Source organism: Heterodontus francisci, chromosome 7, assembly GCF_036365525.1.
Source record: "Heterodontus francisci isolate sHetFra1 chromosome 7, sHetFra1.hap1, whole genome shotgun sequence".
Taxonomy (NCBI): domain Eukaryota; kingdom Metazoa; phylum Chordata; class Chondrichthyes; order Heterodontiformes; family Heterodontidae; genus Heterodontus; species Heterodontus francisci.
The window spans coordinates 71171890-71233461 of NC_090377.1; the positions used below are offsets into that span (position 1 = coordinate 71171890).

At 42.4% G+C, this 61572-nt stretch overlaps 2 protein-coding genes across 3 annotated transcripts; one reads left to right on the forward strand and one right to left on the reverse strand.

The window, feature by feature from the left end:
* The first annotated feature begins 14512 nt into the window (after nt 1-14512).
* Nucleotides 14513-28271, forward strand: mettl5 (methyltransferase 5, N6-adenosine). Its single transcript, XM_068035384.1, has 7 exons — nt 14513-14680; nt 18663-18777; nt 20468-20652; nt 22989-23071; nt 25692-25743; nt 27239-27288; nt 28165-28271. Exons 1-7 carry the CDS (start codon nt 14572-14574, stop codon nt 28204-28206), a joined length of 636 nt encoding a protein of 211 aa, XP_067891485.1. The 5' UTR covers nt 14513-14571; the 3' UTR covers nt 28207-28271.
* On the reverse strand, nt 27535-57481 carry ssb (small RNA binding exonuclease protection factor La). 2 transcript variants are annotated; one of them, XM_068035383.1, is made up of 12 exons: nt 57382-57481; nt 55651-55725; nt 50003-50106; nt 49761-49932; nt 48558-48665; nt 47029-47129; nt 45046-45111; nt 44327-44378; nt 35211-35351; nt 34947-35130; nt 34722-34853; nt 27535-28426 (listed from the first exon to the last, which is right to left on the reverse strand). In XM_068035383.1, the coding sequence occupies exons 2-12, from the start codon at nt 55714-55716 to the stop codon at nt 28278-28280; spliced, it is 1275 nt and encodes a 424-aa protein (XP_067891484.1). In that variant the 5' UTR covers nt 55717-55725; nt 57382-57481; the 3' UTR covers nt 27535-28277. The 2 variants fall into 2 exon arrangements, with proteins under 2 accessions (XP_067891484.1, XP_067891483.1); XM_068035382.1 differs by lacking the exon at nt 57382-57481 and adding an exon at nt 57024-57255.
* Between the last annotated feature and the right edge of the window lie 4091 nt (nt 57482-61572).

Consider the following 61572-nt stretch of genomic DNA (forward strand, 5'->3'; position numbering starts at 1 on the left):
GCAAGTAGGGGACCTTGAGGGTACCTCTACATGGAGGCATAAAATTAATAATGCAGAGTGAGGAAGGTAAAAGGCCCTACAGAATGGAGTGGAAAGCTCTCAGGGGGAATCACTGGGTCCATGGAAGTGGCCTTTCCTTCCTACAGCCCCATCAATGGGGCATGGAGCCTCCATCTCCAATGGCCACCCCCCCACAGCCTGCTGCAGGGAGGCCGCCGCCATTGACCTGATGGTCTCCCCATATGGCAGAGGGCCACTCCTCACCAGCAAAATGCCAGCAAGCTCGAAATGTTGCCCCTAATTGGGGTCTTAACTATTTAAATTGATGGCCAATTCCTGACACAGCTCTTCCCTTTTTCCCAGCATCTCCCTCCCCTGCCTCCAACCCTGTCTCTACAGGACCAGGAAAATTTAGCTGATTGTATGGACTTGGTCTCATAATAAACAATAGTAGTTGCATCCATATTCGGGGTAAGGAATCAAACGTTACCTGGGCCCAAGACCTTATAATTTTTTAATTTTATTGACATTCAGACATAACAGTTTTACCAGATAACATAGCCATACCACCTTATTCTGGGAAACACAACTCAGGAACTAAGGGTGATCAGATGCTTGTCCTAGGGGAGTTGGGGAGGTTCTCTTCATGCTTTTCCTTGAACATTGTTTGTGGTTCTCCTGAAAATCACTGCAGCCCTGCATAATTTATATCTTTTCATCCTGAGTTTGTTGCTGGGCAGAATAGGCTAGTTTTTTCATTCCCACTGTTCAGCAGCCGCTGTGTCATCTGTCCATTTGCTTTTTTATAATTTATCTGTAACTAAGATCTGTCCTTGAACAGTTCAGCAATCTCCAATTAGTCTATCATATATCCTTTCTTAAGGCAGCTTGAGATGTAAACAAGTTCATGATGTTTTTCGATCTTGGTCAAGCTAACAATTATGGCCCGAAGGACTTTGCTCAATTGGCTTTGTTACTAATGATCCACTCCTCCTTGTTAGGTTATCAGTCCCAAATTAGCCTCCTTGTAAATTTGTTTCAATTGGATTGAATGTACATGAGATATTCTTCCTTTGCTGTTTGCACTTTAACCCATTATGATCTTTTACGAAACATCCAACCTGCAAAATCAGGTATTCAAGTCCATTCCTTTATCCATCTAACATTTCCTGCTCCATAGGCCTCACTTAATCTTCCTTTAGAGCACGGGCCAAAAAATTCTCAGCAAGAAGCTCAAAATCCTTCACAAGGGCGTATGCTTATTAGAACACTCTGACCCGGACCCTTAATTATACAAGTAAATTTAGAACAATATGAATAAATTCCCAAAGAAAGAAATGCTCAAACTACTTAAGGGAGCACAGAAAGTGCTGGAAATACTCAGCATGTCTGGCAGCATCTGTGTAGAGAGAAACAGAGTTAACGTTTCATGTCTGTGACCCTTCATCAGAATTGGCAAAAGTTAGAAATGTTAACAGTCTTTGAGCAAGTGAAAGGGGGGAGGGGGAGAAGAACAAGAGGGAAGGTCTGTGATAGGTCAGAGGGGGGAGAGGTTAAATGACAGATGTCATGGAACAGAATGCAAATTGAGTGCTAAATAGTTATCGTGAAAGACAAAACATGAGTCCAGAGAGAGTGCTAATGGCAAAATAATGAACAGCTCTGTCCGAAAGCAAAAACATGAAAAATACGTTTAAGACTAGAACATGGTTAAAAAAAACAAATATAAATAATAAATAACTAAAAACTACTAGGGCTCATGGTATGAAATTATTGAACTTAATATTGAGTCCAGAAGGCTATAAAGTGCCTAATCGGAAGATGAGGTGCTGTTCCTCGAGCTTGGGTTGAGCTTCACTGGAACACTGCAGCAGGCCAAAGGCAAAAATATGAACATGAGAACAAGGTGGTGAATTAAAATGGCAAGCAACCAGAAGCTTGGGATCATGCTTGTGGACTGAGCAGAGGTGTTCTGCAAAGTAGTCACCCAATCTACATTTGGTCTCCCCAATGTAGAGAAGACCGCATTGTGAGCAGCGAATACAGTACAGTAAATTGAAAGAAGTACAAGTAAATCGCTGCTTTATCCAGAAGGAGTGTTTGGGGCCTTGGATGGTGAGGAAAGAGGAGATAAAAAGAGATAAAAGGGCAGGTATTTACACCTCTTGCGATTGCATGGGAAGGTGCTGTGGGAAGGGGACGAGATGTTGGGGGTGATGGAGGAGTGGACCGGGAATGTTGCGGAGGGAACGTTCCCTTCGGAATGCTGACAGAGGAGGGAAGGGAAATATGTGTTTGGTGGTGGCATCACGCTGGAGGTGGCAGAAATAAAAGAGGATGATCCTTTGGATGTGGAAGCTCTTGGGGTGGAAAGTGAGGACAGGGGAACCCTGTCACAGTTCTGGGAAGGAGGGGAAGGGGTGAGGGTAGAAGTGTGAGAAATGTTTTTGGACACAGTCGAGGGCCCTGTCAACCACAATGGGGGGAATCCTCAGTTGAGGAAAAAGGAAGACACATCAGAGGCGCTGTTGAGGAAGATTGCAACATCAGAACAGATGCATTGGAGACCGAGAAACTAGGAATAAATAAAAGCAAAATACTGCGGATGCTGGAAATCTGAAATAAAAACAAGAAATGCTGGAAATACTCAGCAGGTCTGGCAGCATCTGTGGAAAGAGAAGCAGAGTTAACGTTTCAGGTCAGTGACCCTTCTTTGGAACTGACAAATATTAGAAATGTCAAAGGTTATAAGCAAGTGAGGCGGGGATGGGACAAGAGATAACAAAGGAGAAGGTGTAGATTGGACAAGGCCACATAGCTGACCAAAAGGTCATAGAGCAAAGGCAAACAATATGTTAATGGTGTGTTGAAAGACAAAGCATTAGTACAGATAGGGTGTTAACGGACTGAAGATTGAACAGCGGCAAGTACAAACATGAAAAAAAAACAGTGGGTAAGCAAACTGAACAAACTAAGATGAAATGAAATAAACATTAAAAGAAATAAAATAAATTGTAAAAAATGTAAAAAAGAAAAAATAACTAAAAATAAAAGTAAAATGGGGGGCCCGTCATGCTCTGAAATTATTGAACTCAATGTTCATTCCAGCAGGCTGTAGTGTGCCCAATCAGTAAATGAGATGCTGTTCCTCGAGCTTGCGTTGATGTTCACTGGAACACTGCAGCAAACCCAGGATAGAGATGTGAGCATGAGAGCAGGGGGGAGTGTTGAAATGGCAAGCAACCGGAAGCTCAGGGTCCTGCTTGCGGACTGAGCGGAGGTGTTCCGCAAAGCGGTCACCCAGTCTGCGTTTGGTCTCCCCAATGTAGAGGAGACCACATTGTGAGCAGCGAATACAGTATACTACATTGAAAGAAGTACAAGTAAATCGCTGCTTCACCTGAAAGGAGTGTTTGGGGCCTGGGATAGTGAGGAGAGAGGAGGTAAATGGGCAGGTATTACACCTCCTGCGATTGCAGGGGAAGGTGCCATGGGAAGGGGACGAGGTGGTGGGGGTAATGGAGGAGTGGACCAGGGTGTCGCGGAGGGAATGATCCCTTCGGAATGCTGACAGGGGAAGGGAGGGGAAGATGCGTTTGGTAGAGAAACTAGGAGAATGGAATGGAATCCTAATAGGAGGCAGGATGTGAGGAACTGTAGTCGAGGTAGCTGTGGGAGTCGGTGGGCTTACAATAGCGGACAGTCTATCCCCAGTAATGGAGACAGAGAAGTCAAGGAAGGGAAGTGTCAGAGATGGAGCATGTGGTGAGAGAAGGGTGGAAATTGGAAGCAAAGTTGATGAGGTTTTCCAGTTCGGGGCGAGAGCAGGAAATGGCACAGATACAATCATCAATGTACCAGAAAAAGAGTTAAGGGAGGAGGCCTGAATAGGACTGGAAGAAGGAATATTCAACACAACCCACAAACAGACAGGCATAACTAGGACTCATAAGGGTACCCATAGCAACATCTTTAATTTGGAATAAGCGAGTAGAGTTGAAGGAGTAGTTGTTCAATGTGAGAACAAGTTCAGCCACATGGAGGAGGGTGGTGGTGGATGGGGACTGGTTGGGCCTCTGTTCAAGGAATAAGCGGGGAGCCCTCAGAACATCTTCATGTGGGATGGAGCTGTAGAGAGATTGGACGCCCATAGTAAAGAGGAGGCGGTTAGGGCCAGAAAACTGGAAACTGTCGAAATGACGTAGTGTGTCAGAAGAGTCACAGCTGTAGATGAGAAGAGACTGGAAAAGGGAAGAAAAAATAGAATCAAGATAGAAGGCAACAAGTTCACTGGGGCAGAAACAAGCTGAAATGATGGGTCAACTGGAACAGTCCTGTGTATAGATTTTGGGAAGAAGATAGAAGCGGGCTGTTCTAGGTATCGGGACTATGAAATGGGAAGCTGCAGAGGGAAGATCTCCAGAGGACATGAGGTCAGTGACAGTACTGGAGACAATGGCTTGATGTTTGGTGGTGGGGTCATAGTCCAGGGGGAGGTAGGAAGAAGTGTCTGAGAGTTGGCGCTCAGCCTCTGCAAAGTAGATGTGAGTGCACCAGACAACAACTGCACCACCCTTGTCAGCAGGTTTGATCACAATGTCAGGGTTAGACCTGAGAGAACAGAGTGCAGCAAGTTCAGAGAGAGAGGTTAGAGTGAGTGAAGGGGGCAGAAAAATTAAGACAGCTAATATCACACCGACTGTTTTGAATAAAAAGATCAAGAGCAGGTAAGAGGCCGCACTTCGTTCTTTCAGATCTCGTTGCACAACACTGCTCTCTAGTTGACTCCTGAATGTGCTGGTCAAATAAACTGTCCCGAATACATTCTTTGAATTCATCATCTAGGTTACCATTGCCAATCTGATTTTTCGTGTCTATATTTAGATTAAAATCCCCCATGATTATTGCCGTACCTTTCTGACAAGCTCCCATTATTTCTTCCTTTATACCCCATCCTACCATGTGGTTACTGTTAGGGAACCTGTACACCACTCCCACAAGTGACTTCTTGCCTTTATAATTTCTCATCTCTATCTAAACTGCTTCTTCATCCTGGTTTCCTGAACTTAGGTCATCCTTCTCTGTTGTGCTAATGCCATCATTAATTAACAGAACCACCCCGCCACCTTTTCCTAGCTTCCTGTCCTTCTTAAATGTCATGTATCCTTCAATATTCAGGTCCCAATCTGTCATCCTGTAGCCACATCTCTGTAATGGCTGTCAGATCGTACTTATTTATTTCTATTTGTGCTATCAGTGCATCTGTTTTGTTTCGAATGCTGCATGCATTCAGATACAGAGCCTTTAGTTTTGTTGTTTTATTATTTTTGTAATCTCTAGCCTTATCTACTGATTTACTCTTAGATTTGTACTCACAGTCTTTCTGTCACGGTCTGTTTATCTTTTCCCATATTAATACCTTTATCTCTTGCCTTGTCTCTACTCTTTGATTTATCACATCTTCCCAAATTTGATCCCTTGCCCCCACTATTTAGTTTAAAACCCTCTCTATTTGCCTTGTTATGCGGCTCGCTAGAACACTGGTCCAGCACCGTTCAGGTATAGACCGTCTTCAACGGTACAGCCCCCACTTTCTCCAGTACTGCTGCCAGTGCCCCACGAACCAGAACCCACTTCTACCACACCAGTCTTTAAGCCACGCATTAATTTCTCTAATCTTATTTTCCCTATGCTAATTTGCACATGGCTTAGGTAAATAAACCAGAGATTATTACCTTTGAGGTTCTGCATTTTAATTTAGTGCCTAGCTCCTCATACTGACTATGCAGAACCTCTTTCCATGTCCTGCTTATGTCGTTGGTATCTACATGGACCACGACGACTGGATTCTTCCCCTTCCAGTGTAACTTTCTCTACAGCCCTGAGCAGATGTCTTGAAGCCTGGCACTGGGCAGGCAACACAGCCTTCTGGACTCTCTCTTTGCTGCAGAGAACAGTGTCAATCCCCTTCACTATACTGTCCCCTACTACCACTACTTTCCTATTTGCTTGAACGGCTTCCGGTACCATAGTGCCATGGTCAGTCTGCTCATCCACCTTACAGCTCTCAGCTCTGGTCCATACAAGCTGCAAGAACCTCGAACATGTTGCTCAATTGCAAGGGCTGAGGCTGCTCCACTCCTACCTTCTTGATCCCCTTACTTTCCTGACTTGCAGTCACACCCTCCTGTCCCTGATCACTAACCAAGTCAGACAACCCTCAGGGTTGTGACTGCCTTCTGGAACAAAGTGACCAGGTAACTTTCCCCCTCCCTGATGCATTGCAAAGTCTGCAGCTCAGCCTCCAGTTCATCTACTCTGAGCCGAAGTTCCTCAAGCCACAGACGTTTACAACAGACATGGTTGCCATGGCATCCAGGAGCTCCCATATACTGCAGCCGTGACACATCACCTGTCCTGCCATCTATATTGTGTTAATTAAATTTAATTTATTTTTCTTAATTAATAGTTCCACTCTTCACTGAACTCACTCACCAACTCCCTTCTTAACACTCTGTGTAAACAAGTAGCACTCAAAGACCCTTGAATTTTTACTCTCTGAAAAACAATGAATCAGCTTTGCTAGAGCTCAGAAAGTTTAAGACAGCTACCTAATTAACTAGCTACGGCTACTCTCAGAGAGCTTGTATATCCCTATTTAAAACTGTAAGAAACTTAAACTGCCTCTTAACTTAAACAGTAATTTTAGCTAATTGCTAAATGTAAACAAAAACTAGACTTGAGAGATTAACCCTTAAAAATCCCGTCACTTACCAAACTCCATTCTTGAGACTCTGTGCACTCAAGCAGCACCAACCAACTACATTGATACCTTTTGCCAAGTCAAAAATCAAATAGGTGCCAAGGCAGAAATGGAATCATGGTATGAATCGACAGTTTTTTTGAAAAAGTATCGAAAAAGCACAAGTAGTATACCATAAGAAAAATAAGTGAGAAGAGGCAAACATTTATTCTTAGGGCCCTGTTTTCATTATAGATGTTTCTGGATAGGCCATGCAAAACCCTGGTGGCAACACCCTGATTATTTCAACAGAAAGAGTATATATTTTCCAATATCAATCAGTACATTAACTGCACCGTTAATTAAAAATGTCCACTAGAAAGGATGTAGAACTATCCACTGAAAATACGATATTCTTCTTGCCAATTTAGCTCAGTAATTACTATCACTTCAGTGCAGCTCTGAGGAAATGCTTAATTGTCAAAGATGACATCTTTCAGATGCTAAACTAGGACCCCGTCTGCCTATTTAAGATGGTCTCTTCACCTGCTTGTCCACATCCATAACTCTGGTGCCTGTCTGGGTGGTTATTGAGTATTGACATATAGTATCCACTGGATGGCCAAGGCCTTCATAACCGGTGGGCGCAGCAAGAAATTCACATCATCACTTTAGAAAATACATGTATAGATACTTGGAAATCAGTTCAGTTTAGGTGGGTAATTCAAACATGTTTGAAACATGCTCCCAACAAGAGAATGCTTAGTGGCATCTGGAAAACAAGAATCACATCACTGGTCCATCTAAAATAGGCCTGCCAATTCAGATGGAAGTAAAATATCCCATAGTAATTTTATTGAAAAACAGCAGCAGCAGTGTTCTCCAACTGTCCTGGCCAATATTCTTCAATCAACTACGAACATAGCAAATAAATTCATCTCATTAACATTTGTAATTATGGTGTGTTCAAATTGCCAGCCAATTTGCTTACAAAACAGTGACCAAACTTCAAAAGTTCAATGAAGAGTGCAGGAGGGCATGCCAGGAGCAGCACCAAGCATACCTAAACATAACACGCCAACCTGATGAAGCTATAACACAGGACTACATACATGCCAAACAACGGAAGCAACATGTGATAGACAGAGCTAAGTGATTCCACAACCAACGGATCAGATCTAAGCTCTGCAGTCCTGCCACATCCAGTCATGAATGGTGGTGGACAATTAAACAATTAACAGGAGGAGGAGGCTCCATCCTCAATGATGGGGGAGCCCAGCAAATCAGTACAAAAGACAAGGCTGAAGCATTTGCAACCATCTTCAGTCAGAAGTGCCAAATGGATGATCCATCTCGGCCTCCTCCTGAGGTCCCCAGCATTACAGATGCCAATCTTCAGCCAAAACGATTCACTCCATGTGATATCAAGAAAAGGCTGAAGGGACTGAATACTGCAAAGGCTATGGGCCTGACAACATTCCGGCAACAGTAGTGTAGGCTTGTGCTCCAGAACAGGCCGCGCTTCTAGCCAAGCTGTTCCAGTACAGCTACAACACTGGCATCTACACGACAGTGTGAAAACTTGCCCAGATATGTCCTGTACACAAAAATCAGGATAAATCCAACAAATCTAACCCAACCAATTAACGTCCTATCAGTCTACTTCCAATCGTCAGCAAAGTGACGGAAGGTGTCATCGACAGTGCTATCAAGCAGCACTTCAGCAATAACCTGCTCACTGACGCTCAGTTTGGGTTCCGCCACGGCCACTCAGATCCTGACCTCATTATAGCCTTGGTCCAAATATGGACAAAAGAGCTGAACTTGAGGTGAAGTGAGAGTGACTGCCCTTGACATCAAGGCAGCATTTAACTGAGTATGGAATCAAGGAGCCCTAGCAAAACTGGAATCAATGAGAATCAGGGGAAAGCTCTCCGCTGGTTGGAGTCATACCTAGCACAAAAGGAAGATGGTTGTGGTTGTTGGCAATCAATCTTCTCAGTCCCAGGACATCACTGCAGGGGTTCCTCAGGGTAGTGTTCTAGGCCCAACCATCTTCAGCTGCTTCATCAATGACCTTCCCTCCATCATAAGGTCAGAAGTGGAGATGCTCGCTGATGATTGCATAATATTCAGCACCATTTGTGACTCCTCAGAAACTGAAGCAGTCCGTGTCCATATGCAGCAAGACCTGGACAACATTCAGACTTGGGCTGATAAGTGGCAAGTAACATTCGCGCCACACAAGTGCCAGGTAATGATCATCTCGAACAAGAGAGAATCTAACCATCTCCCAATGACATTTAATTGCATTACCATCGCTGAATCCCCCACTATCAACATCCTGGAAGTTATCATTGACCAGAAACAGAACTGGTCCAGCCATATAAGTACTGTGACAACGTATGTCAGCCAAGAGCGACGTCTCAATTCATTCCATTTGCGCTGCCTCCGGAGAATACTTGGCATCAGGTGGCAGGACCGTATCTTCAACACAGAAGTCCTCGAGGCGGCCAACATCCCCAGCTTATACACACGACTGAGTCAGCAGCGCTTGAGATGGCTTGGCCATGTGAGCCGCATGGAAGATGGCAGGATTCCCAAAGACACATTGTACAGCGAGCTCGCCACTGGTATCAGACCCATCGGCCGTCCATGTCTCCGCTTTAAAGACGTCTGCAAATGAGACATGAAATCCTGTGACATTGATCACAAGTCGTGGGAGTCAGTTGCCAGCGTTCGACAGAGCTGGCGGGCAGCCATAAAGACGGGGCTAAAGTGTGGCGAGTCGAAGAGACTTAGTAGTTGGCAGGAAAAAAGACAGAGGCGCAAGGGGAGAGCCAACTGTGTAACAGCCCCGACAAACAAATTTCTCTGCAGCACCTGTGGAAGAGCCTGTCACTCTAGAATTGGCCTTTATAGCTACTCCAGGCACTGCTTCACAAACCACTGACCACCTCCAGGCGCTTACCCATTGTCTCTCGAGATAAGGAGGCCAAAGAAGACTACAAGAGCAGGTCAGAGGCAAGGAGTTCTATGGTGAGTAATTCATCTCCTGCCTCCCCAAGCCTGTCCACAAGGCACAAGTCAGAAATACCCGCCACTTGCTGGAATGTATAACATTCAACAAAACTCAAGAAGCTCGACACCAATCAGGACAAAGCAGCCTGCTTGATCGGTACCCCATCCACCATCTTCAGCATTCACTCCCTCCACCACCAACGCACAGTGGCAGCAGTGTGTACCATCTACAAGATGCACTGCAGCACCTCACCAAGGGTCCTTCAACAGCACCTTCCAAACCCACAACTTCTACCACCTAGAAGGACAAGGGCAGCAGATGCATAGGAACACCACCACCTGCAAGTTCCCCTCCAAGCCACACACCATCCTGACTTAGAACTATATCACTGTTCCTTCACTGTCGCTGGGTCAAAATCCAAACCTCCTTCCTACACCACTGCAGTTCAAGAAGGCGCTCACCCTCACCTTCTCAAGGGCAATTAGGGTAGGAAATAAATGCTGTCCTAACCAGCGACACCTACATCCCATGAAAGAATAAAAAAAGTAATTAATTATTTGGGAGATGCTCAGGAACGCCACGGATGTGAAAAGTGCTTTATAAGTGCAAGTTCTTTCCCTAAGAATTTGAATGAAGTAAATATTTTGGCCAGGTTGCTTCTTCTAACATTTCAATTGGCATTTGTTATATAACCCCATATACATAATGTAACAGACATGCTGCAAATGTGAATTAATTTTGCTGAGTGGCTTGATTTGTGGACAATCCTGTACTTATTTGCTATTTATTATTGCTTAATAATGAAGCGGGGTTAATAAGCAATGTCATAGTAAAAGATCCACTGGGAAATAGTGATCAGAGTACCACTGAATTTCATGTTAAGTTTGAAAGTGACACATTTCAATCACAAACAAGAATCTTAAACTTAAACAAAGCCAATTGCGAAGGTATGAGGGGAGAACTGGCTAAGGTTAATTGGGTAAGTAGACTAGAGGATGTGGCGGTAAATGAACAGTGGGAAACCTTTAAAGAAACAATTCAAAGGGTTCACAAAAGTACATTCCGTTCAAAAACAAAAACTCGTCCAGAAAGACCCATCTGTGCCTCACTCAGGAAGTTAAAGAAGAGGCTTACAATGTTGGAAAAAATAGAAGCAAGTCTGAGAATTGGGAGTGTTTTAGAAACCAGCAAAGGGCCACCAAAAATTTGATAAAAAGAGGAAAAAATAGAATATGAGAGTAAACTAGCCAGCTATATAAAAACAGATTGCAAGAGCTTTTATAAGTACATAAAAAGGAAGAGAGTAGCTAAAGTAGACGTTGGTCCCGAGAGGCAGAGACAGGAGAAATCATCATGGGGAATGAGGAAATGACAGGGACATTGAACAAATATTTTGTGTCTGTATTCACAGTAGAAGACACAAGTTCCATACCAGAAATAGGCAGTAACCTTGGGGCTAAAAAAAAGTGAGGAAATTAAGGATAGTGATATTAGTCAAGAAAAAATATTGGAGAAACTTCAGGGACTAAAATCTGACAAGTCCCCTGGACCAGATGGCCTACATCCTTGGGTTCTAAAAGAGATAGCTGCAGAGATAGTGGATGCGCTGGCGATGATTTTCCAGAATTCCTTTGATTCAGGAATGGTCCCGTCAGATTGGAAGTTGGCAAATGCTACACCATTTTTCAAGAAAGGAGGGAGAGACAAAACAGGGAATTACAGGCCAGTTAGCCTAACATCAGTCATTGGGAAGATGCTGGAAACTATTATTAAGGAAGTCTTAACATTGCACTTGGAAAAGCATAGTATGATTTGAACGAGTCAGCATGGTTTTACTAAAAGGAGATCCTGTTTGACAAATTTATCAGAGTTTTTTGAGGATGTAACTAGTAGGGTAGATAAAGGGGAACCAGTAGGTGTAGTATACCTGGATTTTCAAAAGGCATTCAATAAGGCGCCATACAAAAGATTAATAGGCAAGCTAAGGGCTCATGGTGTTGGGGGTAATATATTAACATGGATAGAGGATTGGTTAACAGACAGGAAGCATAAAGTGAGCATAAATGGGGCATTTTCAAGTAGGCAGTGAATAGTGGGGTGCCACAAGGGTCAGTGCTGAGGCCTCAGCTATTGACACTCTATGTTAATGACTTGGATGACGAGACAGAGAGTAATGTATCTAAGATTGTTGATGATACAAAGCTCGGTGGAAAAGAAAGCTGCAGGAAGGATGTAGAGAGGCTGCAAAGAGATATAGACAGATTAAGTGAGTGGGTAAAGAATGAGAGACAATCTAATTGAGACATACAAGATTCTGAAAGGGGTTGATAGGGTAGAAGCTGAGATATTGTTCCCACTGGTCTGGGAATCTAGAACACGGGGGCAAAGTCTCAGGATAAGGGGACAATCATTCAGGACTGAGATGAGGAGAGATTACTTCACTCAAAGAGTTGTGAATCTTTGGAATCCTCTATCCCAGAGGGCTGTGGATGTTCCATCATTGAATACATTTAAGGCTGGGATAGTTAGATTTTTGGTCTTGCAGGGAATCAAAGGATATGGGGAGCAGGCAGGATAGTGGAATTGACCCCCAAGATCAGACATGATCGTATTGAATGGCGGAGCAGGCTCGATGGCCATATGGTCTACTTCTGCTCCTATTTCTTGTGTTCTTATTCGAAGGAGTGCCAACTGCAGAAAATTAGATTTTGTGTGTCTTCTGCTTTGCACCAGTGCTGAATTTGCATTTTTAATCTGGATTAAAGACAGAATATGACTTCAGATTAAAGTAGGGCTCCCTGAAGGAGAGAACTTAATATGGCATTGACTGCAGTTCTAGTATCGTATCGAGAAATGCTGGAATCACTCAGCAGGTCTGGCAGCATCTGTGGAAAGAGAAGCAGAGTTAACGTTTCGGGTCAGTGACCCTTCTTCGGAGTTCTGATGTTTAACTGTTTCGAGATCAAAGATTCTCTCATCCCGAGTCTCTCATTTTAACTTTGGGCAAGAGCTATGCATTATTGGGGCAAGTTTTCAAGAGTTGCAGTTGTCAGAAACGTAGCCCACTTGATAATAATTTACACCAAGTCAAACTCTGAAGAAGTAAGTTTATTTAACGTTCTTGCAAGATCGGGTGTCCTACAAGCAGGCACACCGATCAACATATTCAGTTCATGTTTATACAATACAAATCCATTTTTCCACGCCTTTAGTTTACATTATTGGTTATAACATATTATGACACTAACCTATCCTATAGTTGCTACAGTCTCCTCCTCTGTTTACTTCTCCCCCTACTCTAACTTTCTAGCCCCTGACTCTTGTTTTTGTTTTACCTTATTTGGCTCTCCATTGTGTGTACCTAGGCTCAACTATCACCAGTAACCTGTCTCTAGATGCAGAAATCAACAAGCGCATGGGTAAGGCTTCCACTGCTATGTCCAGACTGGCCAAGAGAGTGTGGGAAAATGGCGCACTGACACGGAACACAAAAGTCCGAGTGTATCAGGCCTGTGTCCTCAGTACCTTGCTCTACGGCAGCGAGGCCTGGACAACGTATGCCAGCCAAGAGCGACGTCTCAATTCATTCCATCTTCGCTGCCTTCGGAGAATACTTGGCATCAGGTGGCAGGACTATATCTCCAACACAGAAGTCCTTGAAGCGGCCAACATCCCCAGCTTATACACACTACTGAGTCAGCGGCGCTTGAGATGGCTTGGCCATGTGAGCCGCATGGAAGATGGCAGGATCCCCAAAGACACATTGTACAGTGAGCTCGCCACTGGTATCAGACCCACCGGCCGTCCATGTCTCCGTTATAAAGACGTCTGCAAACGCGACATGAAATCGTGTGACATTGATCACAAGTCGTGGGAGTCAGTTGCCAGCATTCGCCAGAGCTGGCGGGCAGCCATAAAGACAGGGCTAAATTGTGGCGAGTCGAAGAGACTTGGTAGTTGGCAGGAAAAAAGACAGAGGCGCAAGGGGAGAGCCAACTGTGCAACAGCCCCAACAAACAAATTTCTCTGCAGCACCTGTGGAAGAGCCTGTCACTCCAGAATTGGCCTTTATAGCCACTCCAGGCGCTGCTTCACAAACCACTGACCACCTCCAGGCGCGTATCCATTGTCTCTCGAGATAAGGAGGCCCAAAAGAATTGTGTGTTTTAACCTGCAGCTGTCAGCCTTTATCTTAGTGGGGCAGTTTCTTATTCACTACATCCTTTGTTCTAACTCTTGCTGTTTTTCTTTTCTCTGCCTAAGCACAATTTTTAACTGCTGTACTATCTCAAGGTCTTTACTTACATACCCTTATCAGTTCTCTTTTTCAGTGATTTCATTATGTTGTGTCGAAATGACTTCTCGGTAATTTTCCACAAGTTGTAGAAACAACATTTCAGTATTTCTTATTCTCACAGTCTAGCAACAGCTAAGCAAGGTGAAAGGGTACTTACTATCTCTGGCTGAAACCCATACCGCAGCTCCAGACCTTAATGTTCAGCTGCCTCTAAGGATGCATTTATGCGACCAACTATACTCGTCAATGGGGTGAAGCAGCTCCAGGTGGGACCTGATCCTGGTCGCTTTTTTCACCCGTACGAGTGCTGAATTACTAATTCCCTTTCTTGCTCCTCTCATGTTTCCCTTCTCCGAATACTGTTTGTTTCTTATTTGAACTTTGCACTTTTCCTTTCTCACCAGAAACTTCTAAATTAGCGCATGCTCTAATTTGTGCTATCGGAACCAAAGGATCGGACTGTGTTTGTAGCCGGGGATTTGAGTCGGGTGCACACGATTAGGGACAGCAATGAAACCTTTAAAGCTGAAAGAGCTGGAGAGTTTGCTGCAGCGAGTGGATGCATTTAAGCAGCCGAAGTTACTTCTAGAGCAATATCCCACTAGCCCCCATATAGCAGGTAAACGGTGCTCATCAAGATTGTATTTCCTTTCAAGTGTGTGAAGATTATGTATTGATAATGTTAGTTAGGATTTGGCTCGCTCAGCACCATGCAGTAAGGTTACCTCTGAGAGTTAAGAGAAAATGTTTAGTTTTAATCAGCTAACTATTGAAGTAAACGTACAGGAGCCAAGCCATGTTTTGTAGCGCACACTCGTTTTGACGTTTTAACCTTTATTCTTGAATCTATTTTAAATCCATATGTTCTTTCCTGGGTAGTGAGTGACCCTGTTGACCACTCAACTTCCCCTCTTAACCCCTATGTTAGCTGCATTACCAATCACTTCTTTTCCTTCGATATGACCTTTTCCTTTTCAAGGCCACGACCACCCCACTTCGTCAAAAAAAACCCATCCAATTCGTCCATCCGTCCTCCACAACAGCTTGTTGTGTCTTTACTGGTGAAGATCGAGCTTTCAGTTGCCTCAGCCCTGATCTCAAACTCGCTTTCTGAACTCTTTCTTTCCTTCTTTTCTCTTCCCTTTAAAAAAAAATATGTTCAAAACCCGTTTTAAGTCACCCTTCAGTATCATCGATATCTCAACATTCATATCCCATGAATTTCCATTTGTAATACACTAATTTTTAACATTAACTATGCAAATTATCACAACCTAAATATTATAGATTCCACCTGCAAAATAGCGTTACTGAATGTAGCACTGCTATCTGTCCATTATTAATTTGTAATTTTTCTTCAACCACTGCCAACACTGTTCTATGCTTTGAATTAGATTGTGATCAGATTTCCCAGAATTGGGTTTGTGCCTCAAAAAGCTCAGGACTTCATGAAATATAGTTATTTCTACCTGTTCCTGATGTTATCTGTCAGGGTTAGAGTTTCACAATTCCAAGGCCTGAATAGAAAGAATTCTGAATTGCCTCCAGCTCTCAAAATAGGAAGCGTAATTACACTTCCCATATATCAAATATTACTAAGGGTAGCTTATAGCCAAAACAAGAGATCTAATCTTGCCTCCCTATAAAAGTCATGGCTAGGAATGCAGATGAAGCCTCTTAATTAACCCTTTGAACAGTTTACCCATTATTTAAAAAAAAGACTGACAGAGCCAGAAGCAACCCCAGCCCATTATATTGACCTATTTCCTCCAAATGCATTGTCCCTCTCAAAATTAGGCACAATAGGAAGATCTGAGAACCTATGTAGCCTGAGGTGAGAAAAGGATCATTGGACTGAGTCAACTCCTCCACAAGAGCCAGGTAATATCTTTTCTCCAGTTAGATGGCAGCTGATCCATCACAATTTCGAGATTTGGTAGTACCTACCACTATTCCTTCACGTTCAGCCTTTCCAAATGGTGGCCGAGGAGACCATAGGAGCAATGACCAGCCTCTCCCTGTCACTTTGTGGAGTTAGAGGACACCTTCAAAGTGTAAGCTAGCACAGCTCTTGCCATGAACTGCAAAAAATTGTGTTCCCTTTCCTAATCATGGAAAGTGTAGCTCTCTATGAAACAACTGTGGCTGAATATCTATGGGAGATAACCCAATCTAAATGAATGTTCACAGTAGAGATGTTCTTAGTTCACTTAGCACAATTACCACCTTTTCAAAAAAAAACACGGCCCACAATCTGTAACCTCATGGCGGCATATCCTCCACTCTACCATTACCATCAAGCCGGGGCATCAACCCTGGTTCAATGAAGAGTGCAGGAGGGCATGTCAGGAGCAGCACCAGGCATACCTCAAAATGAGGTGTCAACCTGGTGAAGCTACAACCCAGGACTACTTGCATGCCAAACACCAGAAACAGCATGTGATAGACAGAGCAAAGCGATCCCACAACCAATGGATCAAATCTCAACTCTGCAGTCCTGCCATATCCAGTCATGAATTAAACAACTAACTGGAGGAGGTGGCTTTACAAATATCTCTATCCTCAATGAAGAGGGAGCACAGCACATCAGTACAAAAGACAAGGCTGAAGCATTTGCAACGATCTTCAGCCAGAAGTGCGGAGTGGATGATCCATCTCGGCCTCCTCCTGAAGTCCCCAGCATCACAGATGCCAGACTTCAGCCAATTCGATTCACTCCACGTGACATCAAGAAATGAATGAAGGCACTGGATACTGCAAAGGTTATGGACCCTGACAACATTCTGGCAATAGTACTGAAGACCTGTGGTCCAGAACTAATTGCACCCCTAGCCAAGCTGTTTCAGTACAGCTACAACATTGGCAGCTACCCGGCAATGTGGAAAATTGTCCAGGTATGTCCTGTACACAAAAAGCAGGACAAATCCAACCGAGCCAATTTAACCCCCCCATTGGTCTACTCTCAATCATAAGCAAAGTGATGGAAGGTGTCATCGACAGTGCTATTAGGCGGCACTTGCTTAGCAGTAACCTGCTCAGTGACACTCCGTTTGAGTTCTGCCAGGTTCTGACCTCATTACAGCCTTGGTCCAAACAAGGACAAAAGAGCTGAACTCAAGAGGTGAGGTGAGAGTGACTGCCGTTGACATCAAGGCAGCATTTGACTGAGTATGGCATCAAGGAGCCCTTGCAAAGCATGAGTCAATGAGAATCAGGGGGAAAACTCTCCGCTGGTTGGAGTCATACTGAGCACAAAAGAAGGTGGTTGTTGAAGGTCAATCATCTCAGCTCCAGGACATCACTGCAGGAATTCCTCAGGGTAGTGTCCTAGGCCCAACCATCTTCAGCTGCTTCATCAATGACCTTCCTTCCATCATAAGGTCAGAAGTGGGGATGTTCGCTGGTGATTGCACAATGTTCAGCATCATTCGTGACTCCTCAGATACTGAAGCAGTACGTGTAGAAATGCAGCAAGACCTGGACAATATCTAGGCTTGGGCTAACAAGTGGCAAGTAACATTCACGCCACACAAGTGCCAGGCAATGACCACCTCAAACGTGAAAATCTAACCATCTACCCTTGACATTCAATGCCATTACGATTGCTGAATCCCCCACTAACATCCTGGGGCTTAACATTAACCAGAAACTGAACTGGAGTAGCCATATAAATACCGTGGCTACAAGAGCAGGTCAGAGGCTAGGAATCTTGACTTCCCCAAAGCCTGTCCATCATTTATAACGCACAAGTCAGGAGTGTGATGGAATACTCTCCACTTGCCTGGATGGGTGCAGCTCCAACACTCAAGAAGCTCGACACCATCCAGGACAAAGCAACCCGCTTGATCAGCACCCCATCCACAAACATTCACTCCCTCCACCACAGGCATACAGTGGCAGCAATGTGTACCGTCTACAAGATGCACTGGAGCAATGCACCAAAGCTCCTTAGACAGCACCTTCCAAACCTGTTACCTCTACCACCTAGAGGGACAAGAACAGCAGATGCATGGGAACACCACCATCTGCAAGTTCCCCTCCAAGCCACACACCATCCTGACTTGAAACTATATCGCCGTTCCTTCACTGTCACTGGGTCAAAATCCTGGAACTCCCTTCCTAACAGCACTGTGGGTATACCTACCCCACATGGACTGCAGTGGTTCAAGAAGGCAGCTCACCACCACCTTCTCAAGGGCAATTAGGGATGGGCAATAAATGCTGTCCTAGGCAGTGACACCCACATCCCATGAATGAATTAAAAAGCTTATAACAAGCCATGTGACCACCAGCGGGCAGGATGTCCCTGGTTCTCAGTATGACTGAACCTGTGCAACCAAGGACAAGCTAATCAATCAATCCCAGCACAACTATGCTAAGAAACCCTTTATATGTGTCTCCCACAAGCACAGTAGAATCAAAATATACAATGGGTTCATAAAATGTGAATGCAAATTTGAAACTACAATAAAGTGTTTAGATGGTGAATTACAAAGGCATTCACTTCATGATCTGCTGTCCTCATCAAATTAAAATATTTTCTTACTGTATTGTGGAATGATATCCTAATAGTAAAGTAAATGTTAATCTTCTCATTTTAGCACACATGCTGTATACAATACACACAACATTCGATGACATTGAGAATAAGTTGGTTGGAGACCTGGGGTGTGGATGTGGAGTTCTGAGTATTGGAGCAGCTATGCTAGATGCAGGGTATGTGGAATGCAAAATGCAACAATCAAAATTTACATTTTATTTTAGTAAAATAAAAACTTGTCCTGTATGCAACTTCATAAATTTTTACAAATCAGCTGTAATGTTGCTATCATGACCATTTTCATTATGCAACAATTTTAGTTCATTGATTTATGTCTGAATGTAAAGTAATTCCAATTTTCAAATATGGAAACATAAGTATATATTTTCTGAAGGGTTAGCTTCTGTCTCTTAGTTAAATGACCTTTCCTTGGCAGTGATAATACAGGCCCTGATCCATTCTTTCTGGAGTTTAACTGCAATTACTCTGGCCTGGATTTAAAATAACTTACACTTATTTATATAACATCTTAATACATCCTCACACGATCCCAGAGCTTCCTTTCAGGGTCAGTTGTTGATGTAGGTAAATGCAGCAGTCAGTTTGTACACAACAATGTCCCATAAACAAGCGAGATGAAATGAACTGTAATACCCCAGAAAGCTACTTGGCTCCAGTTCTATCGTTCACCAATCTTTACACACTTTTAGAAGCATTTATTTAGAGTTACACATTACAAGACTGCACCTCCTAATCCAACAGCCACAGTTTCAGTCTGTCTATTTATAGGGGCACAAGTGAATCCTCAATTAATGCCTACCACCTGCACACAATTAAATACTTAATATACAATTAACATAAATGACCAGTTTTTGGAATGGTGTTCGCCAGGACATCAGGAGAACTCCCTGCTTTTATGGTGCTATGGGATCTTGATCAGAAAAACAGGATCTCTCAATATTTCACCTGAAAGATGCCACTTCTGACAATACAGCACTCCATTCGTACTGAACCAAAGTGTCAGCATAGATTAGGTGCTCAAGTCATTCTACGCAAGCGATGAAAATGCTATCAAATTGGTAAAGCTCTTCAAAAGCATTGATACAGACTTGATGAACTAAATAACCTCCTTCTGTACTGTAATCTGTTTCTATGTTAGGCGGTGATAATCCAGACTTAATCGTATCCATTACATATTTCAGTATAGCTGGGGATGGTTATTTAATATTTCAGCTGACATATATTGCAAACAAAGTTCTTGCAGTAATGAGGCAACTCCAAAGACAAGAGTAGTTTTTTTTTTGGTTTACTTTATTTCTAACTAGTCCATCTCCAGTGGTCTGTACTTGTTTCACTTTCTATTTTCTCTGCTTCGGTTTACCTTCGCCATTACTATCAATTATTAAATTATTGTGGACCTCTGTTGGAGATAGGACTGGCAGATAAAACACTAGCTTTAGTTTGACTGGGAGGAACTGGAAAGTGGAAAGAGGACAAGTCGAAGTAGTAGTTTCCAGCCAAAAGTTTTAGCTTTTGGTGTGTGATGTAGCATCAGCCAAGCAAGCTATAGCAGTTTCATTCTGTGGGCTTAGTATACCAGATGCACCTGTTTAGGGTTAATACATGTTTTAAAAAAAATTTAAGGTTGTTATCTGCTTCAAAGCACATTTGCATAGATCACCTGGAGAAGCCATTCTCATGTTAAACTTTGGTAGTGTAATTTAAAACTGCAGACAAACCCAAGTATTGTGAAGAATTCAACCCCGGAAGATAAGCTTACACCACTATACAAAGTATCCTACCACAGCAACCAAGGATCAACGCAAGAAACATTCCTCTCATTGGGTTGTTTTTCATCTTTTTCAGATTATGCGTGGGATTTGATATTGATGAAGGTGCACTTGACATATTTACCAGAAATGCAGAGGAATTTGAATTGGCCAATGTTGATATGGTTCAGTGTGATATCTGTTCTGTAATGACTGGCAAATTATCAAAGAAATTTGACACCATAATAATGAATCCACCATTTGGAACAAAGCATAATAAAGGTAGATTGAATGTTTGACTTTGTTTAGTGTACTTTTGAAATTTATTTAAGTGGAAAGGTTGAAAGTATTTTCTCCATAATTTGATTTACAGTTGAAAGTATATTCCAGCAGAAATTTAAGTAACTGTAGCAATACATCTGTTAATCTATATACAGCTGAATCTAGATATTTGAATTTCTAATGCTGTCACCTCTCCAGCTGTACTTGAGTATACATTTACAAAATATTTTACTCAACACCTCTTGCATACTGCATCAGATCCTTAATTTACATGAATTGTGAAACCAGATGTCAAAGCCTCCCTCATGTTTCACACAGTCACATGTAGTTAATAGATAATACATGATAAACTGGAAAAGTGGCAGAAAACAGGTCTGAAAATAATTCCCAAACATAAGTAATAAATTGCAATATGCCTAGTATATAGCAACAGATTATCTAAGAGACCAGGTAACATAGTAAATTTGCACTGTCCTTTCACCTCCAGGACCTGGATTCAGATTCACCTAAGAATAACAAAACTAAAAGACAGTTTATACAGTTTTACCATTGCATTTTAAGACATGGGCTGGAATGTTATGCTCCCCAACTGAGCAGGGGGGGGGGGGGGGGGGCCATTCCCGAACCCCCTCCTGTTTGTTTCCAATTTACGTGTGGCGGTGAGAAATGGCCCACCCTTCAGGCCAATTAACTGGCACTGAAGGGCCTCTGCCCACCACAGGTATTGATTGTATCCTTGGCTGACGAGCAGCTGACATCTCAAAGCCCACCTGGTAAAACCATGTCGTCATCTTGCGGCTGGGGGAGGGGCCCTTCTGATTGTGGGGCACCAGGTGCCCCATAAAGGTCCAATGCACAAGACTCCCCTACTCCCATAACCAACCCCCCCTTTCCTTGCTGGGGCCCAAGCGATTGACCCGATGAGGCCCTAAAACTTACCTTTTTTCCAGGGCTGATCATCATCTTCCACTGGCTGAGAGTAATCCCAGCAATGGCCAGCACTTCTCAAGGAGGTGGAAGTTCTCTTCTTTTCCCCCACCCAGAGTAATTAGGGACCTGAGGAGCATAAAAATCCAGTCTGGCTCCCCCACCCAATGACAAATTACAGCCATGGCGTCCAAACTTTCTTTGTAAGCACCTTAGTTGCAAATGTTTGTGGTCCATGTCATGTCATATATACACTATAGAAGTCTCACTGATCACTACAAATTAAAAACTAATTTGTTTAAAAGAATATGCATTCTCATGACCACAATATCTCAAAACACTTGACAGTGAAATACTTTAAGTGTAGTCACTGTTGTAATGTAGGAAATACAGTAGCCAATTTGCACACAGCAAAGTCTCATGAGTAGCAATGAGATACATGACCAGATTATTAGTAATGTTGGTTAGTTATATATTGGCCAGGACCAGAACTGCCCAGCTCTTCCTTAAACAGCACCATTGTACCTATTACATCCACTTGAGTGGGCAGATAGGACCTCGGTTTAATATCACCCTAACAATTCAGTATGCTCTTGGTATTGCTGTGAAGTCAATTGAATATACTTTAGTTAAAATAAGTCCCTTCTACAGTTAGCAATGAAAAAATGCATGATAAAATTGTAACATTAATACTGTGGCAAATACTATCTTTCAGATGTTAAGTTACCTTTCAGGTAACCATAACATCCCATGGCTCTATTCAAAAGGAACTCTCCCACTGTCCTGATCACCATTTATCCTTAATCAAAACCCTCAAGAACAGATTAGGTGGTCACGTCATATTGCTGTTTGTGGGACCTTGCTCTGCACAATTGGCACATTTGCCTACGTAATTAAATGCAGTAAAAATAATTAATTGGTTTTGAAGTGTTTCTGGATGTTCCGAAGGTGCGCAAGATCCTATATGAACAGAAGTTATTTCTCGTATGAAGAGTTATCTTTTCGGAACGTAGAGAGAGTAGAGCTTGGCTGTATCAAACCTAATCCTCACCCAACAAATACACTCAGGTCTCTGCTAAACAATCAGAATTGGGAACCTAAGGGCACAGAAGCCAATTGCAGTACTGCTAATGCCATCTGGCTGACAACTAACTTAGACCTAGAACCTTCTGAGATTGCAGCTATTAATTCCCTTTACTAGTTGTACCCTTGAAGGAGATGGATTTTTGTGAAAGATAAGTAATTTTATTAAACTGTAAATTAAGTCCTACACCAACATAATTTAGACAAGTGAAATAAAACTTCATTTGATCTCTTTAGAGCTACAACCAAATAAAATGTAGCTAAGATCCTCATTGCATTAAATTCTTTATTTCAGAACTAATTTAATTGTATGCTTTCCTCAAAAGGTATGGACATGACATTCCTCAAAACTGCTTTAGATATGGCCAGAACAGCTGTGTATTCCCTCCACAAAACATCAACCAGAAATGTAAGTGAATTTACTTTGTAGATGGGTTTTAGATAAATCATTTGTAGAGGAGCAAACATCTTTCAAATATCTTTGCATTACTGATACAGTATGTTTGAGTTTATACTACCTGCTTTTGATGTAAAAATGACTACTTTTCCACCTCTTACACAAAACCAGATAGGACCAATGATCTTAATGTAAGCTTTACTTCCCTCCTTCATGTTAATCAGAGAACTCCTAAGGTTCATGGGGAAACCTTTGCAAGCTAGTTCAATGAGCATTCAGCACAACTGGTCTCTGTTGGCATTTATGCTCCACACGAGCCTCTTCCTATCAGATTTCATCTAACCATATCAGCATACCTTTCTCCTTATGTTCTCAACTAGCGTCCCCTTAAATGCATCTATACTATTTACCTTAACTCCTTGTGGTAACACATTTCACATTCTTATCACTCTTTGGGTAAAGATGTTTCCTGAATTCCCTATTGGATCTATTGGCAACTATCTTATAGTTATCTTATCGTTTTGGACTCCCCACAAGTGGAAAAGTTTTCTCCATGTCTACCTCATCAAATCCTTTCATTATCTAAAAATCTATCAGGTCATCCCTCAACATTCTCTTTCCTAAAGAGCCCCAGCTTGTTCAGCCTTTGTTTTGTTATCATCCTCTAGTCTCCATTGCCTCTATATTGTTTTTCTAATATGTACTGTGCTCAGAGCTCTAAGTGCGATCTAACCAGTTCTCTTTCCCGAATACAGTTGCTTTCCCCTCTATTATCTCACCCAACAGGTTTTGAGAGAGCTCATGCGACTTTTTCCTGAAGCAGAACCCATGGACACATCTTCGTGAAAACCATCAGGCATGCACTAACTTACACAGCAAATATCAGAGTAGGCCACTCAAGCCTGCTCCGCCATTCAATAAATTCACCTACCCCCCAATAACCTTCTACCTAAAGGCCTGCTCGGGTCTGCAAAGACAAAAACCAACCCGAGCCAAAGTCCTTCCATTTTATTCCTGCGCCCAACCCAACCATCAGTTAACTTAACTTTTTTTTTTTACTTTGTTGCTGATCTGCACAAGCTTGAAATAACTAACAAAACCACCTTTCTAGTCCAAAAATTAACATTGGAACCACTTACCTGTGATAGAGAGCGTCCGACCTGGCCCAACCTGAACTAGACACGTCGTCGGGTTCAGGTCGGGTAGCAGGCTTTTACTTCCACCCCCTTGCTCATCAAGAATCTGTCTACCTCACGACCCTCAAAGAATAAATTTCTCCATCTGTGTCTTAAGTGGAAGACCCCTTATTTTTAAACAGTGACCATAAGTTCTAGATTCTCCAAGGGAAAACATCCTATATCCACACCCACCCTGTCAAGACCCCTCAGGATCTTATGTTTCAATCAAGTCACCTCTTACTCTTCTAAATTCCAGCGTATACAAGCCTAGCCTGTCCAATCTTTTCTTGTAAGACAGCCTGCTCATTCCAGGTATTAGTCTAGCAAACCTTCTCTGTACTGCCTCCAACGCATTTATATCCTTCCTTAAATGAGACCAGTACTGTACACAGTACTCCAGATGTGGTCTCACCAATGCTGAAGCATAACCTCCCTACTTTTGTATTCAGTTCCCCTTGTGATAAACCATAACATTCTATTCATTTTCCTAATTACATGCTGTACCTCCATACTAACCTTTTGAAATTCTTGTACTAGGACACCGAGCTCCCTCTGCATCTCAGAGCTCTGCAATATTTCACCATTTAGATATGCTTTTTTTATTCTTCCTGCCAGTGGACAATTTCACACTTTCCTACATTATACTCCATTTACCAGGTGTTTGCCCACTCACAACCTATCTACAGCCCTTTGTAGCCTCCTTATGCCCTCTTCACAAGTTACTTTCCTACCTATCTTAGTCATCAGCAAATTTAGCAACCATACCTTCGGTCCCATCATCTAAATCATTTATATAAATTGTAAAAAATTGAGACCCCAGTGGCACACTACTAGTCATATCTTGCCAACCAATGATCCATTTATGCCTACTGTTTCCTGTTAGCTAGCCATTCTTCTATCCATGCCAATGTTAGCCTCTACACAAAGAGCTTTTATTTTCTGCAATAATTATTCCCCAACTGACATCACAAAACTTCACACAAATTAATGATTGATCAGACTTGTTAGGATTGACATATTAAATGGTGTTTTAGCCTTGAAATACATTAGGGAAGCCTCATGTTACACATCTATGTTTACAAAAGGTTAATTACTGCAGCTTTACAGCAGATTCTTCTCAAATATGCAAGAAAGAGAACTTCCACATTGTCACTATCTGGTACTTTTTCTAGAAAGTCCACATGATCATCCAAAAAACAACAGACTGGGTCTCATTTGTGATGCCCAACTTGACTTGCTGGCCATCTCAAACACAATGGCCACTTAAACTGCCAGAGCTGCGACCCAGTATAAAATTAACACCTTCAAGAGGAAATAAAATTTTGAACATCAGCTTAAGGAAAATACACTAGGGTAATCCAAATAGTAATTGCCATTAATTCAAAAAAATAAAAAGGCTAAGTTTTTTTTGTATAAGAAAAAATGCTTGGTTTCACATGTGCTTTCCTTTGTAGCATATTCAGAAGAAGGCTGAAGAATGGAAGGTAAAGATGGAAGTAATTGCTGGTGAGATATACTAGTTTACTATGGTAAAATTTCAGTTGGTATTGCTTGCAAGGTTAATAGCTCCTATGTTGATTTAAATCCAGTGTGTTCCTTGAACTTTTTTTTGGCAAGAGTGGTTTGTACTTTTGTTTTTACAAAATACGAACACGGGCCAAGCAATATCCTGTTCAGATTTGATTGTCAATCTCTACTTATTGGTGCACAAAACTAGAGATCAGCATTTTCTATGAAAAGGGGAGGGGGTGATAGAGGAGTGAGCCAGGGTCACTGAGGGAGTGATTTGTTCAGAATGCTTAAAGGGAAGAGGAAGATGCATTTGGTGCTGGTATCACCCTGGACATACTGGAAATGGCAGAGAGGATCGTAGAGGCTGGTGGGTTAGAGGTTGAAGACAATGGGAATCCTATCATAGTTCTGGGAAGGAGAAGGGAGAGTGTAGAAAATAAAAACACTTAGTCCTGTGATCTATCAACCAAGGTAGAGGGAAATCATGTTAGAGATAGCAGAAACATTGGTATGTAAAGTGGCATCAGAACAGATGTAATGGAGAATCAATGGAACAGAGTCTTTACAAGAAGTGGGTGAGAGCTAGTGGGCTTAGTGGATCCTGATCCATAGCCTATCCCAGAAACAAAGACATAGAAGTTGAAGGGGAGAGTTTGAGTGGATTACATGAAAGCATGGAAATTGGAAGCAATGCTCATGAAATTTTCCAGGTGAAGGAGAGAGCAGGAAATGGCACTGGTAGTCAACATACTGTGGGAAAAAGTGGTGAGGGAGAATAGAGGAATAGAAAAAAAATGTTCCACATATCCCCTGAAAAGAAAACTTAGCCAGGACCCATATGGATTGCCACAGCAACATCTTTTATTTGGAGGAAGTGAATGGAGGCAAGGGAGACATTCAATGTGAGAACAAGTCCAGGCAGGCAGAGGAAGGTAGCAGTGGATGGGGTCAGGTTGGGCCCTAGTTCAAAGAAGCAGCAGAACACACTCAGGCTAGCCAGGTAGGGGTTGGGTGGAGGTGTAGCAGAATTGAGCATTTATAATGAGACCTTTCAGGAAAACTGATAGTGACAGTCAACAGCAGAAAGACTGAGCCAAAATAGAAATTATTTTTGTGGGGCAGAAACAGCCTGAAACAACCAGGGCAGTTATGTTTGTGGATCTTGGCATGGTGGTAGAAGCAGCCTGTATGGGGTTGCAGGCAGTGGAGGAATCTCCAGAGATCTATGACTGTCTTGGAAATGATGGCTTGATTTTTTAAGAGGGAGGGCAGGTGGAGGGTGTTGGCATTCTGCCTCTGCTAGGTAAAGGTCAATTTGCTGAACAATGCCATCTGTCAGTAGGTTTAATGTTAGGGTTGGAGTTGGAACTGAGAAAATAGAGTTTTCCATATTTCAGTTTCACCTCTTAAGAATGCAGTGCAAACAATTTATGTACAATAGATACCAAGAATGTAGATTTCTAAATTTACTTTTTTTTTTATAAAACAGAGCTGAGATATGACTTACCTGCATCATACAAATTCCACCAGAGAAAATCAGTAAGCCAGTTTACATTCCTATGTATATGTTGAATAAATGGTCAGCAGTTACTGATTGCAATTAAGACTGTAGCTGGAAGGGGATTTTTTCCCCCTGTAAAGAAGTTTGAGCCTTCAGCTGAGAGAGTCAGTGAAGGAAACATGCAACAGCTGGGTTCCTTAGCGTCTGTGCTTTAAGATAACAAAAGTTGGCATAATTTTTTCATACTTTTATTTTAGAATAAAGCCCACTAGAAACAAAGTTGGTGAGTTTAAATTTAAAGAGTAATTTTTTAATCTGGTCTCAACACTTGGCTCCAAGCCAGGTGGTGAGTTGTCAAATTCAAGACCTCCTGCCCATAAAATCTCAACATAATCAAAAAAGTTACAGCATAAGAACATGCCACTGGACTTAGGATGCTTATACTAGCTCTTCAACTGAGGTGATTTAATCCAACCTCTGCATCACAAACTGAGAAGCCAATGTTGTAATTGCTGCACATTACATGTGGGAAGGTGGATTTCAAACAGAACATTGCACAGCATTTACAAAAATATTTACTGTTCATGGCTGATCCAGTTATGCAAGGTCAGTATCAAACCTTTTACATATTTCAAAGAGCAATGTTCAGAGAATTTTCAGGTTATTTACAGTGATACAGTATTTTAAGACTAAAATTAATGTCAAACCTCCAAGGTACAGTATAGTATATTTAATTGCAGTCGTGTACTTAATCTCAGCAAGGAAATTAATACACTGCAAATACACCAAAGTAACAAATCAAATGTTTTTAACAGAAGTAAAATGCTTTTAAAAAAACATCTACATTTAAACTTGCATGCAGTTAAGGCATCTCCAAATGTACAACAGCTCATACTTTCTTTTTTAAATTCTAGATCGACATTGAAGTGGACTTCATACGGTTCTCATTTAAATAAATTCCATCCCTCTGGAAGGCATTCAACAGAAACCATGTTGATTAGAATGAATGTAGTTAAAACTCCTCTGATCAGGCTGTGTGGTCATTTTTGTCTGTTTGCAGGCCACAAATTGAATCTCTCTGATCGCCAGATTGATCTTCTGTTTTCAATTGTTTCGCTGCTGGCTCATCTACAGATCCAGTTTCTTCAAGGGTTTTCTTTTTTGGATTTGTAGCAGCTACATCAGATCAAACAGAAAGTTTAAAACTAAACTGTGAAGATTTTCAGTATCTAGCAAATATTCAAAATGAGGAACTCATTTAATTACGGGAAAAAAATCCCAGGCTGATACTGCCAGAGGCCCAACCAATTTCCTTTCAATACCCTCCCATCTCTGCAGATTGTCAGGGTTGTTCCAATGGAAACAGGGGTCACTCACTCAAACACAGCATATTCACTGTTGAGGAATAGGACCATCTAATGGTTTGGATGGAATCTGTCAGTTTGGGGCTTCCTAGGAGAAACTGCATTGGGCCACATTATCAACTTTTTAAAAACCCTTAAATATAACAATGTTTAGACATAAGAGCATCCAGCACATTTAAAGGTTCTCACCAAGTGAACATTTGGATTGAAAGGAAAATATTTGTACTTCAGTTGTAAACATACGAACTAGGATCAGGAGTGGGCCACTCAGCCCCTCAAGCCTGCTCAACCATTCAGTAAGACCATGGCTGATCTGACTGTAACCTCAACTCCACATTCCTGCCAACCCCCAATAACCCTGATCAAGAATCTGCCTCTGCCTTTTGGAGGAAGAGAGTTCCAAAGACTCTCAACCAAGATTTCTCCTCGTCCATCTTAAAAAGGCCAACCACTTATTTTTAAGACAGTGACTTCTAGTTCTAGATTTTCCCAATAGAGGAAACATCCTTTCCACATCCACCCTGTCAAGACCCCTCAGAATCTTATGTTCCAAATGTGACATATGCCTGCCCAATGTCTAACACTTCATGTAATTATTCATGTAGCAGGGGTAGGAAAGAATTCAAGGTATAGTGCAGAGTGGGTATGTTGAAATTATTAATGAGCCACACAAGGCTTTCAGTTAAATATTCAATTCTCATTCGTCTGGTGTCATAACTCCTTGCAGGGTACTTATATCCAGTAAGCAGCTGATCTTTCCAGACCTTGAAAAAGGCACTACTTGGAGAGCGATGGCAATCGGAGATCTTTGTTAACTCCACAGCAAATGTGCATTACAGATTTGCTTAGGACCCTTACAAGTTACAAGGGTAGTTGCTACTTCTGAGGAATAGCAAAACTTCCCACTAACCTCAGTAAATTATTGATTGACGATGCTTTAAGATTGCTCAAATACATACTTAAATTGTCAATACAACATGCACCAATTCGAGTCAACAGAAATCCTTTACTTGCACCAAGTGATGTCAAAGTTAAAAATAATGAATTTGTAGTGCAATCACTAGCAGTAGTAAACCAGAAGCCTGGACTATACCCTTGGAAACACATTCAAATACTGTGGAATTTAAGTTTAATAAATTTGAAATAAAAAGCTAGTCTCAGTAATGGTGACTACAAAACTACTGAATGGTTGTAAAAAAAAAAAATGATCTAGGTCACTACTGTTTGCCATGTCCCTTAGGGAATGAAATCTGTTATACTTACCTGGTCTGGCCTGTGAGAGATTCCAGACCCACAGTAATGTGGTTAACTCTTAACTGCCCTGAGGCTAAGCAGTTGTATAAAAACCACTACAGAAAAAAAGTCAAATAAAACCAGAAAGACCACCCATGTGCTAGACACGACAAAGGCACATCCTGCATATTGGGCTCTGCAAAGTCCTCATTAACATCTGGGGGCTTCTGCCAAAATTGGGAAAGCTCTCCTACAGACTACTCAAGCAACAGCCTGACTAGTCACACTCACTAAATCATACCTTACAGGCAATGTCCCAGACTTCTTTATCACCATCCCTGGTTATTTCCTGTCCCACCAGCAGGACTGTCCCACCAGAGGTAGCGACACAGTGGTATACAGTCAGGAGGGTGAGACCATGGAAGTCCTTAACATTGACTATGGAGCCATAAAGTCTCATGGCATCAGCTCAAACAAGGGCAAGGAAACTTCCTGATTACCACATACTGCCCTCCCTCACTTGATGAATCAGCACTCCTCCATTTTGAACACTTGGAAGAAGCACTGATGGTAGCAAAGACACAAAATGAAGTCCGCAGCCACAGTACAAAGTCCATCACCAACAGTGGCGTGGTAGCACCAAGTGAGCCCTGTAGGACACATCTGCCAGACTGGGCATGTAACAGGTGGCGAGAACAAATAAAACAAATCTACTTGACCTCGTCCTCACCAATCTGCCCGTCACAGATGCACTGTCCATGACAATATTGATAGGAGTGACCACCAGTCCTTGTGGAGACAAAGTCCCAGCTTCACAGAGAGGATACTCTACATCATGTTGTATGGTCATCAACTCCACAGTAAATGGGATAAATTCAGAATAGATTTAGCAGCAGAAAACTAGACATCCATGAGGCATTATGGGCCACCAGCAGAATTGTGTCCAACCACAATCTGTAATCTCATGACCAAGCATATATCTCTTATCATTACGATCAAGCCAGGGGACCAACCTTGGTTCAATGAGGATTGTAGGAACAGCATGCCAGGAGCAGCACCAGGCATACCTAAAAACAAGGTGCCAACCTAGTGAAGCTACAAAGGACTACATGCATACTAAACAAACAGCATACAACAGACAGAACAAAGCAATCCCACAATCAACAGATCAGATCCAAGCTTTGCAGTCCTGCCACATCCAGTCATGAATAGTGGTAGACAATTAAACTAACCAGAGGAGGTGCCCCCACAAACATCACCATTCCCAAAGGTGGGCAAGCCCAGCACAGTGTGAAAGACAGGTTGAAGCATTTGCAACCATCTTCAGTCAGAAGTGGCAAGTGGATGATCCATCCTGGCCTGCTCCAGAGATCCCCAGCCAAGTCTTCAGCCAATTCGATTCACTCCATATTATATTAACAGCTGAAGGCTATGGATGTCACCAATATCCCACCTTTAGTACTGAAGACTTATGCTCCACAATTAGCCATACCCCCAGCAAAGCTTTTCCAGTACAGCTACAACACTGACATCTACGCAACAATATGGAAAATTGCACAAATAGATCTGGTCCACAAAAAGGACCAATATAATCTGGCCATTCACCACTCCATCAGTCTATTCCCAATTATCAGCACTGATGGACAATGTCATCGACAGTGCCATCAAGAAACACTTACTCAGCAATAACCTGCTACCTGATGCTCACCTTCGATTCCACATGGGTCACTTAGCTCAAGACCTCAATATAGCCTTGGTCCAAACATGGTAGAGAGCGCTGGAATTCTAGAGGTAAGAAAGGAGTGACTGCCCTTGACATCAAGGCAGCATTTGACCAAGAGTGGCATCAAGGAGCCCTAGCCAAACTGAAGTCAAGGGAATCATGGAAAAACACTGGTTGGAGTTCATACCCACTACAAAAGAACATAGGTTGTGGTTGTTGGAGGCCAATCATCTTAGTCCCAGGACATCATTATAGGGGTTCTTCAGGGTAGTGTCCAATGCCCAACCATCTTCAGCAGCTTCAATGACCTTCCCTCCATCACAAGGACAGAAGTCGGGACGTTCACTGATGATTACAATGTTCAGCACCATTCATGACTCCTCAGATACTGAAGCAGTCCATGCCCACATGCAGCAAGACCTGGACAACATTTAGGCTTGGGCTGCATTTGTGCCAGACAAAGCAATGATTATCGAAAGAACCTAACTATTGATCCTTGACATTCAACAACATTACCACTGAACACAAGAAATAGGAGGAGTAGATCATATGGCCCATCGAGCCTGCTCCACCATTCAAAATGATCATAGCTGATCTTATTCCTGTACTCCAATCCCCTTGCAATAAAAGCCAACATGCCATTTACCTTCCAAATTACTTGCTGTAGCTGCATGCTAACTTTTTGCGTTCCTTGTACAAGCACACCCAAGTCTCTGAACACTTACAAGTTTCACACCTTTTTAAAAAAAAACAAACATTCTGCTTTTCTATTCTTATGACCAAAGTGCATAACTTGACACCTCCCTACATTATACTCCCATTGCCATCTTGTTGCCCACTCACTTACCCTGTCTATCTCTCTTTGCAGCCTCCCCTCAGCTTACCATTCCATCAGCAAACTTGGATACATTACAGAGTGTCTTCATCCAAGTCATTAATATACATTGTAAATAGCTGGGGTCCCAGCACTAATCCTTGCAGCACTCCACTATTCACTGCCTGCCAACTTGAAAATGCCCCCTCGCTACTTCCTGGATGTTAACCAATCCTCCATCCATGCTATTACCCCCCCCCCAACTCCATGATCCCTTACCTTGCCTATTAACCTTTTATATGGCACCTTACCAAATGCCTTTTGGAAATCCAGGTATACTACATCTACTAGTTCCCCTTTATCTACCCTAATAGTTACATCCTCAAAAAAATAAATTTGTCAAACAGGATTTCCCTTTTGTAAAACCATGTTGACTCTAATCATGCTGTGCTTTTCTGTGCGTCAAGACTTCCTTAATAGATTCCAACATTTTCCCCAATGGCTGTTAGGTTAACTGGCCTGTGGTTGCGCTTTCTCTCCCTTCTCTTGAAAAGCAGTACAATATTTGCCAACTTCCGATCTGATGGAAATGTTCCCAAATACAAGGAATTTTGGAAAATCATAGCTCGTGAATCCACCATCTCTGCAGCTATCTTTGAGCCCTAGGGTGTAAGCCATCAAGGTCCTGGAGATTTGTCAGATTTTAGTCCTTTAAGTTTCTCCAATACTTGTTTTGATATGAATTTCCTTAATTTCCTCACTCTTTTTAGCCCCTAGGTTACTGTCTATTTCTGGTATGGAACTTGTGTCTTCTACTGTGGAGACACACAAAATGTTTGTTCAATGCCTCTGCCATTTCCTAATTTCCCTTGATTTCTCTTGTCTCTGCTTTTAAGGGACCCTTTAGCTACTGTCTTCCTTTTGATATACCTATAAATCCTCTTACAATTTGTTTTTGTTACTGGTTAATTTACTCTCATTCTAGGGTTTCCTTTGTCAATTTTTTGGTGGCCCTTTGCAGGTTTCTAAAACACTCCCAAACTTCAGATGTGCTAATTTTTCTTTTGCAACATAAGCCTTTTCTTTGTATATAGTACTATCCTTAACTTCCTGAGTGAGTTACGGATGGGTCTTTCCTGCTGCGTTTGTTTTTCAAAGGAATGTATTTTTTTTTTTTTTAAACATTTTGAATTGCTTCTGAAAAAGTTTCCCACTGTTCATTTACCACTATACTTTTCCAAAATATTGTGCACCCTGGAATATTTATTTCCCAACCTTGATCACCATGTAACCATGTCTCTCTAATGGCAATTCGATCTAAATCATGTACCACATTTTGTGCCACTCATTCACCTATCCTATTGCAGAATCCCCAACATTCTGGGGGTTACCATTGACCAGAACCTTAACCGGAACAGCCATATAAATACTGTGACTACAAGAGCAGGTCAGAGGCTAGGAATTCTGAGCATGCAACTCCCCTCCTGACCCCAAAGTCTGTCCATCATCGACAAGACAAGTCAAGAGTGTGATGGAATACTCTCCACTTGCCTAGATAAATGCAGCTCCAACACTCAAGAAGCTTGACAGCATCCAGGATAAAGCAGCCTGCTTGATTTGCACCCCACCCATCTTAAAACATTCACTCTCTCCTCCACCAGTACAGTGGCAGTGGCGTGTACCACCTACAAGATGCACTGCAGCAACTTGCCAAGACCCCTTCAACACCTTCCAAACCTGCAACCTCCACCCCCTAGAAGGACAGCAAACTCAAAACCACCACCTGCAAGCTTCCCTCCAAACCACACACTATCCTTACTTGGAAATATATCACTGTTCCCTCACTGTCGCTGGGTCAAAAACTTGGAACTCTCCCCAACAGCATTATGGATGTACCTACAGCACATGGACTACAACAGTTCAAGACAGCTCACCACTAACTTCAAGGGTAATAATTGCTGGTCTTATCAATGACTCATCCCATGAATGACGGAAAAAAAAACATCAAGTAACCATTCCAAACAGTTTGGGCAAAAAAAAATTCCCACATCCCAATGTAACATTTCTAATTTCTGGTTTAATAGACATTGGCAATTTCCAATATAAATGCAAAATGCTGGAAATACTCAGGTCAGGCAGCGTCTGTGGAAAGAGAAGCAGAGTTAATGTTTCAGGTCTGTGATCTTTCATCAGTGTTCTTATGAAACATCAGACATGAAACTAACTGCTTCCCTCTCCACAGATGCTGCCTGACCGGAGTATTTCCAGCACTTTGTTTTGTTTCAGATTTCCAGCATGTGCAGTATTTTGCTTTTGTTTTGGCAATTTCCAACTCACTAATTTCTTCAGTTTCTTCTGTTCCTTCATCACCATCTTCATCTTCACTCTCAAATGTTGTTTTCTTGCCTTGGAACTGCACCTTTTGTTTTCCCCAACTTCTCTTACCACTTCTTCCTCTATCCCTTCGACCTGTAATTAAACAAGACATTAGTATTTTTGAAAATGCTCAGAAAATACAAGTCAATTGTCAAGCAAGTGTCATTACTACTAATAAAGCTTTACCTCTGACCCTTTGCTTGTTCAGAGACTCCTGCTGGTCTTCTATTTTCTTCAAAACTGCTTTTTCCTCTTCACCATCCACCATTTCCCAAGTCACCTCTTTGTCTCTCAATTGCAATTTTCCACCATGGGCTGCTTTTGCCTTTTCAAGTGCTTCCTTTGCATTTGTTTTAAAAAGGATATTTCCCTATAAAATCACACAATGAATCTTTAATAAGAAAGTTTAAAAAAAAACAAAAATCAATTAATGCTTACAGTAATATTCACCTCTTTAGCTCCCCTTATAAAATCTATCCATTGTATTTCACCATGATTGGAGAAAATTTCGTGAATATCTTCCCTACATGTCTGATCAGCAAGGTCACCAGCGAACTTCAGTAAGCACCCAGTTTTTTCCTCAAGGGATCTCTTTTAAAAAAAAAAGAAAAAAGTTTAATATTTCCCATGCCTTCTACTTCACTTCCAGAATGTTATCCAAGACAAACACCCTATCCCTCAGATCAGAAGATAAAACGCAGTAACTCGAAATGCAGAGAACTCTTGCAAGTTTCAGTCACTCCTTGAGAGGAGGACTCAGTGTACAGGATGACCAATGTTGCATCATTGTCAATGTACCCTCTGATTTGTTTGTAGTACTGTACAGTCCCTTTACGATTGCCATGCATGCACACATCTTGAGAATATTGCTTGTGCAGTACCTTCCTGATAGCTGTGGTGTGTGGTTGTACAGCATAGAAGAAATATTGATCCTTGTTCCAAGAAAAAGTAGTGAGTTATCTTCAGTTGGGAAGACTGAGACCTAGGAACTGTTTAGGCATTCTTAGATCACAGCTGATCTGTACCTCAAATCCACACCTTTTGATACCTTTGCCCAACAGTCTATCAATTTCCGTCTTCAAAATTTTTAATTGACCTACCATCCAAAGCCTTTGAGGAAGCGAATTCCAGATTTCCTATGTGAAGGATGCTTCCTGATTTCACTTCTAACTGGCCTACCTCTATTGAGACTAGAATAATGTAACACTTAAATAATGTATCACTTGAATAGCTGTTGATAAATATGGCTTGTAAAGGGTAGATTACATTTAACTACTTTTTAAATTAACTCAAGACAATTATCAAGCCAATATACAAAGAAAGCAGTGAATGATATATTTGGACTGTCCAAAAATGAGACTTGTCGCGTCATAACGCCTGTGGTACTTAAAAGTGGTAAGATGGAGGGATAAAGGATAGAAAACTGACAGCAAGAGTAAATTAATGTTTCTTGGATTGGCAAGTTGTAGCTACTGACATGCTTCACGGATTGTTATTAGGACCTCTTGTTCTCCATAGACATGAAACAATTTCAGCACCAGCATACTGGAACTATCAAAATTTCCTAATGCCTATTTAAAGGCAGGTTAACAGAAATACAGAGACAAATACAGGTTACAGGACTACACACTGGATAATTCAATGGTAAATGTTAAGTGGTGCATGGAAAAATTACAGAAATACTAACTAGATTAAAATTAAATGGAGATAACAGGATTAAGGTGCAGACACACAGCTCTCCTGGTCTTGGATTTGTTATGCTGCTTGTCTGACATCTAGTGTTGAACAGAAACATCCAATATTGAGACGACCAAAGCCCAGGGGTGAGTGGCCAAAAATTAAAAGCTCTGAAAGTTAGTGGCCATAGACAAAAAAAATTCAATTATTTTTTGACAAGGAATCATATAATTATAGCGCTGCGAATGATCTGTAATGAATACAATTGCTTCCAGGCCACTTCAAATGTCTAGAAACATTAGTTTTCCCTTCAATTACCATCAAGTGAGCGGACCAATCCTCCTCCTCCTTCTTTGGCCTCTTCGTCTCGAGAGACAATGGGTAAGTGCCTAGAGGTGGTCAGTGGTTTGTGGAGCAGCGGCTAGAGTGGCTATAAAGGCCAATTCTAGAGTGACAGACTCTTCCACAGGCGCTGTAGATAAAATTGGTTGCCGGGGCTGTTACACAGTTGGCTCCCTCCTCTTTTTTCCTGCCAACTGCTAAGTCTCTTCGACTTGCCACTTTAGCCCCGCCTTTATGGCTGTCCACCTACTCTGGCGATCACTGACAACTGACTCCCACTTGTGGTCAATGTCACAGGACTTCATGTCGCGTTTGCAGACGTCTTTAAAGCAGAGACACGGACGGCCGGTGGTCGGATACCAGTGACGAGCTCAGTGTACAAGTCACCAGTGACTTCAGCATTCCAACATTTCAGCATTTAATAGTTAATACATGTAATTATGAAGGATGAAGTATTTTGACACCTGAACATGACCTTGAAATCTTATTCATAAATCTGTGCTTGTTCATTGTCACCATAGCCTTAGTGGGGCAGCTGGCTTCTTTTCTGCCTTTCAAACCTCCCCGAGTCCACATCCCAATGTCATTCACCCATCTGATTTTTCCTCTTCCTCTTGCTTTCTCCCCCCTCAATTTCTCCTTCAATTATTGCCAAGGCTCATTCGTCTTTCTGTCCATCCAGCTGAATCGGAGCATCCTCCATCGTACCCACATTTCAAAGAACAAAGAGCAGTACAGCACAGCAACAGGCCATTCGGCCCTCCAAGCCTGCACCGATCTTGATGCCTGCCTAAACTAAAACCTTCTGCACTTCCAGGGACTGTATCCCTCTATTCCCATCCTATTCATGTATTTGTCAAGATGCCTCTTAAACGTCACTATCGTACCTGCTTCCACCACCTCCCCCGACAGCAAGTTCCAGGCACTCACCACCCTCTGTAAAGAAGGTGCTAAATTGGGGGAAGGCTAATTATAATATTAGGCAGGAACTGAAGAATTTAGATTGGGGGTGGCTGTTTGAGGGTAAATCAACATCCGACATATGGCAGTCTTTCAAATGTCAGTTGATTAGAATCCAGGACCAGCATGTTCCTGTGAGGAAGGATAGGTTTGGCAAGTTTCTGGAACCTTGGATAACGCGGGATATTGTGAGCGTAGTCAAAAAGAAAAAGGAAGCATTCGTAACGGCTGGAAGGCTAGGAACAGACGAATCCCTTGAGGAAGATAAAGACAGTGGGAAGGAACTTAAGCAAGGGTCAGGAGGGCTAAAAGGGGTCATGAAAAGTCATTGGCAAACAGGATTAAGGAAAATCCCAAGGCTTTTTATACGTATATAAAAAGCAAGAGGGTAACTAGGGAAAGGGTTGGCCCACTCAAGGACAGAGAAGGGAATCTATGTGTGGAGCCAGAGAAAATGGGTGAGGTACTAAATGAGTACTTTGCATCAGTATTCACCAAAGAGAAGGTCTTGGTGGATGGTGAGCCTAGGGAAGGGAGTGCAGATAGTCTCAGTCATCTCATTATCAAAAAGGAGGTGGTGTTGGGTGTCTTGCAAAGCATTAAAGTAGATAAGTCCCCAGGGCCTGATGGGATCTACCCCAGAATACTGAGGGAGGCAAGGGAAGAAATTGTTGGGGCCTGGACAGAAATCTTTGCATTCTCGTTGGCTACAGGTGAGGTCCCAGAGCACTGGAGAATAGCCAATGTTGTTCCTTTGTTTAAGAAGGGTAGCAAGGATAATCCAGGAAATTATAGGCCGGTGAGCCTTACGTCAGTGGTAGGGAAACTATTAGAGAGGATTCTTCGGGACAGGATTTACTCCCATTTGGAAACAAAAACTTATTAGCGAGAGGCAGCATGGCTTTGTGAAGGGGAGGTCGTGTCTCACGAATTTGATTTGAGTTTTTTGAGGAAGTGATGAAGATGATTGATGAAGAAAGGGCAGTGGATGTTATCTATATGGACTTCAGTAAAGCCTTTGACAAGGTCCCTCATGGCAGACTGGTACAAAAGGTGAAGTCACACAGGATCAGAGGTGAGCTGGCAAGATGGATACAGAACTGGCTCTGTCATAGAAGGCAGAGGGTAGCAGTGGAAGGGTGCTTTACTGAATGGAGGGATGTGACTAGTGGTGTTCCACAGGGATTAGTGCTGGGACCTTTGCTCTTTGTAGTATATATAAATGATTGAGGAAAATGTAGCAGGTCTGATTAGTAAGTTTGCGGACGACACAAAAGGTTGGAGGAGTTGCGGATGAGGATTGTCAGAGGATACAGATCGGTAGGAGACTTGGGCAGAGAAATGGCAGATGGAGTTTAATCCAGACAAATGTGAGATAATGCATTTTGGAAGATCTAATGCAGGTGGGAAGTATACAGTAAATGAGAGAACCCTTAGGAGTATTGACAGGCAGAGAGATCTGGGCGTACAGGTCCACAGGTCACTGAAAGCAGCAACGCAGGTGGATAAGGTAGTCAAGAAGGCATACGGCATGCTTGCCTTCATCGGTCGGGGCATAGAGTATAAAAATTGGCATGTCATGCTGCAGCTGTACAGAACTTTAGTTAGGCCACACTTAGAAAACTGCGTGCAATTCTGGTCACCACACTACCAGAAGGACGTGGAGGCTTTGGAGAGGGTACAGAAGAGGTTTACCAGGATGTTGCCTGGTCTGGAGGGCATTAGCTATGAGGAGAGGTTGGATAAACTCGGATTGTTTTCACTGAAACGACGTAGGTGGAGGGGCGACATGATAGAGGTTTACAAAGTTATGAGTGGCATGGACAGAGTGGATAGTCAGAAGCTTTTTCCCCAGGGTGTAAGAGTCAGTTACTAGGGGACATAGGTTTAAGGTGCGAGGGGCAAAGTTTAGAGGGGATGTGTGAGGCAAGTTCTTTACACAGAGGGTGGTGAGTGCCTGGAACTTGCTGCCAGGGGAGGTGGTGGAAGCAGGTACGATAGCGACGTTTAAGAGGCATCTTGACAAATACATGAATAGGATGGGAATAGAGGGATACAGTCCCCAGAAGTGCAGAAGGTTTTAGTTTAGGCAGGCATCAAAATCGGCACAGGCTTGGAGGGCCAAATGGCCTGTTCCTGTGCTGTTCTTTGAACAGGAGCCAAAGCTGGGCTTCTTGTTTGTTTTCACCTTTCTCCATGAGATTTTTGAGCATAGTGTCAGTTGTACCTTTCCTGGAACGAAGGTAAACTGCTCCTCTGCCACTTCTGTTCACAGGGGAGTGACTTGCCTGATGATATCAAGTAGTACTAAAGATGAATGACCGATGAGACTTAACGCATGAGGTTTTGGACAGTCCTGTGAGCCTGCTATCTTGGGCATTGGTGACCATCTCAGATATCGTCCATTTGTAAGCCCATTCACCTGTTGTCCATATATCAATTTCTTTCATTCCATCTCCTACCATTTCACCTCCCACTTTTAGTGCTTCCACTTGTATCTGATCTTATTCTTCTGCCTTTCCACTCGATGTTCTTTATAGCTTTACTCTCATCTCATCTTACAGTACCCGAGATTCTAGTTCTTTTAAATTCCAATCTTTTCTGGTTCTTCTGCAAACAGTTTCCTGCAGTAATTTTCCCATCTCAGTCTGATCTTGTCCTCATCATGGAACAAGTCTTCATTTTCATTCTGGATACCTAATCCTAGGTTTTCATCTTCCTTTCCAGTTATGACCTTGACTAGTGATTATACTTTCTTGGTGTTACCAGTCTTGAAAGCTTCCTCTGCTTCTTCATCTATTTCACTCAGCCAGTTGTTTTTTTGCTTTTAAACTGGTTTTCCTCACATCAGCACACAATTTGAGGTATTCTCTACTTTGTCTATAAATCTGTGAAGCTTTACAAACACTGCTACTTGACTGGTTAGGTTTTCCCTTTAGCTGATGAATGCAGAGTTGTAACATGGGCCTTTCTAGCTGTCTTAGCAGCAACCACCATAACTGCTTTGACAAATTTTTGTGGCTAGTTTCTGGTGTGATTTCTAGCCTCTTCCTCGGTTCCTCTTGTTTTTTTTCCCCCTGATGTTTCTTCTCAGCATACATCTTGTAGGCTTCTTGCATTAACTTGAGCAGCTTGCCACTGACAGGATCACTCGTTTTGTCTTCTTCAAAGTACTCCAAACTTGTCTTACCCTCAGCTCTCAGTGCATGTTAGTTTGTTTGGATGGCACTGTATGTGCGAACATTCATCCAGGTCAAATGAGTCAATGATATTAGCTCTGGTGTTTGAATATTCAACCATAGATCCATGGAAGTAGCTCATCAAAACAAATACAAGTCTGCAGAGTGTTGTATTTGCTCCACTTGTGTACTTCATTCCACCATAAGTAACTTACCTACCTTTTTGTCTAGGGACAACTGTTGATCAGCATGGAATTGTCTGACCTCCAGATTGAAGCTCTGAGGTCCTCCCTCAGTGTCCCCATCCAACTATCCGTTACACCGCACCACACACAGAACCCCCTCCAATTGCACCCCCCTACACATACTGTAGCTCCTCCAGCGCACCCCCCCCCCCACACTGTACCACCCTCCAACTACCCCTCCAGCTCTCTCTCACACACAAATCCATCCAACTCAGTGAACTGACAGTTGAGTTTTTTAAGCCAATCTTTCAATGGTCAGAAAGAGAGAAGCCAATGGCAGAATTCTAAAAACCCCAATGTCAGAAATCCACCATTTAGCGGAAATTTCTCATCCCCGAATGCCACTGCATAGCCACTGACTTCATCCCTCTCTTTTGCCACTGTGATGAACCAGGCAGTTCACATGTATGCAATGCACCAAGGCTCCTTCGACATCACCTTCCAAACCTGCGACCTCTACCACCTAGAAAGACAAGGGCAGCAGGTGCATGGGAACACCACCACCTGCAAGTTCCCCTCCAAGCCATACACCATCCTGACTTGGAACTATATCCCTGTTCCTTCACTGTCACTGAGTCAAAATCCTGGAACTCCCTTCCTAACACAACTGCGAATTTACCTACCCCATATGGACTGCAGTGGTTCAAGAAAGCAGCTCTCCAGCACCTTCTCAAGGGCAATTAGGGATGGGCAATAAATGCTGGCATAGCCAGCGAAGCCCACATCCCAGGAACAAATAAAAAAAATGCAAAGGTGAGCTAGATGAAAGTTTCTGCCCCATGTCCTCCACCTCCCTGAAATCAGCATTTCCACCCCGCTTCAGCTCATCTACAGCTGCAACCCTCATCCATGCTTGTGTTACCACTAGACTCAACTATTGCAATACTCTCCTGGCTGTCCTCTCACCTTGCACCCTCCATAACTTGAACTCATCCAAAACTTTGCTGCCCATCTCCAAACCTACACCAAGTTCCACTCACATCACCCCAATGATTACAATTTTCATCCTGGCTTCCAAATCCTTCCATGGCCTCACCCCTCCTCCAGTCTACAACCCTACACTCCAGGTTTTCTTTTGCCCCTCCATTGCCAACTGTGCTTAAATTTTACACTGACTTTCAATCCCTAAACACCACCCCCAATTCAGGTTTTAAGAAACTCCTTAAAACCTACTTCTGTGTTCAAGTTTTTGGTCACCTGCTGTAATATTCTTGTTGCTCAGTGTCAAATTTTGTTTGTTAATTACTGAAGCGTTTTGGGGCATTATACTAATTTGAAAGCACCATAGAAATGCAATTGGTTATAAAGTGATTGAAGATTTCAAGTCAGGCTACATTAACTGCACAAGTAGCAAAGTTTTAAGAATTATGAAGCAAGAGGAAAAGTTTTCCTCACTGATCCATGAATCAAAAACAAGGGACAATAAATTTAAGATCAGCATTGGATAAAAGACAACGGTTGAAGTATTTGAAGACAAAATATTAGAAATGGAGCTTCAATTCAGCATTTAACAATTGAACAGAAAGTCCAATATTAAAGGAGCAAAAAAATTAGATGAAAGTTCAGTAGGCGAAAAGGGCACCTCTACTTGAATGTTTTAGAATTTTATGAATCTCACTGAAACAGATTTTTTTTATTAACTCAAGTCACCAGAATCGAATGATCCTGATAAAGCTGAAAGAATTGTGGTCAGATAATTAGCCTTCCTACAAAGTACATGAACACGCTTCTGAGGTAAATGTTTGCCTACCTTTATCAAAAAATTTGAATGTCAAGTTATGATTCCTACCATTTAGAATAAAACAGGAACCTAAAAATCCATCTCAGTATAGCTGAACTAAAATTCTAGGAGTAATATAAAAGCAAAATACTGCAGATGCTGGAAATAGGAAATAAAAACAAGAAATGCTGGAAATACTCAGCAGGTCGGGCAGCATCTGTGGAGAGAGAAGCAGAGTTAACGTTTCAGGTCAGCGACCCTTCATCAGAACTGTATCACTGTATAAACTTGCTGAGCCATTGGGGAAAGTAACTTCATTGTGTCTGAAATTTATCAGCTTTTTAAACTGAACAGTAAGAAAGATTGTTAGGAGTAGCTAATAGCACATAACCATCAGAACAGTTCAACAGTGGTACAAATTTTATCAGAACTGACACAGCAAATTTTGTTCCAATCATTTTTTATTACATTAGTGTTGTGAACATTGGACTTTGTAGTATGATTACATTTTAAAAACTGATTTTTAATGCAATGTAAAAAAAGGATTCGAAGGAGACACATGACCTCATACCTAGTCTGCCCAGAGACAAGCCAGGGGTCTTGGTTACCATGAACATAAGGAACCCAGATCAAAGACTCTTTTGAAAGCAGTGTCCTTCAGTAACACCTGAAGGATAATAGATTTCACTCTCCTAGACTCAGATTGTAAACAGAGAGCCAGTGGCTCTAAAAATGCAAATTCAAGTTGCAGTTGCTAGGCCAAGGAAACCAAGGCCCAGGAAACCAGGGAAGCTTAGGAGGTTTTGCTATGGCCAAACTTACGGATGCTGAATAGTTTAAAAGGAAAAAAAATTGACTTGATGCTGGATAAATTCAAAAGGCGTTCCGAGGTCTGTAGGCCAGACCTACAGTTGCAGCCTCAGGATAGAGAAAACAACTGTTCTGAGCAGAGTCAGTGAAAGGCTATTTCTGAACCCAGTTTGAAGACTTGAGGTTTGCAAGGGAGAAAAGACCAACAGGGTCACCAGAGATTGCCTTATTAACAGAAGACCAGTCAAGTGTGCTCAGAAGAGATGAACAAAGAGGATACTGGCTTTGTTAGGGACACTGCAACTGGAAGGAGTTTTGGACTTTTAACTGCAAGAATACAGTTTTGCTGAGAACTCATGTATAAATGTGGTGTGGGGTTGGTGTGTGTTAATAAGTTAATGGGAAATACATTTCTCTAATTTACTGCATTAGCTACCCAAGTACAGTTTGAAGAATGTTGATTTTTAGTTTAGTTGTTATAGGAGAAGACCTAAAATGTGAAATCTTCAATCAGTCTGGGAGTTCATAGTCCGTTTTAAAGTTAACGGTCTCAGCCGAGGTTGTAACAGTTAGGGAAATACCAGTTGAACACATTTGCATCCATGAGTTCTTCATCTACTGAAGAAAACTTACCATGTCATGCACACCAAGGTCTTCCACGTGTTTTTGTTGCTGTTCTTTCTCACTACAACAGAGAAAAATAGATTAAGACACAAACAGAACAGACTGATTTCAATGGAGGTGGTTTGCACAATATGGATAATTCAGCTCTAACGGCAAAGCTAGCAATGAACTGGTTTTGTCTAAATCACCCAATCATTTAGACAGCAAGGGATGCTTGGGCCTAACTTAACTGCGGGGTGAAGAACAAATACAGCAAATTCCAAAAGGAGATTTCATAGTCTTTAAAATTAAAAACTCATACATATTAGAAAGCCACAGCAAGAGTACTCACATTGACAATACCCATTAGATAATTAGATTGTGCTCAAACTGGGTACACTAAGCCCATTTTACTAGCATCCATCAGCTTTCCTGGTCAAAAGCACCTCATTTCATCTCCTCAGTAGAATTAATCCCAAGCTCAAGATGCAGCTACATGCCATTGTGGAAAGTTTAACTCATCAAAATTTGATCTCACCCCAGCCTCTAACATTACTGCCACCCAAATTTCATAACCATTTTATGAGGTTCAAAATTGTTAAATGCACTAATGCTATTTTCCATCTACATCACTCTCCCCTTCACCCGCCAAAGAAAAACATTTATAATTACAATGTACTCAATTAAGTGCAAAATGCAAATAGTATACAGAAATATTTTATAAAACTGTCAAATTTGTAATCACTTACTTGTTTTTGCTTTTCGCTGCTTTATGTTGCTTCTTTTCTTCAGCTTTCTTCACAAAATAAGCTTCTCTTCAAGAGGAAAAACAATATAAGATCTGACTTTTTTTTTAAGTGCATTGACCTGTCGAGCAATTGATTACTCAGCAGACATAATCAAGCTTGAAGGTATACCTATAAGAGGCAATGTTACAACCAGGTGAGAAAGGGGTCTAGGGTTCCATCAGCCTTCACTTGGTCTTACCCTAACAGGGTTTTATTTTAAACACTTTTTTTTTTTAAGCTCCCCCTTAAGTGAATCCTTGTTCACTACTTTCCAATTATAAGGCAAAGAAACCAGCCAAACAGATTTTCTTCGGTTTAAAGAGGAAAGGTTGAACTTAATTAAACTCTACTTCGGTTAATGCCTACAGATACACGACACACCCACACTAGTATGAATATGCAATAAACACATATGCAGATAGAGACAGAAAAGAGAAGAAATAAAATGAAAAAGTTTGAGGCAATATCTAAAGATGGTTTTGGTTACTGTTCTTCGAGCTCGCTGTAGAGTCCTTGAATATAGGTAGATCTTGCTTTTCGTTGGGACCCAGTATTATTCTTAAACATTGTTCGATGTAGCAGACTTTTCTCTCGAGGTCAACATCTTCAGTGGATTTGGGGTGCCGTGAGAAAGATGACAGCAGACAGGAGAGGTCTTTACAGTCCAGCAACAAACAGTCTCTCAAACTTTCTGTACAGTACAAAAAAAAACTGAGGTTGCTCAGGTCAGTCATGTGACTAGCTGGTTTGACTATGTTGGATTCGGCCATCTTAGTCATCCTGGAATGCGAGCTTCCTCACCTTCAATGTCTGGTGATCAAAGTCCATTGTGGGGTGAATGTGTCAGGGAATGGTCCTTAGTCTCCACAGGCACTGTCTGTTAGTATGTAAAAGTTTTTTCCAGCCACAGCTAATCTGTTTAACAAGTCATTTCCTTGCTCCAGCCAGCAACAGTTTAAAATTAATGTTCGTATGACAAAATTAATATGCCTCATTCTTGGCAGGTGGGGGTCTGCATGACAGGCAAATACAAATTTCTGTTTCTATAGATCTTTCAGAAATTAGATACTTGTCATTTATTTGACAAAACAACCTTAACCAGAGGCATCAACAATACAATGCCTGAAAGCTTTTGTAAGTCTATCGCCACAATTAAGCATTTGCTAACTTTGAAGCCTGTAAATTCAGAAAAGGCAGATTACAACATACTTGAATGTGTTTTATTGCCACGCCTTTAAATAAAAAACAGTTCTGAAATAGCTAGAGTTAAAAAAAAAGGTTTCCTTGAAGGGCAAGGAACAATCAATATACAGAACCAGGCTGATTCATCTTGAAATGGGTTATATTGGGACTTGCTTCTTGATGCAATTTAAATTGTACATGGCTGAAAGCAATCAAATACTTTTACTTGGAAACGAAATGTGAGAGCACCGAGCATTATATGTAATAATTCCTACTATTTCGTCTATATTTGAATAACTGACAAAAGTAGACAGTTGTACTGAATTACATACTGGTAAATATTCAGATTTGGTAGAAAATCCCAAATCCATGAATTAATTCATAATTTTGCATCAGCTACACATATCTAGAAGGGCAATCAAAAAACAACCCAAACTTTCATCTAATCGTCTGGTCACATACTTAATATATTTCTTTATGAAGATTTTAAGCTTTTTATTCTACTTTCATTGCTTTATTGTGCCAGATCAGTATCGTAATTTGTATGTTAAACTGCAAATAGATCCAAGTTATTTCCACCAAACCAAGTACATCTTAAGGTTTTTTGCCTATTCGCAGAAACCAAGACCAAGGCAACTTCAATGGCTGGCTTTGCTTTCCAATCAGGCACTCAATTAGGTTTACTTTCCTTCAGTGAAGTGAAACAGTAAATCTGCACACTAACACTCACGAACATGCTACACCAAAAGTTGATATACTTACTTGAAAAGCACAATCATGTCATTATCCTTGTACTTCAGCCCAGTTGTTTCTACAAAGTTTGTAGCCGAATCTATGCTGTCAAAGACCACAAATACTGAACCCTGTTAACAAAGAACAAGTTAAGAGTCATAACGGCACAGAAGGCGGCCATTCAGCCCATCGAGTCCATGCCGGCTCCCTCTACAACAACCCAGTCAGTCCCATTCCCCCACTGTATCCCCATAGCCCTGCAAGTTTATTTCCCTCAGTCTCAGGTGCCCATCCAATTTTTTTCTGAAATCATGGATTGCCTCCACTTCCACCATCGTCATAGGCAGCAAGTTCCAGGTCATTACCACCGCTGTGTAAAAAAAAAATGTTCTTCACGTCCCCCCTCCATCTCTTGCCCAAAACCTCAAGTGTCCAGTATCCTTGTACCATCAGCTAATGGGAATAGCTTTTCTTTGCCTACTTTATCTAAACCAGTCATAATCCTGTACATATCTATCAGATATCCCCTCAACATCCTTTGCTCCAAGGAGAACCCCAGCTTCTCCAACCTAACCTTGTAGCTAAAATCCTTCACAGACCTGGAACCATTCGGATAAATCTCCTCTGCATCCTTCCTCAAATGTGGTGACCAGAGCTGAATGCAATACTCTAGCTGTGACCTAACCAAAGCTTCATAAAGGTTCGGCATAATTTCTCTGCTTTTGTACTCAAAACCTCTATTTATGAAGCCCAAGATCCCATAGGCCTTGCTAATTACTCTCAATATGTCCTGCCACCTTCAAAGATCTATGCACGAGTGCCTCTGACCCTGTACACATTGAACTGTGCCCTTTCGGCCATATTGCCTCTCCCTATCCGTTGCCTGCCCATTCTGCTAGCCTATGTCCTGTTGCAGTCAATTGGAATCTTCCCCACTGTTTGCCATACCTCCAAGTTTGCATCAGCAAATTTTGAACTTTACTCGACCACTGTCTACCATCCTCCAGTCCGAAAAACAATTTACCATGACTCGCTGTTTTTTGACCTTAAGCCAATTTTTTGATCCTAGCTGACAAAGACCCTCCTATTCCACAAGCCCAATTGTTAATCAGCCTTTTATGTGGTACCTGTCAAACGCTTTCTTAAAATCCATAGACATGAACAGCATTCCCTTCAATGTTCTGTTACTTCATCAAAAAAATTGAATTAGCTTAGTCAAATACAATCTGCCTTTTACAAATCCGTGCTGGCTCTCTAACTCAAACATCTCCAAGCACCTGTTGATGCCTTTCCAATTATTGTTTCTAAAACCTTACCCATCATTGATGTTAAACTGACCAGCTTGTTTGTAGTTACTAGAAACAGTCTTACACCCCTTCTTGAATAAGCAGTCACATTTGCCACACTCCAATCCTCTGCCACCCCCACCACCCCATATTTAGGGAACATAGGATTATGCAAGCTGTTCCACTATATCTCCACCCCCATTTCCTTTAGCAACCATTCAGTACTCACTTGCAAATTTGGGGTTTTGAGAAGAGCAGCAAGAAAGTACAGACCTTAAACTGCCTCTGCAATGTCCTCCTCATTTGTATATTCTCCACAGGCCCATTTTCATCAAACCAGTTCTTAATCTCATCAAGTGTAGTACTTGTGGGAAAGCCTTTCTGTTCAATGGAAGATACAGCATTAAAACAGATGAGAGAAGTGGAAAATACTAAACATTTTAAGTAAAGTTCCACAAAAATGAAAGCATGTCAAATTCAGATTCTGTTTCAAGTAAGAGCTTTACCCCCAGAATTTCTTATTGTACAAATTATAAAAAGTAAACACACCAAGGTGATTATATGAAACCCACTACTGAAGCTCGTCCTTTAAGAGTAGCAAAATAATGCACTTAACTAGGAGATAAATTTTCCTTTATCTTTACGCAGCAAAATATTACAAGTTTATATGGGCAGCACAGTGGTTAGCACTGCAGCTTCACAGCTCCAGCGACCCGGGTTCGGTTCTGGGTACTGCCTGTGTGGAGTTTGCAAGTTCTCCGTGACCGCGTGGGTTTCCACCGGGTGCTCCGGTTTCCTCCCACCGCCAAAGACTTGCAGGTTGATAGGTAAATTGTCCCTAGTGTAGTTAGGTGGTAGGAGAATGGTAGGGAATATGGGATTAGTGTAGGATTAGTATAAATGGGTGGTTGATGGTCGGCACAGACTCGGTGGGCCAAAGGGCCTGTTTCAGTGCTGTATCTCTATGACTCTATAAACCTCATTTAGTAAAATTTGATATACCCATAATTATTAATACCTCTGTCCACATTCACTGGATTTGGTAAATCACATCAAGACTTCAAATCAATAACTTATTCCAATGAAGCAATAGTTCCACCTCAAACTACTCAATGCATTTTACCAAAATGAAAGTAACAATTAACCACAAAAGCCTAACAAGTCCAACACTACAAACACCAAGAACAGAAGCAACCTCTCAATTCAGGCCCAAACAAGCAGTCATGTGCCATTTGAATACTGAAATTTAACATTTGACAACGACCATAAGTGGACTGTGAAGTTAAACTGTTTCTGAATACCATCTGATTCATTGCAGTACAACAATTTTAGCAACTATTCCAGCATAGTCAATTTCCTCTCCAAAAATTGTTTCTACCTAATCACTTGCTCTATCGAGTATTATTCAAAATTTTAAAAACCCATATATTTTTTCACACTTTGACAAAGTTAGAAGGTTCATAAGCCAATACTTACAACATACACAGATCTAGCTTTCACAGAAATTTTGTAATCCTCAAACTCAGGCAGAGGCTTGCTTGGAGAACGCCGAATTTTGGTTTTGTCTTCACTTATTTCTAGAAGTCCACTTTTGGACTTCTTGAGTCCTTCTACTATTACTGTGAAATCCGTTGTTAGGCGACTTAACCTGCAAGACATTTAAGATTCAGAGACTACTTATGTCACCATTTGTTTTAAGCAACTACAATTTTCCTTACCTGTTAAACTTAATCATGATTTCCAGGGGTACCCAACCATCATCCAACTTGATCTGTTCTTTGAGAAATTTATCTCTTGGCAAATTGTGATCACCAAAGTAATACTGCACAAAAACAAAACAACATTCAGTAGAGAAACTGTCAAAAAGGAGTTTTAATTAAACAAATTGTCTGCCTCACCTACTGCCTGAAGAAAAAGGCTGTACAAGCTAAGTTAGTTTACACTACAAAAATAAAGGCTAAAAGATTTAAATATTTGAGGTCCTAAAAGACATGTGAAGTTGAACCTCAAGAAACTGATAGTCATGATCCACAATTACCTGGGGCGGGGGAGGCACTTACTGAGAAAAATCCATTCAAGGATACAAATAAAAAGGGACAGTGGTGGCATGGATACAAAGTTGGCAGAGTGACAGGAAACAGCAGTGAAGAGTCATTTTTCAGAGTGGAGGGCAGTATATAGTGAGGTTCCCCAGGAGTTGGTATTAGGGCCACTGTTTATCTGTATGAGCGACCTAAATTTGGGAGTTCAGTGCACAATTTCAAAATTTGCACATGACACTAAACTTGGAAGCATTATGAACTGTGAGGACAACAGTAATGGACTTCAAGAGGACATACAGGCTGGTAGAATGGGCAGACACGTGGCAGATGAAATTTAATAGAGAGGTGATGTATTTTGGTAGCAAGAACAAGGAAAGGCAATATAAACAAAAGGATCCCATTCTAAAGGGGGTGCAAGAGCAGAGACCTGGTGGTATATGTACACAAATCATTGAAAGTGACAGGGAAGGTTGAGAAAGCAGTCAATAACGTATGCAGGATCGTGGGCTTTATAAATAGAGGCAGAGTACAAAAGCAAGAACGTTATGGTAAGCCTTTATAAAACACTGGAGACAGATTCAATTGTGGCTTTCAAATGGGAATTGGATAATTATATGAAGAGAAAAGATTGCAGGACTACAGGGAAAGGTGGGAGTAGGACAAGCGGAGTTGCCATCACAGAAAACCAGCATGGACACAAGCTGAATGTAGCACAGAAGGAGGCCAACCATTCTATGATTCTGTTCTATATTTTCATGAACTTCTGAATTCCAGAGCTGGTCAGGTAGACTCAAAATGGTCCTTTACACTTCAAACATTCTTATGTAAGCAGCAAAACCACCTTTCCAGAATAATCAAGACAAATGCTTTCAAGGTATGAATTAAGTTCCACTTTGGAAACAAATCTGCAGTTAGAAATCGAACCCACACTTGTTGCAGCAACAGTAAAATAGCAATCAGTAGCATTACAAGAGTAGTGAGAAACAAATTGAATTCCCATAGTCATATTGCCTGTCTCAAGTCTGTGGAAAGTAAAATTCACAGGAATATATTTTTTTCCCCAAAAATTACTTTGTTCGCTACAAGTAGGGACATATGTAGAAGTACTGAAGAAAATAGTCTACTCTACCCTCAGCCACAGGCAGAACTAGAAACTTGAAGAAAAAGTAATTTCATATTTTTGCAAAAGAATTCTGGTTCTACAGCACAAAGACAACATTGTGGCACTTGCGAAATAGTTTTTACACATGCCTACCCTTTCAGACCAATGAGGCTTTTGAAATGGATGCTGGCTTTTTAAAAAAAATTGCTACACATCAATATTAACAGATGTGCAACTCATTAATTTCTACCTTCACTGCCCAGTAAGATTAATTGATTTCCCTCCTTCCTACACCTGCTGGAATTAATTGATTAAAACTTGCAATGTGAAAAACTGCATAGTATGTACCACTATCTGTTGGACCTGTAACAGATTAAATCAAAAATTACTACATATGTTGGGAGGGGAAGAAAATAAGGGGGAAGTGAGTAGAACAGAATGGAAACTTTACTCATGGAAGGTATATTAGTTATTGATGTGTTTTATTCATTCTTCCAAGCAACAATAAAAGCTGAGTAAGCAGTATTGCGTATAGAAATAGGAAAATACACCAGATGAATGCATGGCTGGAGAGAGAGCTTCAGATTTCTGGGGCACTGGGATCAATTCTGGGGAAGGTGGGACCTGTACAAGCCGGAGGGTCTGCACCTGAACAGGACTGCAACAAATATCCTTGCGGGAAGGTTTGCTAGTGCTGTTGGGGATGGTTTAAACTAGTTTGGCAGGGGGATGGGAACCCGAGCACTGTCTTAGATAGGATAGTTTCAGGACAGGGAGCAGGAGGCAGAAAATTAGCGAGTGACTCTGAAAGACAAAAGAAGCAAAGGTTAAAAAGCACACGACACAGGAATTTGGCAGTGTTAAAGGATATTTATTTAAATGCGAGCATAATAGATAAAAGCCGATGAGCTGAGGGCACAGATAGACACATGGCAACATAACATAATTGCTATAATGGAAACTTGGCTAAAGGGTGGGCAAGAATGGCAACTCAACATTCCTGGATATAGAGTTTTCAGGCAGGATAGAGAGGGAGATAAAAAGGAGGGGGTGTAGCATTATTAGCTAAGGAATCAACAACAGCTTTGAGGAGGGATGATATGCTAAATGAATCATGAAATGAGGCCATATGGGTGGAGCTCAGAAATAAAAAAGGGACAGCCGCACTACTAGGAGTGTACTATAGACCCCCAAATAGCAAGAGGGAGGTAGAACAAATATGTAGGCAGATTTCTGAGTGCCAAAACTATAGGGCAATAATAGTTGGGGATTTCAACTACCCCAATATCAACTGGGATACAAACAGTGTGAAGGGCAGAGGGGACAAAATTCTTAAACTATGTTCAAGAGAACTTTTTTAGCCAGCATGTAACAAGCCCAATGAGTGGGGGCACAGTTCTAGATTTAGTCTTCATTGTCTCTCGAGATAAGGAGGCCCAAAAGAAGAAAGAAGAAAATGAAGCTGGGCAAGTGGAGGAAGTAACAGTGGGTGACCATTTTGGAGATAATGACCAGAATACAGTTAGTTTTAGCATAATTATGGAAAAGGACAAAGATAAAACAGGAGTAAAAGTTCTACATTGGGGTGTGGGGGGGGGGGGGGGGGGGGGTAGAAAGAAAGGCAAATTTCAAGAAACTGAGAGGGGACCTGGCGAAAGTGGACTGGATACAGTTACTTGAAGGAAAATCAGTGGCAAACCAGTGGGAGGCATTCAAAAGCAAGATACTACAGACACAGTGTAGGCATGCCCACAAAGACAAAAAGGGTGGTACTGCCAAATCTAGAGTAAAGGCCTGCTAGCCAACCCCAATGGGACCCGCGACGTGTCTGGGTCGGGTGGAGTTGCACTACCGGGACCAGCATTCAGGCTCAGGTTGGACACTATCACAGAGAAGTGGCTCCACTGTTAATTTAATTTTTGGACTAGAAAGGTGGTTTTGTTAGTTATTTTAAGCTTGTGCAGGTCAGCAGCAAAGTGAAAAACAGAAGGTAAGTTAACTGATGGTTGGGCTGGGTCGTTTTTTTTTTTGCAGACCCGAGCAGGCCTTTAATCTAGAGCCCCCTGGTTATCGAGAAGCTTACAGGGCAAGTTAAAGCAGAAAAAGAAAGCTTATGATGATGACAAAAATCTTAATATTTTAGAAAGCCTAGGGGAGTATAGAACGTGTGGGGGTGAAGTAAAAAAGGAAATTAGGAAAGCAAAGAGGACATGAAAAATTATTGGCAGGTAAAATCAAGGAAAACCCAAAGCTGTTTTATCAGTGCATTAAGAGCAAGAGGATAACTAAGGAAATGGTAGGGCCCCATCAGATGTACAAGGGAACTTGTGCATGGATGCAGAAGATGTGGGCAGGGTTCTTACTGAGTTTTTTGTCTGTCTTCACAAAGGAGAGGGTTGATGTAGACATTGTAGTGAAAGAGGAGTGTGAAATATTAGTTACGATAAGCATAATGAGAGGAAGTGCTGGAGGGTCTGACATCCTTGAAAGTGGATAAATCACCAGGGCTGGATGAATTGCATCCCAGTTGTTAAAGGAAGCCAGGGAGGAAATAGCAGATGTGCTAAGAATCATCTTCAAATTCTCACTAGATACAGGAGAGGTACCAGACAAATGGAGGTCTGCGAATGTTGTACCATTGTCTAAAAAGGGAGATGAATAGGCCAAATAATTCTAGGCTAGTCAGTCTGATCTCAGTGGTGGGTAAATTATTAGAATCTATTCCGAGGGACAGGATAAACTGCCATTTAGAAAGGCACAGATTAATCAAGGATAGGCAGCATGGATTTGTTATTGGAAGGTCATGTCTTACTAACTTGATTGAGTTTTTTGAGGAAGTAACCAGGAGGATTGATGAGGGAAGTGCAGTGGATCTGGTCTACATGGACTTTAGTAAGGCATCTGACAAGGTCCCACATGGCAGACTGGTCAGTAAAATGAAAGCCCATGGGATACAGAGGAATGTGGCAGGTTGGATCCAGAATTGGCTCAGGGACAGGAAACAAAGGGTAGTAGTCGACGGATGTTTTTATGAATGGAAAGCTGTTTCCAGTGGCATTCCACAGGGTTCAGTGTTGGGTCACTTGCTGTTTGTGGTATATATTAATGATTTGGACTTAAATGTGGGAGGCATGATTGGGAAATTTGCTGATGACACAAAAATTGGCCGTGTAGTTAATAGGAAGAAAGTCGTGGAGCCAGAAAGATATCAATGGTTTGGTTGAGTGGGCAGAAGAGTGGCAAATGGAATTCATTCTCGAAAAATGTGAGGCAATACATTTGGAGAGGGCAAATAAAGTGAGGGAATAGACAATAAACAGGAGGATATGGAGAGGGGTAGAAGTAGTGAGGCATCTTGGAGTGCATGTCCACAGGTCCCTGAAGATGGCAGGACAGGTAGATAAGAGTTGTGAAGGAGGTATATGGAATGCTTTCCTTTATTGGCCGAGGTATAGAACTCAAAAGCAGGGATGTAATGCTGAAACTTTAAAACGCTGATTAGGCCACAGCTGGAGTACTGCGTACAGTTCTGGTCACCACATTACAGAAAGAACATAATTGCTCTGGAAAGAGTACAGAGAATATTTACAAGAATACTGCCAGGGTTCAAATGTTGCAGCTATAAGGAAAGATTGGATAGGCTAGGGTTGTTTTCCTTACAACAGAGGCAGCTGAGGGGTGACATAATTGAGGTGTACAAAATTATGAGGGGCCCAGATAGTGTAGACCGAAAGAACCCGTTTCCCCTAGCAGAGAGGTCAATTACCAGGGGCACAGATTTAAGGTGGTTGATAGAAGGATTAGAGGGGACATGAGGAAAAACTTTTTCACCCAGAGGGTGGTGGGTGTCTGGAATTCACTGCCAGAAATGGTGGCAGAGGCAGAAATCCTCAATTCTTTTAAAAAGGTACCTGGACATGCACCTGAAGCACTGTAACCGGCAAAGCCATGGACCAGGTGCTGGAAGGTGGGATTAGATTGGACGGCAAGTTTTTTTCCCAGCCAACATGGACACGACAGGCTGAACAGCCTCCTTCTATACTGTAATTTTCCAATGGTTCTAAGCACTGGAAGATTTAAAACCCATGAAGTGCTATTGGTAATTTAAAAAGCCAGACTACCATAATTTCCACAAAAGTCACTGTACAATTTTCTCAACATTCCGTTTTCACATTATCAAACCATCATCCCAACTATACATGTGCATTTAGGTATTGCGTACCTCAATCTGTTCACATATTTTCTTCTCAAGGGGAGTTATTTCTTGCGCCACTCCATTCTCTGCCATTTTGGCAACCTACACAGGGGAAAAAAAAACAAGGCTAACTACCACTTGCTTCATAAATGAAACAGGCCCTTGACCAAGTTAATTATTCCTTCACACAAAGTTGGAGTTGTGGTTTAGACTTGACAGAAAAGGTTATGTATTGAGAACTAAAGTACTCAAGACAAATTTCTTATGTTTCAGGCAAATGTAATTTAGAGTGCAGCATTTAGAATTCAGGGTTACACCACTGACGGTTTCTAAATACCACATTGACAGCTGTTGAGACCATATTTGATTGTTGTAAATTCATTCTTGTTATGAGTGTTACTAGCAAGGCCAACATTTATTGTCCATCCCCAATTGCTGTCAAGAAGGTGGTGGCAAGCCACTCCTGGAACTGCTGCATCTTTGCAGTGTAGGTACACCCATAGGGTGGTTAGGTCAAGAGTTGCAGGATTTTGACCCAGCTATAAAAGGGACAATAGATTTCCAGCGATCTGATCTCAGATTAGCAATTCTGGACTCTGCAATTGTCTTAAACTCTTGGCTACACAGGAGAAATTGGCCACAGATAACACTCTCGATCACTACGAGCAGGTGCACAGTTGCAGACAATTGAGAACAATGCTAAACTAAACTGTAACACTAGGGCAAAATAGGTCTAGGTCCACAGGTGAATGGCTACTTAACCAAAAATGAAGTAGAATTGACATCAGGTACCCTGTTCAGCTTCAATTTAAATGTAGTCCTTTTCAGCTCTTCGTATAACTTACTTTACATCCTTCAAACAATTTTCCAGCACTAACTGGATTTCAAAATAAATATATAAACAACCCCATGAATTGGGTCAGATTTAAGATTCAGTTCAATCCAGTTACGAATGTCATCAATTAAGCCACTGTGGATTTGTACTATACGAAGATAATAAGGCTGGTAGCTCGTTTTTGTTCAAATTCCAATCCCCACCCCTTTAAGACAAAACTAACAGGCAGCTACAATTATTAAGATTCATTAAAGAAAAATTGAAAACAAATAAAGCTTAATTGTTGCGCTGGAGTGGTTTCCTTTAAAACAGATCTTGAAACGTAAGTGGCTAAAATCAAGATTCAGACCGAATAATGTGTGATGTCCCCCTTCCCATCGCGGGGATTTGCGAGTGTAGATTAAAGGTACATATGCCCTAGTTTCCAATTTAAGGTTACTTGACAGTAATCACAAATAATTACGTAAATAAAATAGTATTTTATTAGATGTTATTACAAATTTATTACATCTGTGCAAATGGAACAAATTGTCTTTCTATTATAAACATCATACGTCCCACTCACTGTCTGCTCATCCCCAGCCATGGCGGCGAAACCACGAGGTCCCCAAATTGTGCCAAGGGAAAGCCTCTTCACCCCAGGATTACCGATTTATCCAAGCCACATAACCTCAGCCCAAATTAAATCGACGAGAAAAACTTCTATAGCTTCAGTTAAGCTCGAAGCTCACTCTGCTTTTGCTTAAAATGTACGTTCACAGGAGCCGCCACGCCGCTTCTCAGACAGGCCCAGGGAGCGGGAAAGCCGCGCGCAGCCCAGAGCCTTGCGCCCTTCTCATTGCAGCTCACTCTTACAATATTCATTAAAAACAACACACATGGCGGGCGACAGCAAAACCGTCAAACAATTCCTAGCTACGTACCCAACCTAACCTGACTCCGAAACACCTGCGCAAAACCGCCGCTGCGGCCGCCGTTATTTAAAGCCTCCCTGTGTATCCCAACAGACACCGCGGCCGCAGTGACCCCGCGGACGTAATGACGCTGGCACGGCGCCGGGAGCTGCGCAGGCTCAGCCTCAGGGTGTTGTCAGGTTTTGAAGGTGGTGGAGTTGCAGATTTGTTCTCTGTTCAAATGGGGTCATTCGTTTCCTGTGTATTTAAGTGACAAATAAATTTTTAGTCGAAATTAAACAGGTCATCACATCTTGTGTGCAGCAAACACTTTAAAAAACTGATTAGTTATGTACTGATTTGCAAACCAGGTACGCAACTGGATTTAAAGAGAAAACGGCAAGCTATGATAACCGCGTGATGTTTGCCAACTTCCCCCCCCCCCCCCCCCACCAGACACCTGGATCACTGGAGCCTTACCCAGCATTTCATATTTCCCATCCGATGTACGGTATTCCCCGTAGCTATTCTCACATTCCCTGCCTCCTATATGCCCTTCATTTTTTTTCATTCTGGTGATACAGACGTTATTAACGAGACCGGCATTTATTGTTGATCAATTGAGAAGGTTTTTTAAATTCATTCATGGGATGTGGGCGTCACTGGCCAGGCCAGCATTTATTGCCCATCCGTAATTGCCCTCGAGCTGCCTTCTTGAACCGCTGCAGTCCATGTGGGGTAGGTACACCCACAGTGCTGTTAGGAAGGGAGTTCCAGGATTTTGACCCAGCGACAGTGGAGGAATGGCGATATAGTTCCAAGTCAGGATGGTGTGTGACTTGGAGGGGAACTTGCAGGTGGTGGTGTTCGCATGTATTTGCTGCCGTTGTCCTTCTAGTTGGTAGAGGTCGTGGGTTTGGAAGGTGCTGTCTAAGGAGCCTTGGTGCATTGCTGCAGTACATCTTGTAGATGGTACACACTGCTGCCACTGTGCGTCGGTGGTGAAGGGAGTGAATGTTTGTAGATGGGGTGCCAATCAAGCGGGCTGCTTTGTCCTGGATGGTGTCAAGCTTCTTGAGTGTTGTTGGAGCTGCACCCATCCAGGCAAGTGGAGAGTATTCCATCACACTCCTGACTTGTGCCTTGTAGATGGTAGACAGGCTTTGGGTATCAGGAGGTGAGTTACTCGCCTCAGGATTCCTAGCCTCTGACCTGCTCTTGACGCCACGGTATTTATATGGCTACTCCAGTTCAGTTTCTGGTCAATGGTAGCCCCTAGGATGTTGATAGTGGGGGATTCAGCGATGGTAATGCCGTTGAATGTCAAGGGGAGATGGTTAGATTCTCTCTTGTTGGAGATGGTCATTGCCTGGCACTTGTGTGGCGCGAATGTTACTTGCCACTTATCAGCCCAAGCCTAGATATTGTCCAGGTCCTGCTGCATTTCTACATGGACTGCTTCAGTATCTGAGGATCCACGAATGGTGCTGAACATTGTGCAATCATCAGCGAACATCCCCACTTCTGACCTTATGATTGAAGGAAGGTCATTGATGGAGCAGCTGAAGATGGTAGGGCCCAGGACATTACTCTGAGGAACTCCTGCAATGATGTCCTGGAGCTCAGATGATTGACCTCCAACAACCACAACCATCTTCCTTTGCGCTAGGTATGACTCCAGCCAGCGGAGGGTTTTCTTCCTGATTCCCATTGAACTCAGTTTTGCTAGGGCTGCTTGATGCCATACTCGGTCAAATGCTGCCTTGATGTCAAAAGCAGTCACTCTCACCTCATCTCTTGATTTCAGCTCTTTTGTCCATGTTTGAAGCAAGGCTGTAATGAGGTCAGGAGCTGAGTGGCCCTGGCAGAACCCAAACTGAGCGTCACTGAGCAGGTTATTGCTAAGTAAGTGCCGCTTGATGGCACTGTTGATGACACCTTCCATCACTTTACTGATGATTGAGAGTAGGCTGATGGGGTGGTAATTGGCCTGATTGGACTTGTCCTGCTTTTTGTGTATAGGACATACCTGGGCAATTTTCCACATTGCAGGGTAGATGCCAGTGTTGTAGCTGTACTGGAACAGCTTGGCTAGGGGCGTGGCAAGTTCTGGAGCACAGGTCTTCAGTACTATTGCTGGAATATTGTCAGGGCCCATAGCTTTTGCAGTATCCAGTGCCTTCAGTCGTTTCTTGATGTCACGCGGAGTGAATCGAATTGGCTGAAGTCTGGCATCTGTGATGCTGGGGACTTCAGAAGGAGGCCGAGATGGATCATCAACTCGGCACTTCTGCCTGAAGATTGTTGCAAATGCTTCAGCCTTATCTTTCGCACTGATGTGCTGGGCTCCCCCATCATTGAGGATGGGGATATTTGTGGAGCCACTTCCTCTCGTTAGTTGTTTAATTGTCCACCACCATTCACGGCTGGATGTGGCAGGACTGCAGAGCTTATATCTGATCCGTTGGTTATGGGATCGCTTAGCTCTGTCTTTTGCATGCTTCTTACGCAGTTTGGCATGCAAGTAGTCCTGGGTTGCAGCTTCATCAGGTTGACACCTCATTTTGAGGTATGCCTGGTGCTGCTCCTGGCATGCCCTCCTGCACTGTTCAATGAACCAGGGTTGGTCTCCTGGCTTGATGGTAATGGTAGAGTGGGGGATATGTCGGGCCATGAGGTTGCAGATTGTGGTTGAGTACAATTCTGCTGCTGCTGATGGCCCACAGCGCCTCATGGATGCCCAGTTTTGCATTGCTAGATCTATTCGAAATCTATCCCGTTTAGTACGGTGATAGTGCCACACAACACGATGGATGGTATCCTCAATGTGAAGGCGGGACTTCGTCTCCACAAGGACTGTGCGGTGGTCACTCCTACCAATACTGTCATGGACAGAAGCATCTGCGGCAGGCAGATTGGTGAGAACGAGGTCAAGTATGTTTTTCCCTCGTGTTAGTTCCCCCACCACCTGCTGCAGACCCAGTCTAGGAGCTATGTCCTTTAGGACTCGGCCAGCTCGGTCAGTAGTGGTGCTACCGAGCCACTCTTGGTGATGGACATTGAAGTCCCCCACCCAGAGTACATTTTGTGCCCTTGCCACCCTCAGTGCTTCCTCCAAGTGGTGTTCAACATGGAGGAGTACTGAGTCATCAGCTGAGGGAGGGTGGTAGGTGGTAATCAGTAGGAGGTTACCTTGCCCATGTTTGACCTGATGCCATGAGACTTCATGGGGTCCGGAGTCGATGTTGAGGACTCCCAGGGCAACTCCCTCCCTACTGTATACCACTGTGCCACCATCTCTGCTTGGTCTGTCCTGCCGGTGGGACAGGACATACCCGGGGATGGTGATGGCAGTGTCTGGGACATTGTCTGTAAGGTATGATTCCATGAATATGACTATGTCAGGCTGTTACTTGACTAGTCTGTGGGACAGCTCTCCCAACTTTGGCACAGGCCCCCAGATGTTAGTAAGGAGGACTTTGCAGGGTCGACAGGGCTGGGTTAGCCGTTGTCATTTCCGGTGCCTAGGTCAATGCCGGGTAGTCCGTCCAGTTTCGTTCCTTTTTATTGACTTCGCAGCAGTTAGGTACAACTGATTGGCTTGCTAGGCCATTTCAGAGGGCATGTAAGAGTCAACCACATTGCTGTGGGTCTGGAGTCACATGTAGGCCAGACCAGGTAAGGACAGCAGATTTCCTTCCCTAAAGGACATTAGTGAACCAGATGGGTTTTTACAACAATCGGCAATGGTTTCATGGCCATCTTTAGACTAGCTTTTTTTAAATTCCGGATTTATTAATTAAATTCAAATTCCACCTTCTGCTGTGGTGTGATTTGAACCTATGTCCCCAGAGAAATACCCTGGGTCTCTGGGATACTAGTCCACTACCCACTGGTGAGTCTTCTTGAACCTGCTGTCAGAAGATTGTGGGTTCCAGTCCCACTCCGGGACTTGAGCACTAAAGTCTAGGTTGACACTCTAGTTCAGTGCTGAGGGAGTCTTCTTAGGCAGTCCCTCGGTGGTGAGGATGACTTTCTTCCACTCCAGGGTTGTGGGTCCTTAGGTGACTGAATAGTCCAATTCTGGATCCACATACTCTGCCACAGGTGGTGCAGGTGGTGTTTGGTGAGGCGAGTGAATGGGATGCTTGAATTTCCAAATGCTCCTTCCACTGTTTGCACTTCATCGCTGCCTGGGCATGTCACCATTGCTCGAACTGG

What these genes read in the sequence shown, in the direction of transcription:
- mettl5 (XM_068035384.1), top strand. Translation starts at nt 14,572, where the DNA reads ATGAAACCTTTAAAGCTGAAAGAGCTGGAGAGTTTGCTGCAGCGAGTG. An exon ending in CACTAGCCCCCATATAGCAG is followed by an intron (nt 14,681 to 18,662) that starts GTAAACGGTGCT and finishes TTCTCATTTTAG; the next exon opens with CACACATGCTGTATACAATA. An exon ending in GCAGCTATGCTAGATGCAGG is followed by an intron (nt 18,778 to 20,467) that starts GTATGTGGAATG and finishes CATCTTTTTCAG; the next exon opens with ATTATGCGTGGGATTTGATA.
- ssb (XM_068035382.1), bottom strand. Translation starts at nt 57,044, where the DNA reads ATGGCTGGGGATGAGCAGACA. An exon ending in GCAGCGAAAAGCAAAAACAA is followed by an intron (nt 44,379 to 45,045) that starts GTAAGTGATTAC and finishes TCTCTGTTGTAG; the next exon opens with TGAGAAAGAACAGCAACAAA. An exon ending in TTATAAGGGGAGCTAAAGAG is followed by an intron (nt 35,131 to 35,210) that starts GTGAATATTACT and finishes GTGATTTTATAG; the next exon opens with GGAAATATCCTTTTTAAAAC.